Source organism: Strigops habroptila, chromosome 10, assembly GCF_004027225.2.
Source record: "Strigops habroptila isolate Jane chromosome 10, bStrHab1.2.pri, whole genome shotgun sequence".
Lineage (NCBI taxonomy): Eukaryota > Metazoa > Chordata > Aves > Psittaciformes > Psittacidae > Strigops > Strigops habroptila.
Window position 1 is genome coordinate 23,528,329 of NC_046359.1, and position 50,767 is coordinate 23,579,095.

The 50,767-nt window shown below is 42.7% G+C and overlaps 1 protein-coding gene and 1 long non-coding RNA gene across 3 annotated transcripts; one reads left to right on the forward strand and one right to left on the reverse strand.

Annotated features, from left to right (window-relative positions):
• Nucleotides 1-17,798: 17,798 nt before the first annotated feature.
• On the reverse strand, nt 17,799-45,213 carry ZNF318 (zinc finger protein 318). Of its 2 annotated transcripts, XM_030499532.1 has the most exons (10): nt 44,638-45,065; nt 39,298-39,443; nt 33,809-34,442; nt 31,266-32,690; nt 28,500-28,599; nt 27,463-27,749; nt 24,467-24,670; nt 23,890-23,989; nt 22,727-22,845; nt 17,799-22,294 (listed from the first exon to the last, which is right to left on the reverse strand). In XM_030499532.1, the coding sequence occupies exons 1-10, from the start codon at nt 45,016-45,018 to the stop codon at nt 18,851-18,853; spliced, it is 6,840 nt and encodes a 2,279-aa protein (XP_030355392.1). In that variant the 5' UTR covers nt 45,019-45,065; the 3' UTR covers nt 17,799-18,850. The 2 variants fall into 2 exon arrangements, with proteins under 2 accessions (XP_030355392.1, XP_030355393.1); XM_030499533.1 differs by lacking the exon at nt 39,298-39,443 and having other exon boundaries at nt 44,638-45,213.
• Nucleotides 44,891-49,317, forward strand: LOC115613690. The gene is made up of 3 exons (XR_003993470.1): nt 44,891-45,838; nt 47,090-47,203; nt 48,972-49,317. It is a non-coding gene; the product is annotated as an uncharacterized LOC115613690 (long non-coding RNA).
• Nucleotides 49,318-50,767: the final 1,450 nt, after the last annotated feature.

Sequence of the window (50,767 nt, forward strand, 5' to 3'; positions counted from 1 at the left end):
GGAAAAATACATCTTGTCAAACGGTTAAGGCCCTTGTTGATACTGGAGCGGAGGCCTCTTTAAATTATGGTAACCCTAAAAAATTTAAAGGGCAAAAGGCTTTGATTACAGGATGAGGTGGCAAATAAATTGAAGCAGTACAGAAAAAATTGAGATGAAAATCTGCAATCTGCCAAAACAAACTTACTCAGTGATGATTGTCCCTATCCCTGAATGTATAATTGGAATTGACATTTTAAGAGGGTTGACTTTATACTTACCTGATGGTAAGTATCAGTTTGGAACCAGGACATACATATTGGCTCAGCCAATTTTAGTTGGGAAAGTTACATTATCTGCTGGATTAATTGAACGGATGAATGGCTTGCTTAAGGAACAGTTAAAGAAATTGGGGGAGGCGAATTGAACATGTGGAGAATCCATTAATCTGAAGTGTTACAGCTATTGAACAATAGACCCATTGGGGAAATTGAAACCCCTTCAACGAGGATGACTACTCTTAATTTGCAAATAAAACCATTAACAGTAGCAGAGACCCTCACCTACTGGGAAATAAAGGAGGGAGCTTTAGCACCTTATCGAGCAACTCCGGATACTGCAGGATTAGATTTGTGTGCTTTACAAATGCATAGATTGAAGACCCGACATCTGTGTCATTGACACTGGTATTGGAATATATATTGTCAGGTTACTTTGGTTTAATAGCCCCAAGGGCCAGTTTAGCAAAGGTATTCAAATACTTGGGGGCATCATTGATTCAGATTATCAAGTGGAGATTAAGGTGATTTTGTTGAATAGTAGAGATCAAGATATCTTAATTCAGCCATGAGACTCTGTTGCCCAAAGGTTGAATTTGCCTGTGTTGAAAAAGCAAACAAATAAGGGGGAACCCCCACAAATAACTACAGCTCAAAGGAACCACGGATTTGAACCCAGTAACCAATGGAATAGTGGAGCTAAAGTTTGGGTTCAAACACCCAGCGGCCCCCCTGAGGCAGCTGAAATTCTTGCCACTGGAAAAAGACCATATGGTATTAGTGATTAAATCCGGACAAGGAAAATGAGAATATGTCCCTGCAAATAAATGCTATTTGAGAGAATGATATTATTGTGTTTTAGTTTTGTGTTTTACAGAAACTACAGATCGTAGCCATCCTCATATGCCTTATGGTCCCCAGGAAGCTATCTGAATGGGACTGACAACTTCCTTGTGCGCTAGAGATGGAAAACCAGCACCAGACCTCGCAGACAAGATAATTACACCTGTATGTGAATGAACCTTGCGTTGTAGCTAATTAACATTTTTCCCAGGACAACCAGTTTGTCAGGAAAATGCTATGGATTGTTTGTATAACATCAAACAGATCAAGATGTAGTAACTATACTTAATGCTAGCACTGTCGCTATCAAATGTTGTAGCCTTCCTAGTGCTTATATGCTGACACTAAAAAACACTTATTGTGCCAATAGTATTGAAAATATATACAACTTCAATAGTAGTGGGAATATAACTCTAGCAACCCTCAGTGTGCTGTGTTGTAGAAATGCTACCGAAATAACAAATGGATCAGTTTGGGCAGATTATATGACAGTTTTGCATAATCATCCTGTTGTAAACACTGATCAAATTGTCAGGGTACCTGCTACCTGCACCCCTGTGGCCCAAAAATATCAGAAGAATAGAATTCATTTTAACATTAGTTTTCCAGCCCAACCATCTTGGCAAAGGCAGCAAGCCTGGTGGGACACGCTACTGGGCGGCTTGGGAGATGGTACTTGATTTCTAAATAGTGTAGACATAGAATTGTCTAGTAACAAACCAAAAATAACTGGGCAAGATGTATCACACATGCTTAGTTTACACACACAATAGATGCTCACTGTATTTACCTCACAGCGCCTTACTCTGGAGTATGATAGTGAGTTCCTGCAACTTTTTAATAGTTCACAAAATCGTAATCATCATGTCCAGAAAAACGTTAATTCATTTATGAATTGGACCAAGTGCACATTACGCACTCTGTATATTATAATGCAAAGGAATAAGGCACAGGATGACTTAATGAGTAATAATGAATTAACATGGAAGACTGTATTCATGTCCTGAATTCCAGAAACTAATTGGATCTTATTGGAATCAATTGCTGAACTTTGGGCATCAGATTGAACAACTCACCACTCACCACTGGTGGGACAGATTTACAGGATTCTCACCATCTGCTATGAAATTTCTGAGTATCTTAATTCACCCACTAATCATAGTAATTGTTATACTCGTTTTACTAACATTAGGGAATTGTTGTCTATGGTACAAATTACGAGAAAGTGTGTCTCGGATCTCTATCATGATCAGGGACGAAGGGACCGAATGTAATGGATGGGAACCTAACTGAGAGTTGATCCCTGCTCATGACTGTGAGAGACATAACAAAGTATGTTTTTGACAGAGTGTATTTGATAAAGTGTATATGTTTATGTTCATTGTCACTATTTGTTGGAAAGAGGCAGGAAAACGTAAGTATGCAGCTGTTCTATGACCTTCACATTTGGTCACGCCGTGGCGCCTGGCCAACGCTCTCAGCACGGACAACAGTGAGATCACGAGAACCTGCATGGCCGCACGAGTGAACAATTAGAGATCTGGCATAAAGCCAGCTGTGTTTCTAAGAATATAAAAGCAGGGCCCTCTTGTAGCTGAATCTGAAGCCGCACCTGTGGGTGGACACACTGCTTAGGAATTTGCACCTGAGACTCTGGCATTGGCTGCAACAGGGCTTCCCAGCTTGAAGTGTGGGCCTGGATGATGAGGATAAGGTGGTAATTGGTGATGTATTTCTTCTTAATCACTGTTCTTTCTATGCTTTAATGATTTGACGCATTGCTAATTTTCCTCTGTGCTACACATATATGATTCACTTCATTGTGCTTGTTTACTATATATATATATAGACATAGACCTGATTCGTGTTAGTATGCTTATTTGCTTTTAGTGTCCTTGTTTGTTTTAGCGTGCTTGTTTAATAAACTGTGCATGTTATACAGCTACTGTGTGATGGTTGAGTACCCTGCCTGTTTGCAAAACAGCATCCTGAAATCTGCACTGGTGTAACAGTATGAAACACACTCGAGTGTTACAAGGTGCAGAGCAAAGTGAAAGTGCTGCTGATCACTTTTTTATCAAAATAAAATTTTTTACCAATTTCTCCAAGGATGCTGCAGCTTTTCCAGTGCCTGGATGCAGTAGAATCCAGCCACTGTGTTGCAGATAAAAACCCACTGGCTGTGACATACAGCTGTATTCACCAAGTATCTAGGAATGTCAGTTCTGGCTCAGGTCACACTCTGGTTAGATGAATAGCCTGTTGGTGGCATTAACTAAAACCAAATACCAAGGGAAGATCAAGAGCAGGACAAGCACATATGATGCTGCTCCTAATACTCCTCCAGTCTCCAACTACCTTCACCTTTCCCGACTTCCTTCAGTCCTTACTGCTGTGCCATCATGTTCTGCCTGAGAGGGCACCAGGGCCAGCTTCAGGGTGGACAACCTAAGGCCAGTTATTGAAGGGATCCATATTCTGTGTGCACTTATGTTTGTGGGTGCAAGGGGGTCTGAGTGTCAGCAACCTGAGTGGGGCAGCAGGCCCTGGGGGCTTGTATCACCAGGTGTCTGCAGCTGGAGAGTACATCATCTGGGTCCAGCACTGGACAAGTGAGCATCTAAGGCCTGTTACTGGAGGGATGCATGTTGTATGTACATCTGTATGTTCCACTAAGGACCTTCATTCCAGAGAGGGGAACTGGGTGATGCTGTTGGTCCTGTTTCCCTTTGCAGAAGCGCTGTTTTCTGGTTTTGTATGTATGTTTTTCTTTGTGGCTAGCGTGTGTGTGTGCATGCCTACTGGGAGTACACACTCTGCCTTGCTGCTGCTGGACCTGGGGAAATGGAGCCGCCAGCAGCTTCATCACTGTCAGTCTGTGAAGTTTAGCAACTCCAACCAACACTTCTCTCCTACTGCAGGCAGGAGGTAATTTTTGCTAAAGAGCAAGGTTAAAAAGCAGCCTTTGCGCAGCAGTTAATTTTTCAGTAGCTATACTGTACCATATTCAAGACCAGGTTGGACAGAGCCTTGGGTGACATGGTCTGGCGTGAGGCATCCCTCTCTATGGCACGGGGGTTGGAACCAGATGATCTTAAGGTCCTTTCCAACCCTAACCATTCTATGATTCTATGACATTCTTGAATACTTTCTCAACAGAAATACATGCTTATTTTATTTTCTAGAGTAGCTGAATCGTTGCTGCTCTGCTGCTTTGGGATGAAAGTACAGGCAGTCTCCCCTAAACAGGGTGTTCAAATCCATCTGTCGTGGTTTGAGCCCAGCCGGTAACTCAGAACCACACAGCCGCTCGCTCACTCCCCCCCCCCCCTTCTTCCTCCCCCCGCTCCCGGAGGGATGGGGAGGAGAATGGGAAGAATGCAACTCCCACGGGTTGAGATAAGAGCAGTCCCGCAACTAAGGTATAACACAAAACCACTACTGCTACCACCAATGATAATAACGATTAGTGAAATAACAAGGGGAGAGGATACAATTGCTCACCACCTGCCGACCGATACCCAGCCCGACCCGAGCAGTGATCTGGGCCTTCCGGGTAACTCCCCCCGGTTTATATACTGGGCATGACGTGCTGTGGTATGGAATACCCCTTTGGCTAGTTTGGGTCAGGTGTCCTGTCTCTGCTTCCTCCCGGCTTCCCCTCCTCCCTGGCAAAGCATGAGACTGAGAAAGTCCTTGGTTGGAATAAACATTACTTAGCAACAACTAAAAACATCGGTGTTATCAGCGTTGTTCCCAGGCTGAAAGTTAAAAAACACAGCACTGCACCAGCTACTAAGCAGGAGAAAAATGACTGCTATAGCTGAACCCAGGACAGTATCCACCCCTTATTCCATACCATTCACGTCATGCTCAGATCCCACATCTCTCAGCACACCATCACCCCTGTCCCATATATACACATATATATACACCCACACCCACACACAGAGAAAGATATCGTTCCCTAGTCCATGGACCAATCCCTGTAAAATTGCTAAACTCATCCAGTCCATGATGTCAGGTTCCATCTCTTGTAATAGTCTTTCAGGGCAGGAGGGACGGTACATAGTGTTGGGTTGTTGCCTGCTGATGATACCGCCAAACTCATCTGGTCACTGCTGAGCTCGTCTGGTTTCCTCAAAATTCATTCTTTGTTGAGGTGATGATCGGAGGGAAGTCAGGGTCAATGGCTGGTGACCTGAAGATATCTAGCTGGTGGGCTATAAAAGTGTTATAGAGCAGGCAACAGCGTACAATTGAGTTCATTGGCTGTTTTCCCCCAAAATCAAATCCCCTTGAGGTACACATCGGACTTCCCCATCTTCCCGCATTACCCACCAAGTATATCCAGGTCCCTGAGCAAAAGCAACCCCACGAGTGGGTTTGCCTTTACCTGAAGCAGGAATAACCCAGACTGTCTTCCCCAACAAATTCTTTATGTGCACCACAGGAACTTTATCCCCCTCTACAGTACGTAAAAGTTCTGATTGGGCTGGGCCAGCCCTGTTGGCAGATCCCCTACTGTTGACCAACCAGGTGGCTTTTGGTAAATGTGTATCCCAGTGTTTGAAAGTCCCACCACCCATTGCTCTCAGTGTAGTTTTTAACAGCCCATTGTACCGTTCGATTTTCCCAGAGGCTGGTGCATGGTAGGGGATGTGATATACCCACTCAATGCCATGCTCTTTGGCCCAAGTGTCTATGAGGTTGTTCCGGAAATGAGTCCCATTGTCTGACTCAATTCTCTCTGGGGTGCCGTGTCGCCACAAGACTTGTTTCTCAAGGCCCAGGATAGTGTTCCGGGCAGTGGCATGGGACACAGCGTATGTTTCCAGCCAGCCGGTGGTTGCTTCCACCATGGTAAGCACATAGCGCTTGCCCTGGCGGGTTGGTGGGAGTGTGATATAGTCAATCTGCCAGGCCTCCCCATATTTGTACTTCAGCCATCGTCCTCCATACCAGAGAGGCTTTAACCGCTTGGCTTGCTTAATTGCAGCACATGTTTCACATTCGTGAATAACCTGGGCAATAGTGTCCATCGTTAAGTCCACCCCTCGATCACGAGCCCATCTATATGTTGCATCTCTGCCTTGATGGCCTGAGGTGTCATGGGCCCACCGGGCTAAAAATAATTCACCCTTATGTTGCCAATCCAAGTCCATCTGAGCCACTTTAATCTTAGCAGCTTTATCCACTTGCTGGTTATTCTGGTGTTCCTCAGTGGCCCGACTCTTGGGTACATGAGCATCTACGTGGCGTACCTTCACCACCAGGTTCTGCACCCGAGCAGCGATATCTTGCCACAATGCAGCAGCCCAGATGGGTTTACTTCTGCGTTGCCAGTTGCTCTGCTTCCATTGCTGCAACCACCCCCACAGGGCATTTGCCACCATCCATGAGTCAGTATAGAGATAAAGTACTGGCCATTTTTCTCGTTCAGCAATGTCCAAGGCCAGCTGGATGGCTTTCACCTCTGCAAATTGACTCGATTCACCCTCTCCCTCAGCAGTTTCTGCAACTTGTCGCAGGGGACTCCACACAGCTGCCTTCCATCTCCGATGCTTTCCCACAATACGGCAGGACCCATCAGTAAACAAGGCATATTGCTTTTCACTCTCTGACAGTTCATTATATGGTGGGGCCTCTTCAGCACGCGTCACCTCCTCTTCTGGTGACATCCCAAAATCTTTGCCCTCTGGCCAGTCCATGATGACTTCTAGAATTCCTGGACGACTGGGATTTCCTATTCGAGCTCGTTGTGTAATTAGTGCGGCCCACTTACTCCATGTAGCATCAGTTGCATGATGTGTAGAGGAGACCCTGCCTTTGAACATCCAGCCCAGCACAGGCAACCGGGGTGCCAGGAGGAGCTGCGCTTCAGTTCCAATCACTTCTGAGGCAGCTCGAACCCCTTCATAGGCTGCCAGTATCTCTTTTTCAGTGGGAGTGTAGCTGGCCTCGGATCCTTTATATCCCCGACTCCAAAAGCCAAGGGGTCGACCTCGAGTCTCCCCTGGAGCTTTCTGCCAGAGGCTCCAGGTAGGACCATTCTCCCCAGCTGCGGTATAGAGCACATTTTTCACATCTGGCCCGGCCCGGACTGGTCCGAGGGCTACTGCATGAACTATTTCTCGTTTAATTTGTTCAAAGGCTTGTTGTTGCTCAGGGCCCCATTTGAAATCATTCTTCTTCCGGGTCACGTGGTAGAGAGGGCTTACAATCAGACTGTAATTTGGGATGTGCATTCTCCAGAACCCCACAACACCTAAGAAAGCTTGTGTTTCTTTCTTGTTAGTTGGTGGAGACATTGCTGTTATCTTGTTGATCACGTCTGTGGGGATCTGGCGGCGTCCATCTTGCCATTTTATTCCCAAAAATTGAATCTCCTGTGCAGGTCCCTTGACCTTATTCCGTTTTATGGCAAAACCGGCCTTCAGCAGGATTTGGATTATTTTCCTCCCTTTCTCAAAAACTTCTTCCGCTGTATCACCCCACACGATGATGTCATCAATGTATTGCAGGTGTTCTGGAGCTTGCCCCTGTTCCAGTGCAGTCTGGATCAATCCATGGCAGATGGTAGGGCTGTGTTTCCACCCCTGGGGCAGTCGGTTCCAAGTGTACTGGACGCCCCTCCAAGTGAAAGCAAACTGTGGCCTGCATTCTGCTGCCAAAGGGATTGAGAAAAATGCATTGGCAATGTCAATTGTGGCATACCACTTGGCTGCCTTTGACTCCAGTTCATACTGAAGTTCTAACATGTCCGGTACGGCAGCACTCAATGGTGGTGTGACTTCGTTCAGGCCACGATAGTCTACTGTTAATCTCCACTCTCCATTAGACTTTTGCACTGGCCATATGGGGCTATTAAAGGGTGAGCGGGTCCTGCTGATCACTCCTTGGCTCTCCAGTCTGCGGATCAGCTTATGGATGGGAATCAAGGAGTCTCGGTTGGTGCGATATTGCCGCCGGTGCACTGTTGTGGTCGCAATTGGCACTTGTTGTTCTTCGACCTTCAGCAACCCCACAACAGAAGGATCCTCTGAGAGACCGGGTAAGGTGGACAGCTGCTTAATTTCCTCTGTCTCCAAGGCAGCGATACCAAAAGCCCATCTATACCCTTTTGGGTCTTTGAAATACCCTCTCCTGAGATAGTCTATGCCAAGGATGCATGGAGCCCCTGGACCAGTTACAATGGGGTGCTTTTGCCACTTCCTCCCAGTCAGGCTGATTTCAGCTTCCAGCATAGTTAACGCTTGGGATCCTCCTGTCACTCCAGAAATAGAAATGGGTTTCACCCCTTGATACCTTGATGGCATCAGAGTACACTGTGCACCGGTATCTACTAGAGCCTTATACTTCTGTGGGACTGATGTGCCAGGCCATCTGATCCACACAGTCCAGTAAACCCGATTATCCCTCTCCTCCACCTGGCTGGAGGCAGGGCCCCTCTAATAGTGATCACAAAATTCTCCACTTCTGTCTTGTAGAAAGGGATTAGTATTCCTTATCACAGGAGCTGGAGTAAAATCAGCTCTTTCGCTCCATCTGGGAAACTGCTCGCCAGAGACTGGAGCAGCAGCTTTCCTGGGAGGATCATCCTTGACCATTGTTCTCCTCTTCAGTTCACGCACCCGTTGCTCCAGAGCTGAAGTAGGTTTTCCATCCCACTTTCTCATGTCTTCTCCATGATCCCGCAGGTAAAACCATAGGGTGGCCCGTGGCGTGTACCTCGTATATTTTCTTTCTCGAGCAGTAGGGCGCCTTCTGTTGATAGCTGAGACATGGGTTGGTACGCGTGGAGAGCTGGATAGATCGGATAAATCGTCTCTCAATTGTTTGAACTCCTGGGACAGTTTTTCCACAGCTGAAATGATGGAAGGGGTGAGATTGTCTTCGAACTCTCGGAGTTGACGAATCAGGAAATCCACTGTTGGTGATACTCCGTCATTCCAGGTCATTGATGCCAATGTGTGGGCATATGATGATGGCGCACTCCGTGTAAGTTTCCGCCACATGGGTCGTGTACATTCGACTTCATCTGGGTCTACGGATGTGTTCCTGGAATCCGGCCTACGATAGATCATCTCTATAATGGCTGATTCCCTCAGGGACTGGATGCCTTTCTCTATCGTGGTCCAGTTGGCTGAGCGATTCGTAATATCGTCTTTGTAGGGAAACCTTTCCTTCACAGCTGCCAGGAGCCGCCTCCAAAGACTGAGGGCTCGCTTCTCTCTTGCAATCGCTTTGTCAATTCCTCCTTCCTTAGCAAGTGATCCCAGCTGCTTGGCTTCCCTACCTTCTAGTTCATGACCGTCGGCCCCATTGTCCCAGCACCGGAGCAACCAGGTGACAATGTGCTCCCCTGGAAGACGGGTGAAATCTTTTCGCATATTCCGTAGTTCGGTTGAGGTCCGGGGTCGAGAAGTGACCTCTTCTTCTTCTTCCTCTTCCTCTGACCCACGTAGTAGTAACTCTTGTTCAGGTGCTGTTGCATATAGTAATGGCACTGGGTCTTCATCTTTCTTCGCTTCACGGGTTGCTCTTTGTGCCTTTCGTTTGCTTTTGCTTACAGGGGCAACAGACATTGTCACAAACTGGACATTTGGTTTAGCTGCAGTGTTTGTCACTGTGGTTGGAGTGGCTGCAGTGTCTGCCACTAGGATTGGAGTGGTTGCAATGTCTATTGCTGGGGTTGGTGCAGCTGTTGTGCTTGGGAGTTGAGTAACACCAACAGCTGCATTATCTGTTGCTGTCGGGGTTTGAGTAGCTACTGTGCTTGTCACTGGGGTTGGTGTAGCTGCAGTGCTTGGAGTAGCCATATTGTCTGTTGCTGTCGGGGTTTGAATAGCTACTGTGCATGTCACTGGGGTTGGTGTAGCTGTGGTGCTTGGAGTAGCTATATTGTCTGTTGCTGTCGGGGTTTGAGTAGCTACTGTGCTTGTCACTGGGGTTGGTGTGGCTGTGGTGCTTGGAGTAGCCACATTGTCTGTTGCTGTCGGGGTTTGAGTAGCTGTTGTGCTTGTCACTGGGGTTGGTGTAACTGCTGTATTTGAAGTTGGAGTAGTTGCGTTGTCTGTTGTGGTCAGGGTTTGAGTAGCTGTTGTGCTTGTCACTGGGGTTGATGTAGCTGCTGTACTTGGAGTAGCTGTGTTGACTGTTGTGGTCAGGGTCTGAGTAGCTGCTGTGCTTGTAGTTGGCATAGCTGCGTTGTCTGTTGCTTTGCCATCAGATCCAGAGACATTTTTTTTCCCTTTGAAGGTGCTGGATAGTGTTGAGCAGGGCTCTGTAGGCATAGGCCAAGCCCCAGCACGTTGCCAAAATTTGTCCCTCTCTGGTATAACCAGGACGACAGCACACCTCGTTTAAGTGTTTTACTAGTTTTTCCGGATGTTGCACTTGTTCAGTGGTGAAGTTCCAAAGCACTGGAGGGGCCCACTGGCCTAGGTACTTGCCCATACTATCCCACACACCCTGCCACTCATAACTGTCCAGCCTCAGGGAAAATCTCCTGGTGGTCCTCCTATATCGTCATCTAACCCTAGACCAGATTCGAACCTGATACTGCTGAATTTTTGACATTAAACGAAATAGGATGTTCCTACGACGGGATGGCCGTGGGTAAAACACACTCCGTATGTTTGCCAACATGCTGATCCCCAGCACAATCAGCAGGCAGGTTTCAAGGGTACTCAAAGGCCATCTAAAACCTTCAGAACTCTCAATTGCTGTTGCAAATAGGCTGGTGGGGGAACGGGGGGTGAAAGAGAATGCTTCCTTCGTAAGTTTACCCCCCGAGGAGAAAAAAAAAGATATGCAATTGCTAAAATATTTCATTATATACCTCCCAATGTATAGTGGTGATGGCCACGCTGGAAGCACAAACCAGACCAGTTTCATGATCAATGAGTCTATTGTATTACAAGTCATTACCATGAAGTACAGTGAAACAAGAACCTTAGCCCAGGCCCCCCAGCCGATAAACGCTAAAACAGCAAATAGTGGCTGTAAGTAAGGTACAACATGCTGAAACTCTGAGATCAGGCGCAACACGTCTGAGAGCCAAATAATCACCATTGTGACGAGTAGTAACAATGAATGCTTATCACAAATATGATTAAACACACTCTGGTCAGATCTGTCGTTATCTCAACCTTTCGAGCCCCACGTTGGGCGCCAAAAAGAACTGTCGTGGTTTGAGCCCAGCCGGTAACTCAGAACCACACAGCCGCTCGCTCACTCCCCCCCCCCCCTTCTTCCTCCCCCTGCTCCCGGAGGGATGGGGAGGAGAATGGGAAGAATGCAACTCCCACGGGTTGAGATAAGAGCAGTCCCGCAACTAAGGTATAACACAAAACCACTACTGCTACCACCAATGATAATAACGATTAGTGAAATAACAAGGGGAGAGGATACAATTGCTCACCACCTGCCGACCGATACCCAGCCCGACCCGAGCAGTGATCTGGGCCTTCCGGGTAACTCCCCCCGGTTTATATACTGGGCATGACGTGCTGTGGTATGGAATACCCCTTTGGCTAGTTTGGGTCAGGTGTCCTGTCTCTGCTTCCTCCCGGCTTCCCCTCCTCCCTGGCAAAGCATGAGACTGAGAAAGTCCTTGGTTGGAATAAACATTACTTAGCAACAACTAAAAACATCGGTGTTATCAGCGTTGTTCCCAGGCTGAAAGTTAAAAAACACAGCACTGCACCAGCTACTAAGCAGGAGAAAAATGACTGCTATAGCTGAACCCAGGACACCATCTCTGGATTACACCTTTATTAGACAAAGGATGTCAGTGCTATGGTAATTTAACAATCAGTCTCTGCAGTAGTAAATGAGGAAGGAGAAAGGGAAAGTTGATTTATAACACAACAGCAAGCTGAGGCCTGACAATTCAGTACTTAAGATTATACATATGGATAAGACTTTCCAGGTACTGCTGCTAGGAAACACGTTAGCATTGCATGGAGCTTGTGTGTGGAAAATAAGTATTTCTAATGTGCTCTCCTTCCCTGAGCAGCAGCAACAAACTAGGTGCATCACTTCAAAAGCAGGATGAGCCTATCTACATATCGTAAAGCAAACTCTTACACATTATTTTCTAGAATAATCAACAGCTTTGATAAATATATGCAAAAAAGCAGCCTGTCTGTTGTTTGTCTTTATTCTTTTACATGCTTAGTAGCTGATGTCAGGACATTTTTGTTGCTGAAACCCAGCACCAACTCCCTCAGGTGAAATAACTGTGAAGAGTTAACAACGGACTTCTGTGAATGTATGACAAAAAAGTTTCATTAATAATTTAACATGGTAGCTGAGTTTAAAATAGCTGGAAGACTCCAGAGTAAGTGTAGAGAGAAGAGGTTTAAAAAACATTTTTCCCTACTTTAAGCAGCTCTTGCAAGAGATACAGGAAACAAGTTACTGTAGAATCATAAAGGTCCTATGAATCAAGAAGCTTCAGAATCTAGCACTCTCTTGCCACTATTAATACCTTGAAGTAGCGTGCACTTTTTTAATCCTCTTTAGAGAATAATTTTTAAACAAACAGCACTCAGGATCCAGTATTATTTCATAGAAGTTTAATGGGTTTTTTTTTAGAACTGTTAATCAAGAGAAAGGGAGCATCCATACATACAGAGTCACCTTGGATGCTAGCAAAAGAACTTAAATTACAGACATACCCATGAACAGGATGTTTAACTATTAAGAAGATAGAAAAGGCCTCACTGATTAATCACATTAATAATTATGAAAAGAATGTTCCCTCATACCAAAGAGAAGAGAAAGAGGTACCAATCATGCAAATCTGTACCCACCTTCTCAGAACAGGATTCCAGGAGTCCAGCAGTTCCAGGTAACATTTTCTTAGCTCCTGTGGAAATTAACCAAAAGCCAGCAAAGAGAATGGGCTTGTTAAGCAAACTTGATGCTCATCCTGAAATCCTGCTTGCTAAGCATCTGGTGGATTTCAGTGCTATATTCCCAAATCTGAGTCCCTTTTAACTGTTTTCCCCTCTGTATCAAAAGCTTTCAATACCAAAAGCTTTTGATGTACTCTGGAAGAAATATGGCAAGACTAATACAGAATGAAAACAGCTGCAGTTGAGCACGCTGTGAATGTAGGTAGTGCACTAGGAGAAGAGCTCTGTAAGAACTAGGACAACTAAAAGCTATCTATTTGATGCTTTGGCCTAGAATGCTAACCTTATAAAACAGAGGGTTTCATCTTACAAACCTAAAATAAATTTTCAACCTCTAAACCTTTCTTGTGTTCTGCAACACAAATTCAACTCTCAAAGGAATAATTACAGGTCATTTAGTATCTTGGATGATCTGCCTTCTGCAGACATTGTCCATACCTTTATCTTATATCAAATGCCAGGTAGATCAAATGTGAACTAGAAAGTACTGTATGCAGATAAGGGATTTTTTTTCCACCCTGGCCAAACTGAATCCATTGCATGAATTCACTGTTCTGAATACATGAAATACAAGTGTGAACTATTTCTGTAATCCTATCTTGGATGATATGGCTAGACAATCAAGATACACTAGTTTTAAACCTCTCTCATACACTTGGTAAAGCAATATAATCTATGAAACTAGCTAGCAGAGAACATGAAGTTTAAACAGTATTTGGAAAGCACCATATTAAATTTTAACTGCAGTTTTCAGTTCTTAGGAGCAAAAGCAGTGTCTGATACTCCTTTGCTAAAGGACTTTGTTATTTTTTTCCCCTGCTAATCAAGCATTTCTAAATACCCATCTTATAGGTGCATAGCTACATGAGTCTTTCATCTAACTATTTGGGGTTTATCTTTAATTTATAGGTTTTTTCATAACTGACAAGAGATGAACACAGCCTAATGTGAATACTGATGTGAGGATCATCCCTACCATTTCTTTACCAGGTAGCTGTTACAGGGCTTTTCATACTTTTTGCAGCTACCATTGCCCCCAAAGTGTTATTTTGTTTCTACATTCATCTCAAGTTTGTAAGAAAATTAAACAGGATGGTATCCCAATTATTATTTTCTATCCACAAAAGCAGTTTCTTGAAGAAAGGTTCTATTTTATCAAGAATGGAAAACATTACCTTGTGTATATGTACCCTCCTGTCTGTAAACTGAAGATTCTCCAGCCAGCCTACTGGAAAAGGGAAGAGCCCCCTTGAATGAGCTCTGGCACAGGTTTTATTTCCTGCAGGTATTCAACTGTTCTCCACTACCCGCCTGAGCAATTCTAATGGCTCTGCTCTCTGCACCCCCAGTTGCTATACAGCTTCATGGGAATCATTACAGCAGCTTGCCTCTTTTTACCAGAGACTAGAACTGCTAACATATGGTAATTAGCCTTCTCATTGCAAGCAACAAGACAGCCCAAGAAGAGGTGGAGGTGGGACCGTAAAACCAACCCCAGAAACTAATACTAAATTATTTCTGCTCTAAGACAGAATATAACAGGTTTCTGCTCTAAGGCAGAATATAACAGTTTGCAGCTGCATTATTTTGCTCAAGTTGGTTACACCCAGGAATACATCCATATTGGCTGAAAATGGCTCACAGAAAGGATGGTCTAGCAGCCACAACCTGCATCTCTCGCTCCTTCTTCATGCTAGATAGAGGCAGAGGAGTCAAGAAAAATCTATTTTATGTCTGCTTTATACTCCCACAGTGGTGGCATGTAGGCTGCTTGCGCTTAACTCTGCAGCAGGCAAAAGAGGACTGAATGATTTTGCTCCCTTTACCTTTCCGTAACATGCTGAGAGAGTAATAAACCAACACAGTATTACATTAAGTACCTGTACATAAGTACTTTATGTACAGTAGTACATAAAGACCTGTCTCGTGATTTCTCTTGCCCTTTGCACTAAAGAAATATAGTTTTATCATGCTTTGGGATGCACTAGTTTGGTGGATGGTTGTAGGTTTGCTTTTTTAGTCTTCTATCATCGCTTACTTTCACTTGCTATTTCTGAAAACTGTTTTGAGATTCACCAGGCTAAAAAAATAATGTGTCTTTGCCCACTTTTCCTACTATCTGTTTCCACAGGCAAAATTTAAGATATTTGTGTGGCTTCCCTTAGCTAAGAATTAGGCATTTATTTGCACCCTTGGCAAGAATCAAGAAATGGCAGAGACCTTGTACCTCAATCTGCTATTTGTACTTTTTACCACTAAGACACAAACGCTTTTGGAAAAAAATTAGTAACAGAATGCTGGTTGATAATTTCTTCCCTGCTCACATGCCATTTAGAAGTCTAAACCAAGCAAGCAAACAACCCCTCAAAGCCTACCTGCTGCTTAGTTAAAAGGTAGTCAAAACAAGATTCCAGCAAGCCAGAAGCAAGATTTACCTGCCCAAGAGACTACCCCAGGAAAAAAATGTACTGTATTTTGTCTCAAACATTACTTTTGCTTTTAAAGTTTTCTGCAAATTGTAAACCTTTGAAAGCTGCTTCTCCTTTCCAGATACAGCCACAGATGTTAAAAGAAACTGGAAGTATTAAAAAAACCACCTGGACATACAATAGACTGACAGAATGCCAGCAGCTTATCCATGGCTCTTCTTCCACTGCCTCTTTAATGGACTGATTTTGCAACAAACTTCATCCAAGAGAAAGGGCTTTCTGCCAGCTTCCATCATGGCAAACTAAAGGCTGCAGCATCAAATGAAGGCTTAGAGTTAATCCATTGTCCTTTGAATGTACAGGTATTTATGCCTGGTTTGAAGTAGTGTCAAGAAAGATTCAAACTGGGCTTACTTCCTCCCTATCAGCAGCTTTCTGAAAACCAGAAGAAAGATAACTTCTTGTGCCTTATGCAGCTTTTAGAGAACTAGGTTGGGAAGGAGAGGTTATGCTGTATTGAACCATTCAAACACACAAGTAAATCTCCTCCATTAACTCACCCCTCCTCCTGAGGATCTGGAGTCAAGAGTCCAAGGCCAGCCTAGAACTTAAGGCTTCCCAGTCAGTGCACTATGCTACAGCTCTGCCACCACAGGGGACCAGTACAGTGGATAAATCATTTACTGCATGCCTCTGGAAACCACAGTAAAAAAAAAAAAAAAAAAAAAAGAAAAAGAAAAAAAAAAGAAAGAATACATAAACAAAAATATATGCCATTTCATGAAACTGCAAGACAGAGTTAAAGCCTGCCCCTGCCATCTACACCACCTGCTTTCTTCTTGTCTGTTCCAGCAGTTAAGGAGCACCTTTCACTCTCATCTCAAAAAAAGACCAAATTAATCTTTCTTCCTGTGTGAACAGAGCACCCTACTCCACTTAGGGATAGACGAACAATTATTGGAATAAAGGGTGCAAAGAGAAGTACTATTTAATTTGTACCATAGGAAGCTTCAGCTTCTGCAAAGCTCAAGACAAGTATCGGGTAGCAATTCTGTTTCTCATTTGCAAAGCTCTTGCTTTCTCTTGATGCTAGCAGCTCTTTATTCATGGCCAGCCAGGTTCAGCACTGACCACCACTTCTACCACTTGTAGAAGCAACAGTAGGAGAGCAGATAACAAGGATATTGGATTTATACCAATGTCCTTTCCTCCAAAATAAAGCTAATCAAGAATATTTCCCACACAGGTAGCACAGCATTGAAAAAGGTTGACTGAAGAAGACAACGGTCCAAATTATTCCATTTGCTGCTGCATGCACCGAGACCTTCATGAAAACCAATCTGCAAAAGGAAACTAACCAGAAAGCATGTTTGTATTCCAGAACAGTACCATCTAAAATGCAGAACTGTGGAAAAAATCAGTGTTCCCTTTAATAACTCCCTTCCCTGCACTGATAGCCCTCTATACAAGGCAGGCAAGAAAATCAGTTCCCCTCTTCCTCTGTGGATTTACAAGTGACCAGGCACTTAACTGAAGAAATTGGAGAGAAAATGGGGGAGGGAAATTTGGCTGTCAAATGTATACAAATAAACTCAGATAGCTAATTAAAAAAAAAAAAAAACCCAAACAGAAAATTGAGATCCACTACAAAGGACTTTTTTATAAACCAGGATTTAAGCAATCTCTACTCATTACCCAACTCCATTTTAAAAGTATCAAAGCATGTCAAACCATGCTTTCTCTAGTTTTGAAAGCAAACAGCTCTTTGAAGAAAGTAGGGCAATGATACCAACAAAGACATCTTATATTCAATGCAGTAACTGCTTAACATCACAAAAACAGCTGAGAGCGCCTTTCTCAAAACCCTCTTCCCTTAATTACCTTTTTTTGGTGACATTTATACTAGATTTCCAAATGCAGCTTAGACAGTTCTTACATTTCCAATACGAAAACCACCATGATGACTCTGAAAAGATGTTTCATACCTTCTTCACACACAGTCACAGAATTGGAAGAAAAATTGGTGATTTTTGCCCCTCTGAAGGTCCACGTGCTGGTAGTAATCACAGAAGTATGAACTCTGCTTGGGTTCCCCCCCGATGCCCTGCCTCGAGCTTTACATAGGGCTCAGGACTTCAAACAAATTTCCACTGATGATGTTGACAGTAGTTCTTCCATTGACTTCAGCTGGGAATAGATCAGTTTTTTACTGAGAAGGCTAACTGCTGAATATCTTCATCGTCTACCATTTCTCAATTTTATCAGCTACTACAGAAGATAGAAATTAATTGAAATAAAACACTTTCCTTAAGAAAAGAAAGAAGAAAATCAGGAAGAAAGTCTTGTTGACCACCATATGTTTATTTTTTAAACAATTTACAAATAAAAATGTTGTATTTATCCAAGCAAACACATTCAATACTTTAGTCTTTAACAAGCTATACAAATGAGAACCATCACACTAGAGCTTTTGATAGCTCAACGACCATTCAGGGTAGGCATGCATGTGTCTGTATCACATGAAGCGAGTCCAATTCCTGACACCAGGGTTCTGGTCTTCTGCTTCTTCAGAGCTGGTCAGCTGCTAAATGATTTAACACAAATAGTTACTGGATCACAATACAATGAAAGAAAGCCCATTTCAAATCATGTAAGTGACCTCAATATGTCTGGTCCAGGTGTCAGGCCACAGAGCCTTACCGATTAGTCTTCTTCTCCAAAAGCCAGTCGGACAGATTTTCTCCCCTCGCTTTAGTGCTGTGGCATCCATACATGTGCTTATACTATACAATGAAGCAGCTTAAGTACAGATGTAATACGACAGTAATTACAAATCACAGAGACAGATAAACAAACAAACAAAACCAACTCTAATCACATTCTTGCATTTCAAACAATGAAAGTAAACAAAACCATGCATTACAGCTTAAAGAAATTTTCAGTTTTAGCTCTTCTGCAAGTCTCCATTTCCTCAAGTTCTAAATTGCTGTTCTTGAGCTTGTCCCAGTGGCTGGGCTACTCAGTGCTATTGACACAAACAGGGTGAGCTGGAAATCATCCAAAAATGGTCAAAGAATAAAAGCCCCCAAAATAAACAACAAAGACGCACGCATTATAAACGACAGATTCCATTTTAATAGCAGAGTGTAGAAAAGAAACTGGCAAAAAAATTCACATGAAAAAACATTTTACACAATTAATTATGTACAGAATAAAGTATGTGTCTGGTTTCCGATAATGTACGTTTCCATTTAGTCAAGTCCTACCACAGGATGCAAAATACACCCAAACCCCTCAACTGGAACAAAAAAAAAAAAAAAAAAAAAACCAAACGAAAAACATATACATAATCCCAGCTCTGGCTCCTCAAATATTGGGACTGGCTGGGTTCACTTCAACCCACTGGGCTTTCTGCTAAGCTTTCAGCTAAGCTTTCAGTGACTCCTGACTTTGTTGTAGCTTCCAAACTACTGTCAGCAGTTTCTGTTTGCTCAGTCTTCTTGCTCAGGATGGTGCATGCTCCCTTGCCTCCTGAGCCACCCTCCTTCCCATGTGTTTCTCTGAGCCCAGGAAGGAAAGTTTCCATGCACCCAGAAGCCTGACTTTCTGCGCTGCCCCCGTCACAACTCAGTGACGGCATCTCGACAGCACCACCTTTGCTCTCCTCCACTTGTGGAAGGATCTCAGATGTGGGAGAAATGCCCTGCATTTCTAGAACTGGCATGACCACTTCTGTAGTGTCACTATTTGAGGACTGCAATCCAAGCTGCGGCATAACTGTTTCAGAAATCCGTGTGCAAAATTCATCTTCCCGACTAGCAGAACTCAGTGTAGCAAAATCAGTAATCTCTGTTTCACCCACTGTTTTTTCATTGCCTAGCTTCTTAAGTTTACTGGACTCCAGCCTAATGGATGTAATAGTTTCTAGTTTTGAGACTTCTCTGATATTCTCATTTAAAAGTCCTGTTGTAAGGATGCTGAAGCATTCATGTTTTACCTTAGTATCTCCCAAACTGAAATCAGCGCTTCTGAGCTCAAGCTCTGCTTTCTGGGAGGGAAACTCATTGTTTTTCACATCATCTGATGTCAAAGAAACTTTCTTGCTATCCACATGAACATCTGCAGAGAGACTTTCAGATTGCTCAGTGTTCAATCCTGAGTGACTGGAATTCAGATGAAAGTCATTGGCTGCTGAGGTTCTTACAACCTCATGCTTTGTTTCTGGGGCGCGGACAGCTTCTTCTGAAAGATGCTCCCGATGGAAATCTGCTGATAAAGCAACTACTGACTCTTGAACAAGATCAGAGTGAGCCCTAGAAAAGCCTCCAATCTCTACTTTTTTTGAACCTCTTTTGATAAATACATTATCTAATGTTGCCTCAGATCCAGTGTGTCCTAATGATTTTTTTTCAACTTCAACTACTAATTCTACACTGGATCTGAGTTCAACAATATTTGCAGAGCTGGTGTTGACTAACCATGTAACTTCCTGCCTTTGGGTTTGGTTATCTAACACTGCATGGCCTGAAGGTTCAGGTTGAACATTTTCTTGAGCTTCTGATATGCTGCTTCTAGTTTCTGTGTTGGTGAGACATGTGTCTGGCTGTGCCTCTGTCAATTCTGAAGCACTAATTTCATTAGAACTAGTTTTTACTTCTACATTCGGAGAACCTGATAGATCCCAACTGCTTTCAGAACAAGAACAGGTTGTGATGACCTGTTCTCCATTACTAGTTCTGGAAGTGTCCCATTCACCAGAACTTCTTGTCAGTTCTGAAATCTTACTTTGGGTTTCTGAAAATCGGGGAGCTTTGCCAAAGGCTCCTGAATGAGATACTTCCAAAGCTATATTTTTCAGTTTTACATCTTTTAAGGAGGCATCAATAGAATTCTGCCCTGCCATTACTGCTACTAAAGCTTTTTCTTTTGAAGAAGTGTTTTGAGAATTACAGAGCAAGCCTGGACTATCAGTTTCTGAGTGAGTTCTACAGTTATCACTTAATTTTTCCTCTACTAAATGGGAGTTTCCCAAATTCTGAATTTTATTCTGTGTTTCAGGTAACAAAGTCTTTGGGTGTAAGCTAAGCTCAGGCTTTACCTCTTTTACTTCCCAGTCTTTCATCTCTATATCCTTCTCCAATGTACCAGGAACATTTGTGTCAGTAACTGCAGTTTTATTTGCATCTTCCTGTCCAACCTTCTCTTGGACCTCTGTTTTCTGCAGATCACAGAATACCTGACTGCCTACCTGCTCTCTACCTCTAATATCCACAAGTCCCATTTCTGCAGGTATCTGGAAACCAGAAGCAGTTTTTGTTTCTGGCCATTCTGTGACTGACATTTCTGATAGCTGAGGCTGAAGTGTTTTCTTGTTCATTTCAGCCTGATTCTCACTGAGAACCCAGTGCCCTGTTACTTGATTATTACAATGTGAGGAATCTTCTCTCAATTTGTTCCGAACATCTGTTGAAAGAAGAGTCTGAAATTTTTGGCCTACATCTTTCTGAATACCATTTTCAATGTCAGGGCTCATGTCATTATGAAGTATTAAGGTCTCCTGAATATCAGTTTTCCCCAGTTCTGAGCTTTTATCAGTTGAGTGGACTTGGCTAACTTCAGTAGCCACATTCTGAGAATCCTCTTTTGAGGAGGATGAGCTATTATTTGTTTTAGGGTTTGCAGATATATCTGCAGGTTTTGTTAGGTTACCGTTTTCTCCATTTGGAAGTGCAGAACTGGCAGGCTTGCTGTCAGCCGAACTCTTTCCACCACTACTGTAAAAAATATCATAGAGATCTTTAGCATTGGCTGTGGCCAAGCAAGAGTTTCGTTTCTCTACCTTTTTTGCCTGTTCACTGAAAGCAGTTGAAGGTGGTGGTGGAGGGGGTCTCACAGGCATTGCCAGCATTGTCTGTTCACTTTCAGACACACCTGGAGCTACTTCATCTGCGGGGATGACAGCTGTCTGCTGGACTGCTATTGGAGGAGGGGGTGGAGGTGGTATATCCGAAGTCTGAGAAGATTCACTTTTCTCTGCTGCCTTCAAATCCTCCTCTGCCCCTTTTAAAATTACTTCTTCTCCTCCAAAAGCTTTTGAGATGATATCTGGGGGAAGCAGAAGGTCTGCATTAGTTTCTTTTACCACAGGCAGTGGTTTGGTGGTAGCTCCAGAGGATTTTATGGATAAAAAGGTATTCAAAGGTGCTGGTTTGCTAACTGTTGCAGTAGTAGACTTCCTGAAAATCATGGTGGGGACTGGTAGATTGGGTAGAATTTTTGCTGGTGTTGATGTGACAACAACTGGTGTCCACGGGCTAGTGTGTGGAATGACAGTTTTACCAGACAGCTTGATTTCAATGGGCTTCACATGGGGTTTTGCAGACTGACACTTGTTCTCCTCTTTGTTTCCTTCTGTACTCTCCTCCTTTGGAATAGCTCCTGCTGGGGTTTTATCGTCTCTCTCAGTCTTTTTCCAGCTGAATTTCCCAAAGGAAGTCTGGCTTGGTGATTCCTTTTTAGATTCCTCTTTCTTTTCTTCTTTTTTCTCCTCCTTCTTCTCTTCCTTCTTCAGCTTAAGCTTGATACCCATTTTTCGCCCAGAAGAATCTATTTTACCTTGAGTTTCACTAGTCCCTTCTCCAAGCTCTGGGATACCCTTCGTTTCCTCTTTCTTTATTATTTTTGGTTTCTTCTCGTCCTTCTCCTCTTTCTGTTTCTCGACTAGTTTCCGTTTCAGCTCATTCTGCCGCCTGCGCTCTGTTTCCAGAACTACAGCCAATCCAGCCTGACGGTCTAGATTTCTCCTCTCTTCATAGAGTGGGTTTTCATCTATGTATTTCTGTGGAAATAAATGACACAATTTTAGCCACTGTTTCAATGAAAAATAAATAAATAATTTCAGCTCTGTAACAGTTTTGACTTGTTCATTAAGTGCCATCTCAACACTATGACAGTAGAGAACTTCCTCCTACCAGGAAACTGAGATGCTACAAACTCCACATTCTGTAATTTAATGTGAATTGAGTGGCAGCAGTGCTGTTATTTTACAGAAGAATTTGAAAATCAACACTGGGACTTAAACACCATTTCAGCTTCATGCAGATGAAAGATTAGCCTCTATGTAGTGGGAAGTTCTGCTTATTTAGTTCAGTAGAATGTACTGAAGACATACGTATACTCCAAGGAATCAAGTGCCATTCTTCAGTAAAGGAAGACAGAAGAAGTAGAAGCTAGCATGAGAAGCTACACTCCTGGTACACCAGCTACCGACCTTGTATTTCTCATTGTGGGGATGACTTTTCACATGCTGCTCTGCTGAGATCTGATCTCCAAAAAATTCATGACAGAGCTGGCAATAATATCCAGTGATAGGAATCAGAAACTCAGAGCCTGAAAGGCCAAAGAAAATGATCAGAGAAACAAAACTTAACAAATGCCAAGCTCTTAACAAAGCCGGATAAACGTATCAAAGAATAAGAGCAAAACCTCCAGCAATGTTCCTTTTGGAAAAATTAATGCTGCTCTTCTTATGCTTACGGTATGGGAAACACCACTGCCAGGAGCAAACACATAAAGTGAAGAATTACTATAGATTACTATGATTCAAAAAATTATTTCGGAGCTATCCAACCTATTACAGCTATCCCCTATTCGAGTAGGTTAACATTTCCTACAGTCTTCATCTATTTTCCATCTTTGTGGTGTAGTCTGTTCAAATACTATACACCTGTTTAAACCTAATTTATAAAAAGAATACAAATATTTTCACTGAAGTTCAGCAAGGCTTCATCCCTATGCCTACCGAACCAGCTGCAGTCATCTACACACTGCAGATTCTTCTTTACCAGGCACTACTAGAAGTATGTAACAGATTAATAAACTGAGATTGATCACTGGCAGGCCTATCTAGACATTCAGATTTTATATAAGTTTTCAAATCACTTACAACCCCCTCCACATGGCTTTCTCAGATTCTCTGTATCCACATTCTACCAGGCACTCATCAGTGATTTTTCAGGGAGAACTGTACTAAAAATGTGTTGAATGGAAAAGTCTGTTGCAAGACTGTGTGGACTACTGCACAAGATGTGCCTAAATACAGCAAGCTCTTGTGGTCATGTTCTGAATTCTAGCATGTTGGCAAAAATCACTTCAGAACTACACTGGAGAAAGAAAAAGTCACCTGGCATTCAAACCAAAAAACTAAACTCTAAAAAGAAGAGAAGGAAACATGCTGTATTTTCCTACACTTTTGCTGTATGATCTTTTGCACAAGAACAACCAGGAAATTAAATAATTTGCCTTTTACCTAATAATACAGTATTTATATGTGCTCCTATAACAAGTAGAGTTTTGAAATTCCTTTCTCTGAGCAACTGGAACCTGCTGGAGGGTAAAGGGAGATGATGCACAAGTTACAAAAAATTAACATACCTTTGGCAGGAACAGTTATCTTATCGATGCGTTTTATGGAGTCTTGTTTGGTCTCACTCTGGGTCTTCGAAGCCCAAGGTCTGTTGTAAGGATCCAGGGTCTATTTGCACAGTGACAGAGGTATACAGGCTCATATATTACACTAGCAAGGCAAGTATACTTGTCTTTTTCCTTTTTAACATCCTTTCAGAACACTGAACATTAAAATCAACGTGCAAATATTTACAGGAACTATGTTTTCCTCTCTTTCCCCTCCCATTTTTGCAATTTATAATGAGAAAATAACCTGTGAAAAGGGTAAATTATAGCAAAGAACAAGTAAACATAAGGAACACAAATATCAAACACTAGTTCCTGAGCAAACTGGACACAGGCCCCATTTACACTAGTTGGAATGCACCAGTAGTTGTACAAACTGCTAAATCTAGCATTAGGGAAAGAAGGATTTGATAAGCAAATTCTTGGGTTTATTTATTACTTTAGATTCGCTTGTAAAATGTAGTTCTGTGATGTATGTTTTAGTGTTAATATTTATAGCAATATGAAATGCACTTAGTGAAGGAAGCCTGCAACATACCTGTCTGTGTTTCTTATTATGCATGTGTGTGAAAAAGTCAAACATGGTTCCGCAGATGGTATTGCAGTCTTTGCACCAGTGGTTCCCTGCATCATAATATTCATAAATATTGGCCAACTGGAAAGGATGTTTGGAGGACTGTGAAGAGGATTCTGCTGGCTTCGGGCTTCTACCTCTGGATTTTTCATTAGTAGTTTTTGATTCCTAAATTGAACAAAAGGAAATACTTCTCTAAGACAAGGCAGGGCAGACATAATGCTCTAGAACTCAGAACCTGCCTCCAGCAGAAGCCACACACACCAAAAATAAAAATATGTATCACCTGCTTTTCAGGGCCCAGGCTAATTCCTCTGTTTCAGAGAGCTGGTACTGCCGACTAAGATGCTGCATGGCCGCAGTGAAGAACTTCCAATAAGGCTCCCAGATGTAACGGCTGGATGGTTGTAGGTAATCAAGGAACCAAAGGAACAAATTCCCTATGGCATGCACCCTTCCCACTTCGTGGGTTTCACATAAAGATTTGAATAATTCCAATTTACAATACTAGCCAAACAGTGCTCAGAAAACCTAAAATGGTTCCCCCAGAAGCATTCAGAAGTTACAGTAAAAGTAGTTTGGATGAAAGCAAAATAAAGAAAAGAAGTAAGAATTGGTTGACTAGAAGTACTTTTATCAGATTATTTGAGAGTTCCTGAATTCTTCAGAAGACTTGTTTCTTAGCAATAATAGAAAGATGGTGTTTTGTTAATTACCCAAGTATGTAAGGTGAAGCATCTTGCAATTTAAGCACGTGATATTTGCACTTACATTAATTTGTACAGAAAGACGCCATATAGTGATACACAAACATTTCAGGACTCTACCCAAAATTAATACTAAACTAACACTGCAGAATAGCAAAACAAATAATCCCTGATGAATGAGCCCTGCTAATTTTTATTACAATAGCACTAGATGTAGTTTGAGGTTTGAGTTACATTTTCAACGGCTGAAAGCCCATTATATTATTTCTAATCTGCATGTTAACTTAGCAGACCTGAGTTGGTTGCATGATTTCCAAGTTATTCACTATCCATGTTGAACGAGTTTACTTAAGCAGATTCAAAATTCTTAAGTAACATCTGCTGTACTTGAAATTCCCTTAGATAAACACAAATAGATTCTCTGCTATTAAAACCACCCCACACAACATACAGTGTAAATCAAATAATGAAGAGACACCCAGGCCACTATGTACCCCATAGATACCCATATCCCAATACAATCTTGGTAGCAAACTATGAAGTGACCCAGTGAATATTTGCAGAAACTGTGTGTGCAAGAACATAGGGAAGCTGACACATTTTTAAACAATGAGAGGATCAACTTATGATCTGCAGGAAGTGCATGGAAGGATGTTCATGATGTCTAACAAGTGTCATTGTTTATGTTACTTACAGACATATACCCACCCAATATACCCTATAAGAATACTATGTCCATCAGAACTTTAAAAGGGCAATGTTTCTCATATAGATAGGTGACAGTCAACTTTTAAACCCAGTTTGTGCTTAACTCCAGCTCAAAGATGCCTTTGATATTTTCTGCTGTTTAGAGCCCAGAAGGGATGATCTGTCTGTTTAGTCCAAGGCTCACCTCTGCACTATGTGACTACAACACACAGACACAGGTTCAGCAGCAAGGGACCACAAGGCAGCTTGCAAATAAGCAGAAAGGCATACATTTACGCCATGAGTTTTGGCTGAGCCAACTGATCTCAGTGTCAAAAGGCCTGCACCATATTTCTTTTCATTAAAAAAAGCTAACAATCAGAATTACGAGGTGAATCTTAGACACTAAAGGCAGTGTCCTATGTGCCTAGAGATATCTGAAATTATTAAACGTTCCTGGCCAGAACTCAGTATTTTCCATGTTAAAATAAGGAACTATGAAAAGGGGATCAAGTCATTATGGGTTTGGACAATACAAACAATGAAAGTTAAAATAATTAAAAATACATTCACACATGCCATATTTCAACAAAAGAAAGCAATATAACTTAATGCAATTTAGGATTTAACAGACATTGCTGTCTACTTTAGCTTTACAGTGTGGTGACTGAAGCAAATGATTTGTAAAAGTAAGTGAATACTAAACTTCAGTGATGTTTCAAGAAACAACAAAAACAAAATACAAAAGCAAGCCTTAAAATGAAAGACATCTAATGAGTTCTCTGAATCAGACCAGGATGAAGCATAAAGAAAAGACCAGGATACACAGATTTTCCTCTCTGTAAAAAATATACAGTAAGGCCTAGACAAAAAGCATTTACCATCTCCCATCAGCTATTTCTGTTATATATTTGAATAAATATCTGAAAAGCATGATAATCAATGTCCTGAATACAGGCATAACCTTTCAGATGTTACTGTCATACACTACTTCCAAAGTAAAAACTATCTTCTGGAATGTGATAAGCCTGTTTTGATATATCCAGCACTCATAGATCATGTCAGAGAGACCATAATGATGCATAGTGACATTTCTTAAGACAGAAGACATAGCATGTATATAATAATCATGTTAAGCTGATTTGTTAATATCATCACCTAGTGAGAAGACCAACATGCTCCGAATTTGCGGAGAGCTTTGCTGCTACAAATATTCCTCCTTGACAAGCCGTTTCAGCAATGTTGTAGAGAAAAAACACCTGTCCTCCTGGTATGGCATTGAGACTGAACAGCTAGAAACACTCATGCTACTGTTCAATCCAACCAACACCTCAGCAAAACCAAGATCAGAACCAGTAAGTGGTACTGAACTGCACAAACCCTGAGGGAAATTATAAACACTGATACATTGACTCTCACCTGCATGCACCATCAAAACCAGCATATGACATGTGATAAACAAATGACATCAAATGATCCCCTAGTAAATGTCTGGGAGCAGCTATCTCCCCAGTGCCCTCTTCTCTTAGTGGGAAAATCATCAGCACACAAGCCAGAAGATTTTACCTTGTTGGAGGAAGATGTTTTTTCTAGACTTTTTGCATTTTCTGACTTGCTGTTCTTCTCGGAGGAATCTTTGGTTTCCACAGATGGTTTCCGGGGTTTTTCAAAAATGTTAATCCCCAGGATTTGTGCTACTTTGTCGAGCTCGGACTGCTTCTTGTCAGCTGCATCAGATTCTTTATGCAGCTCTGAAATCTCCTTCATAATATTCTCTTGTAGTCTGTTCACCTCAACCAACAAGGGGTCTTTGTGTCCATCCTTCTCACGACGTTTTTTCCTCAACATCTCTCCTGAGCCAATCAAGGAAGTAGAAGAGTTGGAAATGCAACACGAAAAGATCTGTGTAACTATTTCAGTGACAAGTAAAATACTAATATAAAATATTACAGCTAAATCTTGACTAGGAAGTTGTAAAGATGGAACTGACTCTCAAGTACAGCATTACCATACCTGCCTTGTTATACAACTCTAACAGAGGCATCATAATCCTCAAGAGAGAGAATCAGTTTAATTATCACTATTTCCCTGTGTGACCAAACAAGCTAAAGTTAATCCTACATTCTAACCTGAAAGTATCACTCGCCAAAGGTGACGGAAATTAGTATTTGCTTGGACCAAACAAAAGTTTTAAAAATAAAAATTTAGTTCTGTCTAGAGAAGACTTTTCCTTCTCCAAGTAAGATTAACGAAAAATTGAAAGGCATAATGACATGTCTTCAGTTACCATTTCCCACTTCTTCTAAACAAGCACTAAAATGCACAAAGTGCAATTCATTTAACTTGTCAAGCTGCCAAAGAAGATGCAAGAGCAACTGCTTGCTTCAGTGTAACAGCCCAATTTTGACATAAATAATTTTAATATAGTAATTAGCTCACTGTTTCCTCAAGAGTTCTGCATTGCCCAGAGTATGAAAATATTAGTTCTAAGCTATAGCCTATTCTTATTTTGGTCTTCACATCTCCTAGCAGGTACTAGGACTTGTGATACACCCCAGTGCGAAAAAAAAAGTGGAGAGAGGTGTGTGGTGTGTGCACTGTACCTTGCTGTTTACGAAGCCTGTCCAATTCAGTCTTGAGATAGTAAAGCTTCTTCTGCCGTGCTTCTCGTTCATTCTTCAGTTTTTCCCTCTCTTCTATCACCTAAACAGATTGGAAGCAGACTGGATTTTTTTCTCTTTCCAACACAAGTTAATCAGTCTTGAAAGAATGACAGCAGGACCTCAGTTTGCCAGTCACAGAACCCTGCTTACTACTCTTGAAATGTTTTTGAGTATTCTAACACAACAAATGCACCTCTTCCTCTGCATCTTCAGGTAACTATATCATGTGCTCACGCTTCAACCCTATATGAAGGTGATTTTTTTTGGGCAGTGTATTCCCTGAAACAGCTTTTTTATTGCACCATTTTCCAAGGCTCTTAGGCTCAGCTGACTATATTCTACAGGGGCAAGCAAGATCATGCTAAATGGCTCTCCAAAGCTCACACGGTATTTCTGCAGCTAGCATGTTCCATCAGTGACGAAAGACCTCACAGCCCTTCGCCCTGCCTCCTGCTTTGACTTCGGCTGATTTTAGCTATTATTTAGGTTTCTGCTTCAATCTGACCATAACTGTATCACCGAATTTCATATTTTGCAGGCTTAACTGTCTGAAATGAAACACCTGGATTATGTTTGCTTCTTGCTCAGGAAGGTAAACTCTTGCATGAGGAGCTCAGAAATCTGCTTTTCACTGGTTTTCATTGATTCTTATGCTAAAATTAAACCTGAAAAGTTCTTTTAATTTCCTTCTTGGCTTCATTTTTCAAGAAACAAGTGCCATTTTTTTTTACCTTCATAATACTCTCCAAGCTTACTACTGACTCCTTCCTTGAACGAACAACAACTGACCCAACGCCTTGTCTCTCCTGGAGAATTACTACGACTATGGCAACGTAGACGTGGGCAGGATCCATAGATCTTGCCCAGAATAAGCCCCAGAAGGAGTTCTACCAACACAGCTGTTGAGCAGTGAAAGCTCACGTATCTGCTGGTGTTGCACTTTGTGTAAGCACCCTTCTTTAAGTCACTTCAAACAAAAGCAGAGAGGTGATCTCAGACCAAAAATTTAAAGTGACTTCTTTTGAGCCTCTCTTGGATTCAGTTGTCCATCCTTCCATGGACTGATTTTCAGGAGTGTGATATAATCACTGAGTAGGCAAAAAGCTTCCAGCCTCTGTCATGTGCTGTTCTTCTACTAGCAGAGCTACAGTCACAATATATCATTAGCACAGCTACACTGAAAGAATCTCTCTAATGCAGATATGCATATGTAGATGAAAAATTAGATATGACTGGCAATGTGTGCTTGCAGCTCAAAAAGCAAACTGTTATCCTGGGCTGCACAAAAGACATAGCCAGCAGGTCAAGGGAGGTGATTCTTCCCCTCTACTCTGTTTTCCTGAGACCCTACCGGGAGTACTGTGCTCAGCTCTGTAGCCCCTAGCACAAGAAAGACATGGACCTGCTGGGGCCATGAAAATTATTCGAGGGCTGGGAAACCTCTCCTATGAAGAAAGGCTGAGAGAGTTCAGATTGCTCATCCTGGACAAAAGAAGACTCTGGGGAGACCTTATTGTGGCCTTTCAACATCTAAAGGGGGCTTACAAGAAAGATGGAGAGAGACTTTTTACAAAGGCCTGTAGTGACAGGACAAGGGACAACAGTTTTAAACTAAATGAGGGTAGATTTATTTTGGACCTAAGAAGATATTTTTTACAATGAGGGTGGTGAGACACTGGCACAGGTTGCCCAGAGAAGCTGTGGCTGCCCCATCCCTGGCAGTGTTCAAGGTTGGACGGGGCTTGGAGCAACTTGGTCTAGTGGAAGGTGGCCCTGCCCATGGCAGGGGGTTGGAACTGGATGATCTTTAGAGGTCCCTTCCAACCCAAACCATTATATGGTCTTATTTTAACAGTGACGACTGAGCGGAAACCAGTTTGAAAACCTGAAAAACCTTCAGGGCTCTTCCAGTCCTTTGACAATTATATACCCCCAGTTTCCTATTTTAAAATATATTCTTCCCCACTAGTCTCTAATCACCATACAAATTAAGGTAACTAGAAGAGGAAAACATTAACCTAACCTAACCTAACCCATAACCTAAACAGGTGTAAAGATGCACCAAGTAAAGAATAGTTTCCCTTAAGTTCTTCTGATTTTGTGATTCTTGTAAGAGATGATTAATACAAATGTAGAAGGAAAATTACATGTGAATGAAAAAATTCTTTAGTATATATTTAAGAATGTCTAATATAGGTGTAACCATGGTATTATTGTACCATGTTCAGATGGAACCTCCTGTGCTTCAGTTTGTGCGCACCGTCTCTTGTCCTTCCACTAGACACCACCACCAAAAGCAGCCCAGCTCCATCTTCTTTATACTGTCTCTTCATGTATTTATGTATCTAGATATCTTCAGGTGTTTCAATACCTTAAGCTCAGCACAATAAAGCTAAACTGTAGCCACCATGTGTTCTTCTTCTGTAAGATTCTGGCTGGCCCCAAGAACTTAAACTTTGTGCTTGATTTTATCTGTTCAGCCATAACCTATGGATGACCAACTTTAGGGGAATTTAAACTTTTTTTTTTTTTTTTAATTGACACAGAGTAATAGAGACAAATGCACAGAAAACTTTAACAAAAGGAAATTTAGTCCAACTGTTTTTAAACTGGAGCCACTCAAGGAAAAAAAAGGTGCACCTGAAGAGGAAAAGCTTCTACTCCTGCCATCAACATTATTTTGCTGTATAATAATAGGTAACATACCTTCTGCTTTTGAGCTGCCCGGTTTTTCTCATCTGACATCTTTTCTGTGTTATTTTTGAGAGGGTGTGAAGACAGACGAAGGGGCACTTTGGAATGAGCAGGAGTGGTAGGGACATGAACGAGCACTGAACCATCTCGTTTTAAATCGGGGACATCCTTTCCCATAGAGACTGTCTCAATCACTCGGAGATTGGGACGCGTGGGGTTCGCTGACATAGCCATAGTAAGAAGACCATGAGCTTCTGGCAGTGTAGGATTAGGCTGCTGGGCAGGGGGGTACATGGTCCAGCCAGGGGCTGCATACGCCATATAGTGCCCATATGCATCATATCCTGGAGGAGCCATTGTGGGAGGTGGATAGTTTTGGGGCATTTGAGTGGGAGTGAACTGGGAATAGTTGGGAATTTGATATTGAGAAACAGAAGTGGGTGTAGGCGGCAAACCAGCAGGAGCTGGTGGAACTGAGGGTATGAGAGGGACAGGAGGAAGAGACTGTTCTGGTGCACATGGAGGTATATCCTGTCCCACCGGCTTGTTCTTAATATATTCTGACTTCTGAAGAGAGCATGCATCTTTAGACTGCTGGAAAGAGACTGGAGGTGATGCTGAGCGCTGCTGGCCTGACTCAGGAGAACGAGTGTCACTTCGGCTGCGACGCAAGTCCCAAGGGTCCAGTCTGCGAGAATCTGAAGAGCGACGATCAGGAGAACGAGATGCCAGCTTTTTGCCATGAAGGCGTTCCTGGGTACGAACAGCCAGTTTTCCAATTTCAGCAACACCAATGTCAAGTCCAATGGTTTTGAGTAAGTCATGGATCTTTGCATACTCAGCATTAGGCTCTTCTAAAGGATCCAGCTTGACAGGCGGAGCAGGAGAAGGAGGTGGGCTCACTTTCTGGTTTATTATCTCATTGCCACAACTCACTGTAGGCTTCTGAACGGGCAGAGATTCAGTTTTGGTGTCCTCATCCTCATCACCATAAAGAAATTTCTCTTCATCCTCAATGTCAGGAAAACTACGCCTCCTCTTCTCCTGAGCACTTACAGAATCAGCCATCATGCCCAGAATTCGGGAGAAACCACTGCCATCCTGACTGGCCCTTTCATGAGGCAGCAGGAAGTCAGTAGGGCGATCAGTAGGCTCTGACTTGGGTTCTACCTTTTCCTTGTGACTTAAGAAGCTTCCAAACTTCTCTTCAAAAGTGAAAGAATCTTTGGGAGTCCCAGAAAGGGGACTCCACTCATATAAACCGTCATGCAAGTCCTTGTTTGCAGACTCTACAACAGAGTCTTTATTAAACCCTTTGAGAAAGTTCTCCACTTCAGAGGCAAAAGGAGCAGTGTCATTGCTCTGGGACAAAGACGAATGACTAGAAAGAAGAGGAAGATCCTTGCCGGGAGCCAGACTGCTTGAAAAGCCTTCAGGCTGAAAGAGAGAGAAATTACTATTTAATATAGCACCTTCTGAGGTGACCGTGCATCTCACAGAACAAAGGAACATACTAATTTATCGAGTTCAGGGCTGAAGAGTTAGAGAAGACAATATACAGTTTAAAGAGAACAAACAAGATTACAAAAGAAGTTGCCTAACGATTCTGAAACGTCATGTCCAGCAATGAATGCTTATCTCAGAGAACACACAAAATCATAATTTTATTTCATTATTTTTTTACAAGCATAAGAACTGAAACTTTTAAATTGAAACCCCATAACATAATTTTGGCTGCACTTTGAGTTTAATCACAGACAAATAGGATTTCAACACCTTAAGACAGGTAAAGCAACTGCACTGGGGTTATTCCCAGTCACTTCCTCACATACGCATAATTAATGCCATGTTAAATAGCATTTCCAATAATAGGTATAGAATGGGATCCTCAGTATTGGAGCACCTCCTGAGATAAACATGTCATTGCCAAACCAACACTGATCAGTACAACAGGCAGGTCAAAAGTGATATGGTAAATCATAAGAAAAGTCAATTTAACACAGTGGCTGCAACTGCATCTCTTTCCATTGCTCTCATTTTGTGACTCAATTGATATAGCTTGGGTACAAATTAAATAGGGTTGATCCCAGCCTACAGTCCAAACGGGATAAAAATAAGGAAACTCAAAGATGTTCTCAGCCAGAGATACTGAGGATGCATTAGCCAATTCTCTAAGTCTGTAATAAACAAACAAGAAAGAGGGACTGTAACAGGTGGAAAGCTTTGATCAGCATCCTGATTGCCTGTGGTACAAAAAGACTCAGCTTCTCTATAAAAGCTGGCCCAGATATCAGCATCCTGGACTGAATTTCAACAAGGGCATTTTATTCTGTCTCAGATTTTATATATACATGATTCTTGGTTAAATGCTTTCACTGTTTAAAGTTTCTAATGCAATCCTAACTTGTATGGGCCTGCAAAAAGATACCTGTTCTCCTGAAGACAGGAAAACAAAGATTTGGGGTTTCTATTTCAGAAATCCAACTAACATTCTGTATCATAAAGTGACTGTTTTGTAAAGTAGAAACATACAGACAGACAGACAGAGAGCAAACCTGAACAGGAGACTCTACTTCCATCTCCACTCGTTTCTTCAAAATAGATTTTTTTGGCATGGATGGGATTTCCTCAGGCCTGTATGTATACCGAGGCTCAGAAGTCTGTAGTGTATTTGTCAAGCCAGGGATCACATAACCACTGCCTGAAATATCATGATTCAAGTTTCTACTACGCTCTTCTTCTTCTCTTTTCCGTCTTGCACGATCAAGCTCTCGGAATTCTTCATTCAGGTACGATGGGCTTGGGCTTCTACTGCGGCTGCGGCTTCGCCTACGATAGTTTCGTGTTCCTGATGAGAAACCCTGATGCTCTCCACTCACACCATGCATCTTCTCATCCTTTTCATACCGTGGACGCTTTATTTCTCGTCCCCTCTCTTCTGGCCTCAACGGGTAGGAGGATTTCCTGAGTTTATCACCATCTCTATCAGATCCACGCGGCAGCTCTTCTCGACGACCATAATGCGGACTATAATCTGAACGATGGAGAAAAACATCTCGATTGCGGTAGTCTTCATCATGTCTCATGATGAAGGGACTTGAAGGTTGCTCTTCATGCGATGGGTATCTCTCAAGGCCTCGAGGACATGAGAGGCCTCTAGTGAATATTGGACCATCAGCCATATCATCCCTGTGTAAGAGAAGCGTAGAATAAACATTAAGTACTTGAGTCAGAGTAAACTAAGTCTTATTCCTACTCAAGAGTAAGAAACTGCATCAGTTTCAGAATAACACCACCATCACTAAACAGAAGCAACATTTTATGTATTTAAAGGGCAGAGGAGAGAAGGAGACTTATTTTTAATGATACTATACATCCCTCCTAGGAAGTCACCTGCAAACACAATGACATGAACATTTCGACTCATACTGCAGAAGGAGAGCATTGAAAAATTGATAGGATGGCTTTATTTCTGTGAAGGTGAAAGACTACACATTTAAAAAAAAACTTTACTATCATATTTCAGACCACAATCCCTTTCCTCACCTCTCCCAGCAAAACGCCAAGGTCACATTTCATATGAATTATTCAAGGCATAATTCAGTTTCAAACTGGCAAAGCAGCTAGATCCTCTTTTTATCTTTAGCTGTGGACAAGGACCACAAATCCTAGCAACGTTTTCTGGTGCAACAGATCTGTAGACAGGACTGTCACATTAACTGCTATACCCAAAAAGCAGCACATTTTTTCATATCTATGAACCAGGAATAGTAAACATAACAGTATCATTCTTTTGTGTCAGCCGCTGAATTATTATACACAGTAGACATGCAACTGGCACACCACCAGAATAACTTGCTACATCTCTTAGAGTATCTTCTTTTGGACTGGTTCCTGCACAGACCTCCAATTAGGAGTACTATTTTAACTAAGCCCTTTTTCCCCATCCCTAAGAACTTTTCTGGGACTGTTCTTTAGATCTGACAGAAACAAACCACACCACTTTAAAATTACAAGCTGCTGGTTTTACTCACAGGTGTTTCAAAAATCTAGCAAGATCCTCCAAGAATGGTAAGAAAATGAGCTCCCTCAGTGAAATCAATGGGACAGAAAACCTAGAGAAATGTCTTTCCTGAGGGATTGAGACATCAACTTGAGATAAACTATGTACTGCCTGAATCCTCAAAAATCACCTCCTCCTACTTCTGTAGATCTGAGAACGGCAAATCAAGCCATGCCAGACTACATCTTCAAAAATATTTGCACATGAATTACAACCCCAGTTTTTAAAGTTGCCAGGCTAAAGAATAACAGACATAAACAGACAAGGTCTTTTTCTTGAGTATTTTCATAGTTTACATAGGCATACCTCAAAACTGTACTTTATCTCTAACCTGTGTAATTTCAAAGCATTTCATATGTTATTAGATGCTTTATCAGTCCAACACATCTTTTAAGGCACATATGGCATACACCAGTGCCCCAAGTATTAGATGGCATCTTTCCAGTTTCCAGCAAACTATGACATCCGCCGCCTCCAAAAGCACAAAAATACCTAAAAACTAGCTAGAATTAAATTTAATACATAAATTATGTTTACAGTCTACATAAAGTTATGTCTATCCCCAGTGTCACCTTTTCTGAGAGCCTGCTAGACCTATACAAGCTGCATGAACACACCTGGTGGAGTAACAGATGTATTTCACCATACAACTTCAGCTGATTTTGGTGCAAATAATTTGCATAGATACTTGCCAGGTGTCACCTACAATTCAAATGCTCTAACTGCAGTGATGAAGCAGAAAAAATATTTAATCATACTTTGGAAAGACAGTAACAGCAAACCTACTATATTTCCAACTAGAAAGATGTTCCAAATACACTTTGAACAGCTAAGATGCAAATTTAAAACCTGAAGGTTAAATACAGATGTGAGGAAAGGGATTACTTGCCTTATAGAAACTGTGATTCTTTGAAGTACGTTTTCTGTAAATAAAATCCAACAGAGATATGTTCCTTTTGACTGTTCTGGGTGGCTTTAGCCAGCAGTGTCCACTACAGGCTGTTGCATCCCTGAGAGAGAATACAAGGTGGCACCACTGTGACCATCCCAATTCGTTCGCCACACAAAACCCATTAATTACTAGAATTTTCAGTTTCAGAGAAGGAGAACAGACCACAGACTACGTAGACACAGTGCCTCGGAGAACTACAACTAGTGTAAGGTAGATTACTTTTTGGCATATATATTTACATAGGCAGAAACAGAAATAAAAGTCTGACAGCAACCAACAGGACTCCACCTTAACACACAGCCTTTGAATAGGAAGTCAGATGAGCTGTTCATGCTCAAACCAACTGTCGCTCTTGATATTATGCCAAAAAAACCACTATTTCAGAGCACAGCTTAATACAGACCACATTTCTGCAGCAATATGGTCTAATTTTTTGGATTAATCTCAGATGAAAGTATTGGTGGGATGCTCTGTATAGCTTATGCCAGCTCAGATAGTAGTAGAATGTCATAAAAATACTGACGTAGGGAGAGATGGAAGACAGGGAGAGGGATAAGATATATTCTTCACTTTGATAGACCGAGATTTCAGAAGACAAAACAAACACAAAAAAATACTAATCTGTTGAAACAGAAGACTGAAGCTGCTTAGGTGACCTTAAAGCCACAGGCCAGCAGCATTCAGTATGCTTACTTAGACATGCGCAGGAGGCCAGCTGCTCTAGAAACCTGGGGCAGGTTCTTACAGATGTTTTAGGATGGACCTGCACATGCACACACCCCCTGAGAAACTCTCAGGGAGCATCCTGAAAATCCACTGCTGCAGAAGAATCCAAAAGCATCCCTGATTTCCATCTTTGATATCTTATTTCCTTTACAGGTTAATGAACCTCTTTACCATCCCAAGGCCCTGCAAATTACAGAGAATAATTCGTAAAAGAGATTGCTTGAAATCTCTGAGTACTTAGGAAAAATAGTTGAGTATAACTAAATTCAGAATTATGTGCTCCAAAATTTGAAAAGACATCTTCAGAAAACATTATTTTTAATTTGTTTTTATTTTTTTAATGAGAAGAGAATGTACCACATGCCAAACAAGAACATGACATGCCCAGTATTAAACCCAATGATGACTTCACAATAAGGGCTGCTTTAAAGCCCAGTGATAGATGTAAAGTCAGTGTCCTGATACCAGGGCAGCCTCTCAGAGGGGAAAACCAATACATGACCAAAAAACCCCATGAAAAACAATTTTCTTAACCAAATACGAAGTGTCCTTTAAAAACAGCCAAAATGGCTAAACAGTGAAGAAATTTGGAAGCCAGAAATAGTACCTGGAAGATTTAGGAAAAGCTAAGGGATCACTTGGTTGTCACACACTTTAAGGTTCTGGACAGTGGGCACCACTCAGACAAGTGCAGCCAGCATAAACAGACTAGATGAAACAAACCCCAAAAAGTAAATCACATAGAGTTCTTGCATGCCTCCACTACAAATATATGGGAAGCCACTTAAAAACTGAGGGCTACACGGTCTCACTTCCTCTTATTCTCATTCTGATTCAACTGTTATTTTTATCCCGTCTCAGGAGTCTATTCTGACCATTTGTTTACATCTACAGGTCCTGTAACAGAGAGAAAGTTCTTCATCATTTTCACTCTAATGTTAAAACAAACTCCACTGTTCCTGATATTACTTCTAACCATGCATCATAACCACAAACCAGGTTATATATAAAACCTCCCTGGAGAGAAAAGGAAGCAATGGGACAAACATACACACACACCACCCACCCCCCAGCCCTGCATGTTCTTAATGTGCAAGAGCAGTGCCAGTTCTCCTAAATACCATTTCCTGCTCCTTTCAACCTTTGTATTCTCCCTGGGCATATGCACTCATTTCATATAGAACACTGCAGATTGCACAACGGATTTATAAATCGAACACTGATCCCAGGAGAACTGAGGTAAAGGCATAAAAGTGACAGTACTGAAACCCAAACTCTCATTTGATTTTCTGCACCTGCTGAAACTTAACCTTACACTTAAGAAAGACAGGAAATTCACTTATTCTGCTCACTTCCCTCTTTCTCTTCGTTTTCCTTTTTTTATTTTTTTACCCGTTGGGTAAAATTGCATCAAAATTGAAGTTATAGTGCCTTTTTTTTTTTTTGCTGGATGCTTATCCCTGACCTGAAACTGCAATTGTATGTTCTGGGTCACAAACTGTGCCATCTTCACAATTCAAGACAAACAAAATGGTTCCATTTGCTCAAAGTCTTCTGATTTTACTTCTTTTACCAGATTATACCTGTTGTCCTACAGAAGGCAAAGATTTCCAAAGAGTATCTGCTAATATTTATACTTCACTGTTCACAGCAGTATTTTTAACATAAAAGACATCTCTTCATTAAATATGTTTCTCTCAAATTCCAGACAAGGGATGCTAAGAATTCTAACACTTATCATGTATGAAACTAACTATGTTCACTTGTCTTCTGCAGTTTTTGAAGTCAAAATAATAAATTTTCTTCAAGTTACACTAGAGCTTTCTTCTGGACTATTCTCAAAAATCAAGAAAGTAGATTATTCGTCCCAATAAATTAGAAAGTTGAAGCTTTATACTATCTGTAAACAACCTTCCTTTCAGTCAGGACTAGGCAGGTTCGTAAGAAATAGAAGAAGGTGGTTGAAGCTGTGAAATGTCAAAAGCAGCAGCTCCCTCCCACAATATACTCGGGGCACTTTTAGTTTACCTGGGTTTAATAAGCAGTTGACAAAAATCAGAGAAGAAATATCTATTTAGAGTTACTATGAACACAGGAAGCTATTTTTATTCAGGAATCCCCTGCACCGCAACTTGCTGGAGGCTGGGGGAGTATTCCAGGGAAACATCACTACATGCCTGCCCTCTTACCCTTGTTCCCTAGGCATCCACTGCGCTAATTAGATGTTTGGTTTCACCCAGTACAGCCATTCCCATGTTCTTACTGTTTCACATGCTTGAACCCCCATCTGCAGAGGACCATACCTGTCACTCAGGTTATCAATTGGTGAGCCCAGTCTATCAGGCAGCCTCCTTCGCTCTGGTGTGCCAATGCAATACCGGTCATTACCAACAGTAATCCGCAAACTCTGTTCCAGTGAAGACTCAGAGCGGAGACTCGGTGAACGTCTCTGCAAATTGAAGAAAGAGTGCAAGCCCATCAATCAGGGAATTTTAATCTCAGCCATAGAAAGGCAAATGACTCTGCTCTGCTTCACATGTAAGACTTGGGGTTGATGGATCAAATAAAAAAAATCAAGCTAGAAGAACTGTTCCAAATATTTCAACTGTATTTAGTTACTAAAGAAAGGGGACAGTATTGACTGCATTGCAGTTCTCATCCCAGCTGCTAATAACACGCTCTGTATTTTCCTTATCTAGAAGGGAAATTTTCAACTCAAAAATATATTTCATGAAGTACCATTCTGGAAGGTGGAAAAACAGAAGTTCAAAAAGTCTCAGATTTGCTGCTGCCCTCCTTTCTTTGTAGAGGAGAAGCAGCTAAACAAACATTGCATAAAGAACAGTGCCAGGAATTTCTTAATAAAAGTGTCTGGATTTCTGGCCCTTTCCAACTTTAGTAACAACATCAACCAAAGTATAAACCAGTGTAAACAAAGATTTTGCTAGCAGTGATGCTTTCAACAGTTTTCCTCACCTCATGCTGCTTTCAGCAGGTAAGTGCAACATAATACTAAAAGCACCAGTGACTATAGAAATACCTTCTATAATAGAATTTCCATTATCATTATTCATTATCAGTAGAGTTAAACCAGAGCTAAGTACAGTCACCTTTGAAAAAACTATATCAGAGAAGGCCTGAGCTAACTGCCTCTGCACAGACCTTCCTTTGGGGATACATACTCAATGCAGAAAATGTCATTACTGGTAAGTTATGCTTAACTAGTTACGCCTCACATCACTCTGGAATATGCCACTAAAATACAGGAATGATCAAAGTAAGGGGAGTTCTGTAAAAAACAGATGAGACAGCCTGAAGACAGAGATACTTGATTTGCTTTTTTAAACCAACATGGTTTAGATTCAGCTTAACAGGAAGCAATGAACCAGCTTCACTTCTGCCAAACCAGTCATGCACTGCATATTGCTTTCACTGCTGAAAACTGCAGCAGCAAGCAGCAGGTGCACTATGTTGCCTGCATCCACCCTCCGAGACGATGCAGCAGATTCAGCTCAATCCTCGCATAGAGCAAAAGAAGAACAGTACATAATCTCCATCAAGAAAGCAAAAGACAAAAAACCCAAACCCTCACAAATTTGCCTGTACACAATTTATATTCAGTACAAATCTGCACTAGAATCCATTGTGGACATAACCTTGTCCTACAGTAACATATTAGTGATTTCTACTTTGCTCCATTAATCTGAATCCCAGCACCTATCAGAACACATTTTAATTGCCTTCTAAGACCAACTGTGTTGTATCACACAGTACGATCCTGCAACAGCCTGGCTGAGATACAACATATATAAGGTGCATGTGTCTTACATAAAAACAGTCTAAAGGCTCACTTGTGCCCAATATAACACTGAATTTTGAGGGTTGCCTCAAGAAGTTATTTTATCTTGAAGGGCATCTTTTTGCCATGGAGACTGTTGGCAAGTTGGGCAACACATACATGTTGGTCACGCACATACATGACCACCTCCTGGAACTACAAGAGAAGTGATGATTACATCTCAGAACAAACTTCTGGGCAAAGAAAAGAAATAGTTTACATTTAGAAGGGGTAGGATGTTAGGATTGCCTGTGACTGCCATACAGATTGCCTAGTGAGAGCACTTACGGTGGTACATATTTGAACCTCATAAGTTTTGGTATTTGGGATTTTTTTTCATTTTGAGTTTTAACAGCTTTTTGCTTTGGAGCATTGAACACCACCACTACTCATTCCCACCTATGCACTGCACTGCATTTTCCTCCCTTCCAGTTCCGGCACCTAAACAGGAGTCACCATTGCTGTATTACTGCACAGGTTGCATACCGGCTCCTCATTCCTTCTTTCTCTGTTGACCAAACATACTCCAGTCCTCTAATTTCAGCCAATTTTCTTAAAAGAAAGCAAAAAACCTATGAGAAACTATAAATTGAATAAGCACACAGGTCAGCATGGAGAAATAAAAGCAGTATGTGTTAGTCCTGCAAGAACAAATAAGGTCTGCCAAAATCTCTCACTGTACAGCCCCGACCTTCCTCTCCTCCATTACATTTTTCAATACTTGCCCCAAACCATTACTGTTGCTACATGCTCTTCCAATCCCTATAAAGTTTTCCCCAGCTACTAAGGAACTAACACCATCTGTAAGTGAAATGTCCAATACACAGCTCCACTTGCAGTTAGCATCCCAGTTGTGCATGAGAAAATGTGCAATGGCACCAATACCTGGACTGCATGCACTCCATCCCATAAAAACAACAAACTAACAAACAAAAAAACCTTCACAAAAACCAAAACCAAATCTCAGAGTCAAGAAAAAGGAGTAAGAAATCTCTAAGGCTGCTCCTTCCATACTGCGATTCATATGAAGGGTAGGACAATAACCTAGGGTTTGTACTCAAAACTTTTCTTCATTTCAACCCCATACCCTTACTCCATCAGTATCTTCATTCCATAACCTACATCTTCTACCCTTACACATATATTCCCCTCTTCCAAGTCCTCCTTCCTGGTTGCAGCTTGAGTTCCTCTTCCTCAGTCTTCTGTCTGTATTCATTACCCCTCAGTGACAGCTCCAAAACACTATTTACTAACAACACTTGTGTTAACTCTCTGTAACTTTCTGTAACATTTTGTACCTTCAAACTTCTGGAGAGGGGGTCTTAAGTCATATAAATCTGAAAACTTTAATAAAACTTCATGCTAACCTAACATATCTGGTGTCTGTTTTGTTTTGATCACACTTAGTTCCACTGTTTGGAAAACATCAGCATAATCCCATCTTCTATCTTTCTCGAATTAATGCTAATTTTGTAAACAGTACTTCTAAAAAGTAAAACCAACTTGTATTTGCATTTTATGCTTTATAACATCGCTTTTAAAGAAGTAGTGTTGTCAAACACCTTTTAGTGGACAAAAACTTCCATGGAAAAAATGTGCCCAATATACACTCTAAGAATTCATTACGCTGGGCTTTACCAGATGCAAGAAAATGCACAATGCAGGTGAAAGAGCTATATTTAATTGTCTCAAGATCCCTCTTACTGTGAGTGCTGCTTCCAAGAGAAAGGTTTGCCTTAAATGTATATCCTTGCAAATAAACAAAAAATCTAATTGGCTCAGCAGTTCAGCACTAGGTAACTTGCTAAAGCCTGATTTCTCAGATTAGTAATTTTTCAATCCTCCTCTGAAATTAGAATAAGCAAGAAAAACATCAAGAATCTGCAACAATTTGCAGAGAGGATTACTGTAACTTGAGCCAGAAGGGTGCAAAATAACACTGGGAGAACGGTGTTTGTCAAAAATAACATTAGTGTAAAGCGGGGGGGGTTTGATGGCTTTTTTTTTTTTATCCCTAAAAGGGGAGTGTGAGGCTTCCAGTCAAAAACTCCCAGTTATAAATTTCTCCAAGTCTGAACCACCAACACATTTAGCACTGAACGTTTCGGAGAGCCGGTACAGGTTCACAGCCTGTCACGAATACAGTGAAATGGTAGACTAAGTGATGGTGAAGTCAGTTTAAGAAAGTTCTGCTTCTGTATCCCAGTTTGTCATCCCCTCAGTTGTGAACATGCGACTGTGCATCAAACCACAACACAAAATTGCACGAATCAAACTAAAAAAATACCTCCTTTTAAAAATTACTTCTTTTCAATCATGGGTCTTAGTAGCAATGTAATTTCAGGGCTACCCCACAGGCAATCTATAAGATTGAGATAATGGTGAAATAGAGCCTAAAAACAAACAGCCAGAGGCAAGCTTCTCAGCCTGGCTTAACTGTCAAATACATTATCTTCCCACACCTTCAGGACAGCTCACCTTTAAATAACAAATAGCACCAACAACTGAATTGTTATTCCACTACAATCACCTGCGATTGATTCTATGGCTACAGCTCCGAAGAAATCCAGTAGGAACCTGTACTGCCATTAGAGAAGTCAATCCATTCTCTCTTAGGATCCCATCATGCAAAGAATCTTAGCAGACAATATATTTGTGTTGGATTGACTTTCAGCCACACTGATTCCTCAAATCAGCTCACCCTGATACCTGATCAGCTACTTCACAAATACAATGCGAGCACAAGGGAGGGGGCAGAATGTACTGCACAGCATGAGGAAAAAGTGTGTCCCCCATTCTTTTTAATTGTACATGTGCTGGATTGAGTGATCATGGAACCATAGCCTCAAACATCCCAGTATTAAAATCTCTTCTTTCAGCGCAATGCAAACCAACAGGGAACCCATTACACATCACAGTTAATAGTTATCAAACAAGACAATCATTGCACCAAGGAGTAACAAGAAGAAACCTAAATGAGCTAACGCAACTCGCTCAAAAAAGTAACAGCTATACACTTTGGTTTAGTACGAAGGTGTCTGCACCCAAGATAGAATCACTTCAGATGCCAAACCAGAGTTTCACATGCCCAAATCAGATTTTGCCAGGACTGAGCGAGCAGACTGGCACACCTTGTGCACAGCTTCAGCTACAAAGCAGTTGTTATCAAAGAATACCCCTCTAAGATATCAATCTGCAACAGAGACTCCTTTGTACACCTGTGACAGCTGAAAAAACTCAAAGTACTCATTCAACATCCTATTAAAAAAATTATCGTCCCATGAACTAAGCGATGTTTATACAGTAACACAAACCAATGTTAAATGGAGGAAAGTGACTAGCTACATCCTTTGCATTGGCAAATGATAGCATCATCTTTGAGCCTTATCTAAAATGGCTCTAGCCGATACGAGAGGAATAAAAGTGTAACGGGGATTAAAGAAAACAAAACATTATTTGAAATGGTAATCAATTCTTTTTCGCCCAATATGTCTCTCTAAGGAACAGGGAACAGATCCCCCTTCTCCCTCCGCACAGGGAGAGCCCGGGCCCTGTGCAATTCCGCAAGGATCCCGCCGCGCCAAGCCCGGGGCCCTGGCCCCGCTGCTCCCCGCTCCCGCCGTTCTGCCAGGAGCGACACGGGCTGACCCCAGGGCACGACCGGGGACCGGTGCCAGGAGAGACACCCCCCGAGCCGCGGGGGCCGGGGGCCGCGGAGGCGGCGGGAATCCCCCAGCGGCGTGACAGCCCCCGACGGAGGGGGCAAGCCCCACACCGAGACCCCTCAGCGCACGGCAGTAGTTACCCGGCTGCTGCTGCCGTCTCCGTGCTCGCTTCCCCGGCGGCCTCGGGTCCCCCCGGGCCCCGGTGCTCCCGGCGGCGATGGCAACCTTCTGCTGCGGTGTGGCGACGGGGATCGGCGGGAGGCGATGCGGTGGCCCGACGGGGAGCGGTGGCGGCGCGGCGGGGGACGGGGCGAAGCAGAGCGCGGCGGCGAGACGGAGGCGGCGGAGGCGGCGGAGGCGGCAGCGGCGGCGGGTGGCTGCGGGGGAGGGCGGCCGCGGCCTGGCCCCGGCCCCGATGTGCCGGAGCGGGAGGCGCGGGACCCCGACGAGCTGCACTCTTTCAGCCGGTGAGACGACGACGAGGACGAGGGGCCGGAGCGGCCGCTGCCGGAGCGGTACATGATGGCGCCGGCGGCCCGGGGGTCCCTGCGGCCTGCGCGGGCGCCCCGGCTCCTCTGACCCTGCCCCCCCCCGTAACCCCGACTGACCCCCCGCACCCCCCGCGCGTGCGCGCCGCCGGCCGCCCTGCGCGCGCTCCCGAGCCAGACACCGGCGGGGGGGGCGGGGGGAGGCGGGGTAAGCCCGGGCCGCGCAGGGGGCGGGCGGCGGGAGGCGTTGCCGGGGGACGCCCGCACAAAATGGCAGCCGCCGAGCGCCGGTCACGTGTGGCGGGCGGGCTGCGGACCGGCGGGAGGCGGGAGCTCGGGGGGTGCGCCGCTCCCTCACTGCCCGCTCCCGGTCCCCACTGCCCGTGGGGGGGACGCGCTCCCCGCGCTCGGGCGGCTGCTCCATCCTGCTTGAGTGTCCCGCGGGGCTTCCCGCCGCGCCGCCTCTCCGGGACATCCCGGGTGATGGAGCTTCACCGGGGAGCTGCGGGGGCTGCGGGGAGGCGCTGAGGGGTGGATCTCGGTCGGGCCTTGCCACAGGGCGATGATAGCAGCCCTCCAGGTTAAGCCAAAAGCAAAAGGGCTTTCGAGGTGGTTTTTGTTTTGCTTGCAGTGTGCTGTGGAACCTGCCGGCATGGGTGGTGGCCTTAGGCAGCAGTGTGTTAGCGAACAGTCCTTGGCTGCTCGATGAGGCGGTGCTGAGCCTGAGCTTCCAGCTCATAAGGTTTCTGAACAGGTTTCCTTGCCGTGGCTGCCATGAGCTGGGATGATGTGACAGGGGAGGGATCGCTTCGTGCCTCCTCCCTCTCAGCTGAGCACCGGCTAGTGCAGGCAAGTGAGTACAGCAGTTTCGATTCTCGCAAGTGAAGCATGAAATCCTTCTCTTACTTCATGCTGGGGCTGGTGAGGAGGAGGAAGAGTGTTTTCAACTGAAATGGGCTAGCAGTGGAAAGTAATGAGTGCAAAGAAATGAAGGTTCTGATAAAATCCTTTTATTTCCTGAATTCCTGAGTCTTTTTATCTTGTTTAGAAACTGGGCAAAGTTTTGTGCACTGAATTTGTATTTTACTATTAGTTAAATGGCATGTGAGGGCTTGCAATTGGAGACCCAGTCAATTCTTGCAGTCTTGGATGAAATTTTGCCTGTGTTTTGGGGGAATGTATTTTCTAGAACATAACACACCATTAGAAGCATACTACTTACAGCAGCAGCAACCAAGAGCAGGCTGGTGGGTAGAGGTCTGTGATACTATAATAAGGTATTTCTGCTGGGAAGTGTTGTGTACAATTAAATTAAAACCGTCTGCCCCACCTTGACTTTCTGTGTGAGTGCACCACTACACAGGGTCAGGAAATATGCTTAGTTATGCCAATGATCAATGCTATATAAAGACTACTATTTTCTGTTACTACTGTCCACTCCTTCCCCTTCTCTCCTATGGCTGATAATGTTCATCAGTGACCTTAATTCAATTATAAGTATCCTGGGATAAGAATCTCATATTTGAAGAAGCCCAGCGGACTGCAGATCTGCTTCTAGTCGGAGCAAAACACAATGAAGGTTGAGGCAATGGGTACTGTTCTAGCTAACTATGCAAAGTAGCAGATTTGGTGACACATGGAGAAGTACAGAGCTGTGCTTTATAACTACAAATCTGATGTGAACATAGGAATTTCTCCTTTAGTTTTGTATTGTACATCGCATCCAAGTAGCTTATACGGAATATGCTATTATCCCAAATGTGTTCTGTTTCTTCATTAAAAGAAAAAACACTTCCATGCATTAGTGTCAGGTACCTGCGTCAAGCTGTTTCACCAACTGAAATAAGTAAAACCAGCCTAGCAAGAGGGAGGAAATGGACTTGTTTGGTTTTGGACATCTCTTCCATGCTGTTGCTTTCTTCACATCGGTTTTCAAAAAATAATCTTAAACCACAGTTTGGTTTCAAAACAGAGTAAAAAAGCCACAAGCAAAAAACCTGTCAGCTTATATAAAGTTATATTATATGCATATGATATCTAAAAGCTTTGAAAAATCTGAGAACATGAAGATATTTTCTAACAACTTTTTACTTTGTGTCCAAAGGAGGTCTACAGAGATGTCCTTGTGGTTTCTGGTGATAGATTCAGTGGCATTTTCAAGGTGAAGGAATCCAGATACCAGTAACTAATGACTGATCATTAAAACATCTGTACACCAGTAAGTAAACTGTTCAAGACAGGAATGGTAAAAAGAGTTCAGAAGAGAAAAATTCCATTTGTTGGAGAAAAATACTTGGCTGACTCGTGCTCATTAGCATTTTGTAGCACCCTGTCATCTTACTGAGCATTACTCTACAATTACGATTTATAAACTCATTCTGTACTAGCTGCAGTGTCGTCTTTCAATCACATGCTTTGCTGAGTTAAGTTTTTAAAGGGGCTGAGCACCCACAGTAAGATTCAGTTAAATTACTCTTCAAATCAGTACTGAAATTTGGGCCTCTACCTTGCAGAGGTTTTTGTAATACTCCTGTGAATGGCACTCCAGACTCTCACTGGACAAAGGAGGTGCTAGTCAGTCTGGTCTGCTGCAAGGTCAGCTCCCAAACTCCTCTTTGGAATTCCAAAGCTCATCTTTGAGCTTGCAATTAGCTGCTGCTTGGAGAGATTTTTTTAGCTAATTGCGTGCTGAGGGCAACGTTGGGGTAATAACATCTCTCTGAGTTCTCATTAGCGCTCAGATAAGTCGTGGGAGCAAACAACATTGAGAAGGAGGAGAACAGAATGACAAAAGTTAGCAGTAGCTCAGTATGAACAAGTAAGCAGAAATCAGAATTGAGGTTAAGTCAGGTTGGACTGTTGGGTTAAAAAGCAGTGCAGTAACGGAGAAAAAAAGACCTTGACTATAACTTTTTTACCTTTTTATGTCTGACTAGATCCAGGGACAGGAGACAACCATGCAGCACTCCCTCTAATGTTAAATAGCTAAGCTGCTGGTAAGAACAGAAACAATTTCTGTGGTTTTGTGACAATATGAGTGTTCTCATGGGAAGGCACAGTGGAAGATACTCCTTTTGCCTCCTGAACTTAGCGTTAATTTTTCCCCTGGAAAACAGGGCAAGATATGCATGTGGTGTCTTCAGGTTCAGGCAGAGCAGCCTGTTCATGAAAAGTTTTGGACTGAGCCAACTAATCAAGCCTTCCCTGGTCATGATGTCATGGAACTTGAGGATGGTTCAGCTGATAGCAGAGCCCTGGCCGGGAGCACATAAAATGCATCCAAACAGACAATTGCTTTCAGAGATTTTGCATCTATAATTACACAGTTGATAGTTCTGAATTCAAGGCTTGCCTAGGCTGGCTTCTGTTTCAGCTCAATATTTACTTGTAGCTAGGAAGTGGATTGGGCATGCAGCCTGCTCTCATTCCCTGATTCTGAGTCCTGGGAGGAGTATTAAGTCATCTGTTACAAAATAAACTCTTAAGAGAAGGCAGATAGCACTTCCCCACTGGGGGTATATCAATCCAGAGAATTAAAAAACTCTGGATAATAGACAGTGAATAAAATCTGGCCTGCATTGGCCTGTGGGGTGGATTAAATTAAATGTGTTATTATTTTTTTTTCCTTTCATTTTGATTGCTGTGATTTTTTTTTTTTATAAATGTCAGGTGTCTGATTATTTATAATGTGTAAGGTACTTTGTAAGCAGTATACCCATAAGCCTGTACTCCCCATGGCGCACATCTTAAATCAGTCAAATACATAGCAGTAAATGTCCCAGGCAGCAATATTCAGAAGAAGGGAAATAGCCAAAAGGAAGCACGAAAAGGAGGAATGCCTATTTAGATTCTTGCCATGTTCCTGTCTAAATGTACATACACTGAACAGCCACGAGTGATATCAGCTAGGGCAGGGTGGATTGGGGTTCTCCTAGGGTGCCTTTTTTTTCAATAACCTTTATGTTTGTTTTCCCATCTGAGTATAGATAATGCTGTCTGGAGCAAAGAGGGATCTGTGGCTTCTGAAAGCTGTCCATCTTTCAGCTGGAGTGGAAAAGTTCATGCCTTTCAACAAGAAGAGCTTAGGAGAGATGAGCAAGCAGAATGCAGTACGTGGAAAAGGAGAACACTAGAATGCAATGTAGCTGAAATAGAAAAGCTCCGAGAGTGATAAGCTTAATAGAGAGAAGGATGGTCTTTGTCCTGATATCTGAGGACTTCTCTCAGTGAGGGGAAGTGGGTGTTTGGTTGGGGTTTTCTGGTTTGTTTTGGTGGGGTTTTTTGTTTGGGGTTTTTTCATTTGGAAAGGAATAAGACTTCAGAACCATGAAACTGAAAGCTTCAGTTGTTTGCAGCTCATGCTTCAGCCTCACACATCCCTTATTTGCTGTCTTGAGAGTTTGCTGCTTTCACACCATTTTTTTTAAAGTGAAGCTTCCTTGAGCAGAGAAGACATAAAACTTATTGTCAAAGCATGTACAGGAGAGTTCATTTTACAAACCTTTGGACAACCTGTGGGAGACAGAGCAGACTGCCAAATGCAGAGAGTCTACAGGAGCAGTATCTAGGTTGGTCATGAAAAGGCAGCCTTGCAACTCTGACACACAGGCCAAGATTACTTTCATGGCTGTGAGAAATCAGAATGCTCAGAGAAAACAGTTAAACAAGGACATACATACATGTGTGTATGGGTTTAGGAGAACTGCTCTGTTCTGCTCCCTTCAGGGAAACTCTGATTAGAGGGTGCTGTGGCCTCCAAGCTCTTGCTCTTATCTCTGCTGCTTCACACTCCCTCAGCGAGATTGCTCTGTTTTCTCAGACAGGAATGTTACTGATACTTTCCTTCCTCAGCGCCCCACTGATAACACTCTGAAGTTCAGAGAATGCTTTATTGTACTTCTGATGTTGAAAATAGTTTTCTGCCTGTGATGAATTATTCACAGGGATATGCTATTTTTCCCTGGTATGAGAGAGAACTGAGGGAGGGCTTGGGGGAAGTGAAGTATTCACTGCATCTGCTATAAAAATCACCAGTAGCAGCTAAAATTGCTGGGTGGGTGTGGTAACGTTTACTGCACGCTCCTGTTCTTGCCTGTCTGTCTGTCAGGGATGAGCCTGGATGTCCTCCCGTTTTCTGACATTTGGGAAGTTGAGCATTTACTCACCCCCCAATGCAACATGCTCAGCTCGTGTTATTCAGATGATTGCATGAGGTTAAGACGATCTTGCTTTTTACCACTGTCACCTGCTGTGCTAAGAGACTGTTGCAGCTTTGGGCATACTGATCCATTGCTGGCAAAGCACTTTTGCAGCTATTCCGTTTGCTACAAGCAAAGAACACTATCCCTGTAACAGCACGTTTATAGCCATGGAAGTAGTGCCTGGGCTGTCCCTGCTGGCGCTGACTTCTGGAGGCGCAGCAGTGCATAAATATTCCTGTGCTGGTCGGCACAGTGACACTGCAAGTATGTAACGAGTGTCGGTATAGAAACGTCCAGGGTACCAGGCACTATGAGGCAAATGTGCTAGCAGGAGTAAAGTAGAGCACAAAGAAGGAACTAGAGGACTGTTGGGGGAAATCGCGTTATTCATGACCGGGGACTGATTTTAAGTTTGTTTTTAGCTAGAAGATAAAGCTCTGAACGAGCTGCGCGTGTTTAACGCGTTCCCTTCTCCTCCTCCTCTCGGCCTCACGCTTTTGACCTGAATCCCTGACGCTCCCTGTGTTGGCCATCTCCCCGCCGGCGGCACGGCGCGTTACAGGCTGCTGAGCTGGAGCTGC

What these genes read in the sequence shown, in the direction of transcription:
- ZNF318 (XM_030499532.1), bottom strand. Translation starts at nt 45,018, where the DNA reads ATGTACCGCTCCGGCAGCGGCCGCTCCGGCCCCTCGTCCTCGTCGTCG. An exon ending in CAGGCTTCGTAAACAGCAAG is followed by an intron (nt 27,750 to 28,499) that starts GTACAGTGCACA and finishes TGATTGGCTCAG; the next exon opens with GAGAGATGTTGAGGAAAAAA. An exon ending in AAACATCTTCCTCCAACAAG is followed by an intron (nt 24,671 to 27,462) that starts GTAAAATCTTCT and finishes TGTTCAATTTAG; the next exon opens with GAATCAAAAACTACTAATGA.